This window comes from Ochlerotatus camptorhynchus, unplaced genomic scaffold, assembly GCF_037179485.1.
Source record: "Ochlerotatus camptorhynchus isolate MF236.1 unplaced genomic scaffold, CSIRO-AGI_Acam_v1.1 ptg000007l, whole genome shotgun sequence".
Lineage (NCBI taxonomy): Eukaryota > Metazoa > Arthropoda > Insecta > Diptera > Culicidae > Ochlerotatus > Ochlerotatus camptorhynchus.
This window is the reverse complement of record NW_027040499.1, coordinates 4,033,206-4,096,615: the sequence shown is the minus strand read 5'-3', so window position 1 is coordinate 4,096,615 and position 63,410 is coordinate 4,033,206. Positions and strand designations below refer to the sequence as shown.

At 40.7% G+C, this 63,410-nt stretch overlaps 4 protein-coding genes across 4 annotated transcripts; 2 read left to right on the top strand and 2 right to left on the bottom strand.

Moving 5' to 3' along the window:
- The first annotated feature begins 5,248 nt into the window (after nucleotides 1-5,248).
- LOC135697406 (uncharacterized) lies at nucleotides 5,249-6,009 on the top strand. Its single transcript, XM_065217050.1, has 2 exons — nucleotides 5,249-5,444; nucleotides 5,537-6,009. Exons 1-2 carry the CDS (start codon nucleotides 5,370-5,372, stop codon nucleotides 5,999-6,001), a joined length of 540 nt encoding a protein of 179 aa, XP_065073122.1. The 5' UTR covers nucleotides 5,249-5,369; the 3' UTR covers nucleotides 6,002-6,009.
- Nucleotides 6,010-6,079: 70 nt separating this feature from the next.
- Nucleotides 6,080-6,795, bottom strand: LOC135697410 (mitochondrial import inner membrane translocase subunit Tim13-like). The gene is made up of 3 exons (XM_065217065.1): nucleotides 6,458-6,795; nucleotides 6,320-6,388; nucleotides 6,080-6,258 (listed from the first exon to the last, which is right to left on the bottom strand). Exons 1-3 carry the CDS (start codon nucleotides 6,557-6,559, stop codon nucleotides 6,160-6,162), a joined length of 270 nt encoding a protein of 89 aa, XP_065073137.1. The 5' UTR covers nucleotides 6,560-6,795; the 3' UTR covers nucleotides 6,080-6,159.
- Nucleotides 6,796-23,523: 16,728 nt separating this feature from the next.
- Nucleotides 23,524-25,557, top strand: LOC135697403 (selenocysteine insertion sequence-binding protein 2-like). The gene is made up of 2 exons (XM_065217035.1): nucleotides 23,524-24,472; nucleotides 24,549-25,557. The coding sequence occupies exons 1-2, from the start codon at nucleotides 23,661-23,663 to the stop codon at nucleotides 24,994-24,996; spliced, it is 1,260 nt and encodes a 419-aa protein (XP_065073107.1). The 5' UTR covers nucleotides 23,524-23,660; the 3' UTR covers nucleotides 24,997-25,557.
- Nucleotides 25,558-49,722: 24,165 nt separating this feature from the next.
- On the bottom strand, nucleotides 49,723-51,558 carry Gr66a (Gustatory receptor 66a). Its single transcript, XM_065217440.1, has 3 exons — nucleotides 51,333-51,558; nucleotides 49,969-51,101; nucleotides 49,723-49,902 (listed from the first exon to the last, which is right to left on the bottom strand). The coding sequence occupies exons 1-3, from the start codon at nucleotides 51,556-51,558 to the stop codon at nucleotides 49,723-49,725; spliced, it is 1,539 nt and encodes a 512-aa protein (XP_065073512.1).
- Nucleotides 51,559-63,410: the final 11,852 nt, after the last annotated feature.

The following is a 63,410-nucleotide window of genomic DNA, read 5'->3' as shown; positions in this document are numbered from 1 at the left end:
TGCTGTGTATAAAGAGCCTAAATTTATAAAGAGGCGAGATGTCAAAATTGGAACAATCGATTGTCTGTCAAAGTCATAGGAAAAGGAGGAAAAGTCATTCCAATCGAGCAGAAGAGCAGAATCGATAAGATGTCGTCTCTTTATAAATTCAGGCTCTTTATATTATACTATACTGTAACTGCAAGGTATCCATTAATGGGTACAATTGGGCTCTTTAATTTTGAAAAATGTATTGTTTTTTATACATCATCCGAAAGAGCTTCGTTTTCTGAGCACAGCGATAATTTTTTCGAACCCACATACTTTCATCTCGATTTTTAAATTAAGATTTAAAGCAAAATAACAACTTCACTGTTTGACACTAAACTAACAAACTGACAGCTCGCTCCCATACAAAGTGACACCGAGGGGCGCTAATAAGGTGATTTTTGCAAATGTAATCTTAGTTATTTAAAATAGTTCCAGTGTACCCAAATTGTTAAAATTTTGGGTTTGGGTTCCATTTTTAATGCAGATTACGAATGTGTATTTACCTCAATACCCCTAAAGAACCCAATTTCACCCATTTTGAAGTAAAGTACGTTATCCCATTTAAATGGTAAAGAAGTTACCCATTAATGGGTAACTTATACTCATAAATGAGTAATTGTTACCCATTAGTGGGTGAACGTTACTCATTAATGTGTTATTTGTTTAGGACAAGGTTGCAAAGACTCATTTCAGCTAAAACAATGTTTTTCTAAATTATGAAATAATTAGATGCCATGATCAAATTTTGAATTGGTAGGATACAAGAAGAGGTTGCAAAGAATGTGTTTGACATATTAAACCTGTTTATTTCACTTCATGAGAGTCACAATCAGTGATTTTTCACAAACTCACTCACTCACTCAGCGATCAGCAAATCGCTGATTGTGACTCATAGAAAGCAAAATTTACAGGTCTTATGTTTCCAACGCATACTTTGTAACCTCTTCTTGTAAGTTACAAGTAAAACATGCCATCATACCATTTTTTGGTTTTATTATTCCGAAAAACATTATTTTAGCTGAAATGAGTCTTTGCAACCTTGGTTTGGGACCGAAGAGAGTACCAGAGCTGAGCCAAAAAGTTGAGCACGTTGCTTTGGGACCTTCTGGTCTTAGAGTTACCTCTATGAAGAAACCGTTATGTGTTCAACCCTAATAAACAAATACCATAAACGAACTGTATCCCGGATGGGTAAACTATCCCACTAATGGTTTGGATGATACCCCGAACACGTCGTTAAGCTCTTTTTTATGGTTATTTTTATTAGGGAAGTTATTAACGAAAAAGAAAATCGACGAAGAGAATCCACCAATGTTACTTACAGGCTTGCAATTGCTCATTACAGCTAAAATGCTATTTTTCGTAATTATGAAACAATGAGATACTATAATGATATTTTTTATTTGTAAGATGGAAGAAGAGGTGGTAAAGTTTGTGTATGACATACAAAATTTGTCAATTTTGCTTTCAGATGGTCACAACTAGCGATTAGCTGTATCGATGAGTAACGCGATGGGCGAGCAATCAGTGATCATGGTAATTTTTATACGATAGATGGAGTAGATGAAAGTATAGAAATGATAGTTCCGTTAGAGTACGGCAGTGTTAAAATTGCATATAGATAGTAGAATAGCGAGCTAGGACAACTTTAAAGGAAGGTACAATCGGTTTTTTCATCTCTCTTTACCAAACTCCCCATTTGGAGAGGGATGGTGAGGGGTGTCCCCCCCCCCCACCACCACTGGCAAAAAGAGATGAAACCCGACCGCTCAAGTACACACAAAAAACAAAAATTGTTGCTATAAAAATAATGCAAATTCAAAATAAAAGTTTCCCAAATTTCGTAGTTTTAACAGTGAAAATTTTCAAAATGAATGCTATATCTTTGGGTTGAAAGTTTATCTTTCACTTCTGACTTGTAATTTTAAAAGTGCATTTTTTTAAATAAAAGTTGTTCAACTGTCAAAAATACTTCTTCATAGTAACGTTTTTGGCAGCACTGAACCCTACATTATTTGCCGCCAAAGTAGACTTGACGAGACGAGAAAAAAAATCGTTCCACGGAATTTCATTTTTTTTAATGAGTTAATTTGACGTTCGGAAGCTGCCTCCGGTGATCGATTGTGATTCAGCCACTGCAACAGGGCATGTAGGTGAGTTGGAAAATTCTTTTTCTTAGGATCGATTATATTTATGTTATCATTGTAGGTACGCTTATACTTGACAAACAAGCGCTTACATCGGATGGTTCCGGCCAACAAATCCCGTAACAGAGTGAAGCGTCTCGACCGAAAAAGACTATCCTTACAACAAACCCTGTTACATGGCACCTAACCCATCATTCCGGAAAGTGACCACCAAACGTACACACAAAAAATAATCGTTGATAAAATAAAAAAAAAACCATTAGTAAAATTAAAAGTTTGCGTTGGTTCTTTTTGGTAGAAAGCGGTTAGCTTTCAAACTAAAGTCAACCAATTGTCTAATTAAAAGTTTTCCGTTCACTACTTTTAAAAGCTAAAACTTTTAAGATGAATTGTACTACTGTCAAATGAAAAGCACGGCGTATTGAAATTAAAAGTGGGTTATTTTCAATTCAAAACAAGTTTTTGACATGAAAATGTGGTAAATTTAAAATAATATGTACTGTTTTGATTCACACAAAAAGCATTTTCAATTTAAATGTAAGTATTTTGAAGATTATAAAATCATTTTTAGTATTCAATTCTAATAAATATTAAATCCAAATATTTTCTTTATTTGATAAATAAAAATCTACAAATACAAAAATATATTTATTATGTCAGTCCGGTGCCGGCACGCGTATAAGCGTCTTACGTAGTCTCCACGCCACAGCTGATGAAGGCTGTATGTGTAGTCGAATAGGGTAGGATTCCAGGAAATAGTTACCACATTCAGCTAAGAGCAGCTGCCCCGCCAGCCAAGATGAGATCAGGGATTCTTCAGTTGAAGTTTGATTCCATCGATGTCCAGCACGGCATAAGTATGGGTTGATAAAAGTCTCCAACGTTGGGTTCTACTTCCGTTATCCATCAGCGACGTTACTAGCGCAGAAAGTGACCACACGCGAACAAACCCATGAAGACATGCCTAATAGTACGTTCAGACTACAGAGTTATAACAACAATCAATACGAAACTAACGATTTTAAATTGGCTCACCACTTTAGTAGCCTATTGGTCCCAAGCAAACGATTAACGTACCCTATTCTAGTTGAAATTCTATTACTACACTATGTTTGTTTTGATTCGCTATGAAAGTTTGACAGATAACATCAGGGGTGTGTGGATTCATGCAGAACATGCAGGGGTGAGTGAAATAGCTTGGGACTGCTTGGGACCGTTGTTCTGGTACTGAGTGAGCCAAAAATAATAATGATTTTCTTCGGGACCCAGTGGTCTTAGAGTTACCTCTATGGTTATAACATTTTATAGCGCTATCTTGATGGTGGTTTCTGTGTTGCAATTTTTTGACAAGCGTTATAACATGTTATAACTCTTCAGTCTGTACAGCGTTTAAAACGAAAAACACCAAGATCAATTTTCAGCATCTCAAATCAAGACAAAAAACCTCACTCACTCTTGCACGAGTTCAGGGCGGGCGCTAATGTTCTGAAACTTCCCAACAGAATACCTATCGCGATCGCTTGTTGAATACAATATTAAAGTATCCACACTACTCCCGGCTGATCTCCATCCGTTCTTGAGGCCAGGCAGGATGATGAATAAAATAAAATGTCTGTAGGCGGAAGCAAAACATCAGGTTCTCGATGTCAATGTCGGTGCTGTTTGTTTCAAAAATTGACTGCAGCATAGGCTGTGAAAAAAAGTAATTTTTTAATAAATGTGAACCTGTTGAAGAAGCGTTTTTCGACATTTCTAAAATTAATTACTAACTCAATATCCGAGACGGTTCTGCTGCTGCAAAAATGAACGCAATACAGTTTGGCGTGAAGTAAACGGCTAATGAAACTTCAGTGCTGCTAGTAAACAAATCGATGTGAAAAGGTATATTGACAGTTGAACAACTTTCCTTTTAAAAAATGCACTTTTAAAATTACAAGTCAAAAGTGAAAAAAACACTTACAAACAAAAAATTTAATTTTCATTTTGAATATTTTCGCAGTTAATACTACGAATTTTGGTAACCTTTCAATATGAAAATGCATTATTTTTATTGATACAATTTTTGTTGTTTGTGTGTACTCCATCTATCGTATAAAAATTACCACTACAGTCTGTTATTTGAAAGTTAGCATCTTCAACTATGTAAATCGTTGACTTCACGCAGAAGTAATACTAAAACATATAGTCAAAGTACAATTTATTATGTTTGAAAATCAGGATAATCATAAATTAATAAAACTATAATATAATTAAAAATTATACTTAAATCTTGCAATTATTTTACAAAAATAACGGACATTAGCACATCACCACATACTTTGCACCACTCTGAGTGTAGAACTCTTTTTTTTCAAATGTGGAAATCACATAAGGTTTTCGTGAAACGCACATAGAAACATTGTATGAGAAAATCACGTAAATTCCATTGATTAAGTATGTGTGCTTAATCGGGATTCCCTTTGATATTCAAGGGGTATCACATACATTCTACGTGAGTCATGTAAAACTGAGGGGAGTGGAAAAAGAGAGAGCTTACGGGATTTTTCGCGTAGTTTCAACGTGTCGATTATTTTGAGTGTAGCAATACGAATTGCTGGATCATGTCCAGCAAAATTAAATTTAGCTGGAAAATCAGTAATCTGAAATATTTTACATCCATTCCAGTAAATTGTATCAAATGCTAGATTAAATGTCAAATTCATCCGTGTCAGGCAGTTTTGGTTGGTAAATGACTGGTTCGCGGTTTGAGTACATATTTTGCAGTTCACGAAGCCGTTGTTCCCGGCCTATGTGTGTTGAATGGGTACGATATCCTACGCAGGTGTGGAAGCTGCCTTCCTACACATTCGATTGCCGTCAATGGATGGCAACCGATGGCACTAGATTGCGGAACAGAGACCGACGTTAAATAAAGTAAAGAAGAAGAAGAACACAGCCTTAATAAACTAAAATAAATAATGGTGTAATGTCCAATGCCACTGTACGTTTCTACAACCGGTTCAAACGGCTGACGTCATATATGACATTTATATTACATTATACCGTTTAGTATAAGCGATGGCGGTGGGTCTGAGATGCTTCTGATGTGATCTATTTGTTTTCGTTATTGCACAACAAAATCTGTTGTTTGTTTACCGTTTTTACGTTGTTACAAAAAAGTAATACTCCAGCCGTTGCCCAGTTTAAGTAGCAATGGACGAGGACGTAGAATTTCGGGACATGGTGCTGAAAAAGCTGGAGGAAAATGGATCTCTGCTGGAAATCAAAGTAAGTAAATTAGTAGCTAGATTTCCCAAAAGGTAAAACCATTAATAATTTGCATAATATTATTTGAATTTCGATCCTCATCCCGTTCTTAGGCCAAACTTCGCGCATACCTTTACGATGTGATCGAAAATGATGGTAAAATGACGGAAGCGGTAAACGATAATGATCTCACCTATAACAGTGGTGACAAATCGGACCTGGACGATGATGAACCGGAGGAGCAGGAGATGGACGGCCGAACGTTAGCGTTAGGGCTGGTTTTTGATTTGTTGGATTGCCTCAAACTTCCGTACACGAAGCAAGTGCTTTCAGCGGAGACGGGCGTCAAAAGGCCATGCCCCAGGGTGCGCTTAAAGAAGGAATTTTTGCGCCAAACCTCCACCGATGATGCTGACCTTGGGGGAGAAGCAATCTTGCTGCAGCTAATTGAACAAATTCGGACTGTTCAATCGTCTAGTGGCGGAACTAGTGAGGTATCACAAGTAAGTAGAGAAATTACTGAAAGCAAAACCGTAACGGAGGATGCGGTTGAAGGAGATTCTGCCATAACTACCTGATGGTTTTTGGTTCAGACGTAGAGATAGATCAACAAACATTCCCAGAAGTTTTTTTTTTATATCATTAGCCTAAGTGCCTTTACGTGTATTTTTAAATGTATTATTTTCATTTGCTTTACAAAATGTACGCCCTATTAGCCGGTAGCTTCGAAACTTCCTTATCCTTTGTTCTGTTCTTTCTGGATTCGTTGCGTGTAGGTTCGGGACACCAGATTCCACGAATCCATGAACCGATCCATACACATGGCGATGCATTTCTGGAATTGGAAGGGTGATGATGAAGGTTGATTACTTGGGTTCAAAACTAACGGCATTTACCTGTTCGGAACTGTCCAGCTCTTGTCCTGGCTTGCCGACGCACTTCTTGAAGCATTTTTCCGTCATTTTCTACAAAACAAACGGCATGGTTATTTACCCTACAGTCAAAAGAATTTCATCCCGCAAAGGGAGTCTTACCGTGAGCAGTTCCTGCGCATTGGCCAGAGCAATCTGCTGCTTGACGGAAACCATCAGCTCATCCTTCTGGGCCGATGATAGATTATCGAGCGACATTTCCATTTGGTGGATTGATTCTTTAGGGAATTTTATGAACACAAACACGGATCTACCGGGCTGCAGGTGAACACTATCTAGTGGTGGTTAGGTGACTCGGTTCGATTGGATCCTTTTCTAACAGGATTATATGGGAAAACACCGGAACAATATTCTCATGTAAATGCCTCCGGTAGATTGTGTAATCACGCACTCCGCGGGTCGACCATGCGAGAAGAGCGAACGAGAACAATCCGTGCGCTGGTTGCACACACAAACGATACACGCGATACACCGATAGGGAACAAAATGTCAAACTCATTGCGTCAAATGACATCTAGTGTTGCTTCTGTGTGAGTGCAATGTGTTCTGTGCGCTTCTTTCAAAAGGGCGTAATGGATCAATCAGTTTATCCAACATCAGAGCTCACGGTAAACGCAAAATACTAAATAACGACTTTAGTCCATCCCTAATAAAAATTGTATGGTTAATTTGCTTAACGACGTGTTCTGGGTATCATCCAAACCATTTGTGGAATAGTTCAATGATTTGGGTTATCGTTCGTTTATGGTTATTTTTTATTAGGGATTCTATGCGCACGAGTATTGATGGTCCGAAAGTGAGGATAACTAATAACAAACAAACATTTATGGCTGAAGCGAAAGTGGGGATAACAAACCTCGCACTTGAAAATTATTGTTTATTGTTTATTGAAAAATTCAACTGACCAAGTAGCCGGTAGCCGATGACGAAACACGTCAGCTGATACATTGAAATCGAACATATAAAAAAAAAGTTGTTGAATTGCCGGCTGATGGCTCGAATTGGCTCGTGTTGTGATTAAGTCCGGCTCCGTGGTTCCAAAAACAGAAAGTCGCGTTGAAGAAGAGACCTCTCAGGGGCATACATATTTAGCTGTGACAGCAGTGTTGGACAGTCAATGTCACCCGTAAGCAGCTTTTCAGCGAACATAGCTTGAGCGACCGTCCGTCTCACCTCTAATGGCTCGATTCCCAGGAGACGGCAACGCTCCTCGTACGGTGGCAAGTTCGTTGGGTCACGCCAGTTGAGGACACGAAGAGCATATCTCACAAACTTGCGTTGAACGGATTCAATTCTAGTGATCCAGCTAGCATGGAAAGGGCACCCAACAACTGAACTTGACTCCAATAAGGATCGCACAAGCGAGCAGTAAAGTAACCTGAGGCATAGCGGGTCACGAAACTCGTCGGCAATTTTGAAAATAAAGCCCAATTGTCGATTAGCTCTGGAGATGATGTCATTGTAGTGGATTCTGAAAGTGAGTCTGCAGTCCAAGGTAACGCCGAGATCCTTTATGTGCTCTGCACGAGCAAGACAGCGTCCGTAGAGAACATAGTCAAACATGATTGGTTCGATTTTTCGGTGATAGGAAATAATGTTACATTTTTATATGCTTAGACTCATCAAATTTCTTGAGCACCAGTCAGCAAAAATACTTAACATATTCTGGAGATCCCAGCAGTCCTAGAGGCTTTTAATAATTTTGTAGATTTTCGTATTGTCTGCATAGAAAACGCGGCATCCTGATGGTATCAGCAAGGCGACGTCGTTTAAAAAGATCGAAAATAGTAGCGGTCCTAGGTTACTGCCTTGCGGGACTCCCGAGTTGTTTGAGAAAACATCCGATTCCGACGCGCCAATCTTGACATTTTTTTTTCCTTTGGTTTGTTTTTTCCGTCGATCTTGTTTTCCCTGGGGGGACGTGCTGTCAAATCAGCCTACTGATCATCTTGTATGAAACTGGTTCCAAACGTAAACAAACGCTGTAGGTTTCTTATGGCTTGTTTACGTTTGGAACCAGTTATGCGAGGTAGGCGACGATTGTTCGTATTTGACAGCCACCTCCCCCCCTTGTGTTTTCCGTGCTGAGCACCAATGCTACCGACGTGCAAGGAAGGCAGCTCCCACACCTGGACCCTACCTATCGACCCATCAACTCATGAACCGGGGACCAACGGCTTTACTTCCCATCCGAAGGAAGGCGTGACCAGAGATGTTATGCCTCAGAACATCCCGGCGGCGCCGACTGGGATTGAACCCAGGCCTGCTGGGGTGAAAGGTAATCACGCTTACCACTACACCACCGGCACCGTTTAATCTTGACATGTACATAGCGATTCACCAAGTAAGATCTGAACCAATCCACAGCAGTTGACGAGATGTCAAGTATCTCCAGCTTGGCCAGCAAGATATTATGGTCCACCGTGTCAAATGCAGCTTTTAGATCCATATACGCAGCATCGACTTGCCATCCTGAATCCATGCATCGCAGACAGTTAGAAGTGAACTGCACCAGGTTCGTGGACACGGAGCGCTTCGGGTAGAAACCGTGTTGTTCTGTACCGCTATAATTTTTGCAGCGTGCGAACAGAGCACCATTTATGATAATCTCGAACAGTTTTGAGTAGGCACACAGGGAGGTGATTCCACGATAATTTATGACATTCCGTTTATCTCCTTTTTTGTACACTGGGAACAGATAAGAAAGTTTCCAGCGGCAATGGAACTCACATTGCTGTGCCGAGAGATTGAATAGCCTCGCAAGTAGAAGGCAGAGATTGGCTACACAACGTTTTAGAACTGATGACGGAATGCCGTCAGGTCCGGCGGCGAACGAGAGCTTCAGTTTGCATGTTGCGGCTATCACCAAGTCTTCTGAAATGCGCGGAATAACGAAACTAAACACATCACGTGGCATCCCAGCAGTAGCGTCCATCACTTGTGTTGGCGAAGCGGAGAAATCGTGGAACACTTGCTTGAAATGACGAGCAAACAATCCATGGCCCATACAAATAAAAAAAAATTGAATGGGTAATTGTCTACGCAGGGTGAGGGGGGGGGGGGGTGTGGGGGAGGTCAATAATCCCAAAAAACTGTCTACCTAGTTAATGATCAGCCCCTTAAATGAGTAAAATTTTACCCATTAATGAGTAATTGTTACTCAAGGGGTGGTAACTCTACACACTTATTTTGCGCCAACTTTTTTCTCAGTGTACCTCAGTGTGCCGCAGCTGTACCGGCAGTGCCAAGAATTCATTGAACTGACTTTTGATTGCTTGTGAATAATGTCTTGTTTGGCAACCCGGTATTTTAACAGCTCTTGTTTTTGTTTCGTTTTTCAATGTTTTCAAAAACGGCACGGACTCCAGTTGGGACTACACACTGTATGCATCCGTCTCCAAGGATGCCTGCAACGGACGAGCTCCGTTGCTACACGATCCTTCCATCTTTGGCGGAAGGCCGACCCCGCACAACGAACTTCAATCATTAGTCAACCAACCCTTTTGGAAGCCGGGGGAGAAAACGGGGATTTGCACCGAATTTTTCACCGCCCGAGTATCATCTGGCGGAAAACTGGAAACCAACACCGACCGGAACACACGTCGGACTGATGAAGGACGCACCGCTGACCCGAAGCGGACCAGCCAATTTTCCAAGCAGAACTACTTGTCAGAGTCCACCAACCCGTACACCCTGCCGGACAATTCGATCAGCTTCAAGGTCTACAGCGCCTCCAAGAACAATCGCTTCCCAGACCAGCAAAAATCGCATTCTCCACTTCTTCAATACCCCACCCGTATGCCGTCCGAGGATCTGCTGCTGACTGCATTCATCACCAAGGACTGCCACCCGTCACAAGTGCGAATGTTCCCGCTGAAATCGGAAAGTTCCTCCTCCGGTTTGGTCGAATTCCCGAGCGTAACCCAGGCGGTGAACGCCATCATGAAGTGCAACCACAGCGCGATCGATCACAAATGCACAAATTTCCCGTTCATTATGAAGCTGTGCTTTTCCTCCTCAAAGTCGATGAACGGTGCGTGGAGCAACGAGAACATCAAAAACATGTAAGATTGGAAAGAGCGGAAGGTTCTTTTTCTGAGGAAAGAAAGGATTTTCCTTTTTCTGTGTAGTTAATGTGATTCGTAATTACAATTTCTTATTTTGTTAGTTGGAAGTTCAAAAAGGCAGGAGAGTAAAAATAATTTGTTGAACTATTTGAGATTTTGTCAAAACGGTCATTATACGTTGGACAAGCCAGTGACAAGGCCTATACCAACAGCAGCGTTTGACAGTAGGCAGCATGTCCCGGGCTCAAATCGTTTATTTTGCTGTGCTGGGCCCGCTGTCACGGTATAACCAAGGGGGGAGGTGGCTGTCAAATACGAACAATCGTCGCCTACCTCGCATGCCTCGCATAACTGGTTCCAAACGTAAACAAGCCATAAGAAACTTACAGCGTTTGTTTACGTTTGGAACCAGTTTCATACAAGAATGATCAGTAGGCTGATTTGACAGCACGTCCCCCCCCCCCCCAGGGTATAACATGTTGCCTACGCGCCTGCCACTGGGCTGACGTTGGACGATGAAATGGTTGGTGTAACAGCCACCGCCATGGATGTATACACACAAAAAACCAAAACTGTATCAATGAAAATAAAGCATTTTCAAATTGAAAATTTCTCATAATACGTAGTTTTAACTATGAATATATTCAAACTGAAAGTATTGCTATGAGTTTGAAAGTACTTCTTTCAATTTTGGCTTGTAATTTTAAAAGTTCATTTATTTGAAAGAAAAATTGTTCAACTGTCAAAAATCCGTGTTCATATCAACTTTTACTGCCAGCCGGGAAACGTCATTTGCATTTCCCACCTTTGTCACTCTCGCCGCTAGTGTAAATTTAAAGTGGCAAAATTTAGCAAAATATAACCTATTTTATCTAAAATCTAGCATTGTTGTTGCAATTTCCAAGGTTTACATGCACAATTAGCAAGAATGTTAATGTTACTTCTACCGACCGAGCTGGTCGTCAAGTCACAGCGAGGAGCTCTCCGTGCGAAGGATGGTGATCTACGTAGTCCGCACCAGTTGCTGTTGGGGGATGTATTGGATGAATTCACCGCCATGGATATTGATTTGTCCCTAACGGTGGGACTCTAACGGTCCCTAACTGATGGGTTCGATTACCAGTCCGGTCGAGGGAATCTTTCGGGTCGGAAATTTTCTCGACTTCCCTGGGCTTGCCACACAATATACAAATTCATGCATTGGTATTGGCATCGAAAGCTCTCAATTAATAACTGTGGAAGTGCATTTAGAACACTAATACCAACCGGTAGCAACTAAAGATTTTAAATTGGCTCACTACTTGACTAGCCTATTGGTCCAAAGCAAACGATTAACGTACCCCATTCTAGTCGAAATTCTAGTACTACACTATGTTTGTTTTGATTCGCTATGAAATGTTGACAGATAAAATGAGGGGTTCACGGATTTTCCTATGTTTTGAGGGGTGCATCGATTAGCTTGGTACCGAAGAGAGTACCAGAGCTGAGCCAAAAAGTTGAGCACGTTTCTTCGGGACCTTCTGGTCTTAGAGTTACCTCTATGCTAATACCCCGTTCACATTACAGCCTATATCACGTAATATAGGCTGTCTTGCAATGAGCACTCATATATAAGATTTCCAGTGAATACTAGATGTATGAGTGCTTATTGCAAGACAGTGTATATCACGTGATATACCAGGGTGGCCACAGAACCGGGAAAAAGCCGGGAATTTGAAATGGACCGGAAAAACCGGGAAAAAAAACCGGGAATTCCGAAACAAAACCGGGAAAAATCAAATTATATATTTTATTTTTATTTTATTGCATATGCACAAGTTCACACTCTTTCTCAGTCCAACTTGCTCAATATAATTCGAAAATGCTAATCAGTCCCACCTTGATGTTGACTGGCGATGGCAGCTTTTATTCTCTTACACCGATTCCGTTTTCGAGGTGTACCTAACACTGAGCGCCAACAAGTGCGAGCTATTGACAGCTCAGCATCATTCGTTTATAAACAAACATGCACCAAACAGCTACACCCTGAAAAATTTCTGTGTACGGTAGTACAGATCTGCTGTTACTCCAGAACAAAAACGAACGACATTAAGCGGCTTAAAGCTTTTTTTTCGACGGCGATCAAGCGTCTGAAAAAGATTCAGCAAAGTTGGACGATCGGGTTCGTTCGACATTCTCTTTTAAAAGCTTTTTCGTTCACCTCACGTTCGGCTCTTCGCATGTATTGGTATGTTCTGAAACGTACCGACCCGACGACGAGCTATCAACCTTCGTCAATGAAAAAGCTTCGTGTTTTTTTCATTGATTTCGCGAGCATTGGCCTGTTCAAAACCGCATTTGCATTGAAAAAAGTGAGACGCGTTTTCCATCTGTGTTTATAAGTGTAAAACTATCAAATAAGAGTAGTGAAATTTGAGAAAGTTGGAGCAAATAACCACGACTACAAAATATTCGACGGGAATTTGAGAAGGATTATTCATGGAGCGCGCCGGATCCCAAAGTACCGACTGCTGCTCGATGCACCTGGTGCAATAAATCATTCAAAATTGATACGATGGGAAGGGTGGCCTTTGGGAGTCATGAAAAAAGCAAAGGCCATCAGCATCAGGCTACAGCACGTCGCTCAAATTTGCCGATCAGCAGCTTATTTGGAACGAATGGTAAGCTCCGAAATAACACGCTTGATTATACCACAATGCACTGAAACTTGCAACGAAGCTTCGATTATTGTTTTGGTTGCTATCGAATCAAGTTCATCATGTGCTGAGACTTTAATACAAGAATTCTATGAATTGAATACTGATCTTCTACCTCAAATTTCAGATCGTTCAACAAATGATAAAATCATATCTTCAACTTCAAGTTTGACTGTCGATCCCAAGGGGAGTACTACCTTGGTCGATCAAATTCAGACAAATACTTCAACATCATCTGAAGTGGCAGTAGGCGCCAATCAGGCTGTCGAAAAAGTATTTTTTAAACGATTCGGTGACGTCCGCTGAAATTTTATGGGCACTTGAAACTGTGGCCACCCATGGTTCATACCGTAGTGCAGGTACCAGTGTTGCTCTGTTCCAGAAGATGTTTCCTGACAGCCAAATTGCTTCGAAGATGGAGATGAGCCGCACCAAAGTTGGTTGTTTCATCACACACGGTCTGGCACCTAACTTCAAGAAGATCTTACTGACCAAAGTTGAAAGTTGCTCCGAGGTCGTCCTTGGATACGACGAAACACTGAACAAAATTGCACAACGGCAGCAACTTGATGTAAGCATTCATTTTTGGGATAAAGACAAGCAGGAAGTACAGATGGAAGTCGAGTTTCTAACGCCTTTGGATACGGTTGTGTGTAAAGTTCGTTCTCTGTTTTGTGCGTGCATTCGCTTTCATAGTTTTCGGCTGCATTTGCCGGATTAGCGCTGGCACTCTGCCTCCCGGACGGTTATACGTGTGTGAGTGATGGTTTCTCGCTTTCCGAGAAGTTTTAGAATCGAGAAAGAAAACATGATTCATCATGTTTGCAAAATTGGCGTGGTTTGATTGTTTCTCCCGGACAAGAAATTTGTGGAATCGCGAGTGAAAATTTTAATTTCTGTTTATTTACGCGGTGATGAAAGTGCGCTGATCTATTGTCAGGGTTTTGCGATGTGCATTGCTTTTGTGCACGGAGTGACTTGAAAAAGAAAAGTGAAGAAAAGTGATATTTGGTTGTTGTGTGGTTGGAGTGGAGGGAAAAAAAAATATGCGTGGAAGCATCGGGAATGCGCTCCCGGGTGTGAGTGTGAGTGTGAGTACGTTCCAGTTGAAGATTGTTGAAAAGTGTCTTTGTGGTGATGCAAATTATGGTTTAGATGACGCATGGCTTCAAACATTTTGTGTATCCAAGTAAAACATATTACATACTAAATACGCACAGGGCATCGTCTGCTGACCATTGCCGCGGGTATATCTTGGGAGTCCCAGGTACCCGGTTCAAGCTTTAGTTGGCGGCGGTGGCTCTTCTTGACCTTCTACCCCCTGAGTAGTTAGTGTGAATAAGGGCGTCTATGTGATGTTTTGCTGTACCTGTTGTGGACATTTAGTGCATCCTGTTCCCTTAACTTGTTGAGGATACCCTGTCTTGCCTCAAAAGTTACCCTTTTTGAAGTACTACCCGAAAAAAAATAACAACAAAAATACATTAAAAAACAATGTAACAATAAGACGAAAATTATTGTCTTAACAATGATTTATATTGTTACGTCTACAATAAATTTACCTTGATTTATGTTGTACAAAACAATAAATTTCATGATAAATGGAAAATTTACAATAAAAAAGGGGGGTTGTTAAGTATCTTAACAATGAAATTTTCGTGATTTTCCCATATAATTTTTTTTCAATAACATTATATATTATTGTTATTTTACTGTTGGTTGGCGAATTTATTGATTAATAAAAATAACAGTGTACTTTAGAGTGTATGTGTTGGCTTGACAGATCTACTTTATCGACTTTAAAAATAAATCGAGAAAATAAAACATTGCCCCGGCAAGGGAAGGGGGTGGTATGTCTGTTACGGGTGGTCCTTTTTTTACTGGTTATGGATCGAGATTCGATCCGGAACTTGTGAGAAATGCAGGCCAACTCCCCTGCGCTCGATATCCCTAGGTCACGTCTCCTTGGTGGTTGAGCGTCGTTGATAAGTTAATGCATTCGACTGGAGAGAATCGCCCATGAAATATGCTTCCACCTGAGAGTTCCTTCCTGACATCTTCAAGTGGTGGAATTTTTTATTATTATTGTATGATTATTGACTGCACGGAAAAGATCTCCATTAAGCTTTAGAGAGGGTCTAGCATAAGATATGAGTGGACGCGGACTGCCTGGTTTTGAGCCAAACGAACTGTCAAAGCCAGAGCCATACGAGCAGCGCCTATCTTGATTACATTGGCAGTGTTGCTGACCCTCTCATAGTCTGCATGCTTCAATCAGATTTATTTTTATTGTTCGTGAAGTTACCCACAATGAAAATACACCAATATTTAATGTAACAACAATTTTTACTGTAATAGAGTTGTTCATAATTGTTCATGATCGAATCATGTTAACAATAAAATGAATGAAAAATACGATAAAAATCATTGTAACAACATTTTATTATGTACATTCATTGTACAGCTAGGTAGCAGTTTTGCCGTTTTCGGAAGAGTACAACATTATAACAATCATTTTTATTGTCGACAATAAATATTAATGTTAGAGCATTGTTTCCACTGAAAATTTCACTGTAATTTTTTTTTCGGGTAGTCTTCACAACATAAAGGGCACCATTACGGAGCATGAGATTTGATCAAATTATTCGCAGTTCTACTTGTCCAACGCCCCCGGCTGGGTGAGGGATAGAGGATGACACACACAAAAGACAAGCAGGAAGTACAGACAAGATATGTAGGCTCAGCTTTCCTATCATCGACACGAGCGATTGACTTGATGAGTGGGATCAAGAAGTGTTTCGAAGCATATCCCGGACTGTTGAAAAAAGTTATTCAGGTGTCTATGGATGGACCCAACGTGAACTGGCGACTCCTTAACGATCTGTCCTCCGAATTGCAAGAGATGCGTGAGAGCAGTTCCTTCAGTCTACTCAGCATTGGCAGTTGCGGTCTTCATGTAGTGCATAATTCGTTCAAGAGCGGTATGCAAAAAACGGACTGGAAGATCGATCAGTTTCTGATGTCGTTGTACTCCTGCTAAAAGATGTTCCCCTAAGACGTGCTGTCTTTATAGCAGTAACTGGTAGCACCATATTGCCGCTCAAATTTTACGGAGTCAGGTAGGTGGAAAACCAGCGAGTAGCAGAACGAGCTCTAGATATGCTTTCTCATCTGCGAACATATGTGAAGGCAGTAAAATTTCAACAAGAGTCAAAACGAAAAGAAAGTCCTCCCTATTTCAGGAGAAGCTTTAAGGCGGTTTACAGCTCCAACGCGTTTTCAGTGGTGTCCCAAGCGGTATCGGATCAGCTCTTTGGACCTAAATTGAGCTTTTTTGTAGCTGCAGCGGCAAATGTGGAACCATTTTTGAAAGAATTTCAGGGTGATGCACCACTTGCTCCCTTTTTGTACGATGAACTAACAAGCCTAGTTCAAAATGCGATGCAGAGAGTGGTGAAGCCAGACCGCCTTAAAAAGAAACCTAAAGCGCTAACGGAGATTGACTTAAATCAGGACAACCTTCTTACATCAGCTGAAGTAGACGTGGGATTTGCTGTAAAAGCGTTGATAGCGGAAGGAATCCGTGGAAAAATGTCTGAACAACAACTCTTGGTGTTTCGCAACGACTGCAAAAACTATTATGTTGCATTTTTGACGAAACTCCTCGCTCGTTCGCCACTTCGATATGCTCTAACAAGGTATATTTCTTGTTAAAGTCCATCTTTCATTTCAAACTCCCCAGATGTAGCCAAGAAACGACTTGAGTTTTGTTTGGAACATATGGTGGAGAAAGATCATTTGGCAAATTTGCACGATGGCCTTCTTCAAGTTAATTGCTTCAGGATATCGCAGACAGGAGACACGGGTCGATCATTTATGGTTGAAGGCAATTGCTGATTCTGGAAAACAGCTTCCAAATTTGGCATCGTTTGTCAAGAAGATATTGATAATATCTCACGGAAATGCAGCCCAGGAGTGCGGATTTTCCATCAACAAGGAGTGCCTGGTGGTAAATCAATCCGAGGAAAGCCTGGTAGCACAACGCACTGTACATGATGGGATTTTAGGGGCTGGTGGTGTGACCAACATTCAAGTGGACAAGCAGCTTATTCAGTACTGTCGAAACGCCCGAGGTCGGTACCAGGAATTTTTGGATGCAAAGCGAGCTGAGGGGATTGCAAGCGATAAAGAAGCTAGCCGAAAGAGGGATAAAAGAGCTGGAAATGAAAAAGGCTAAACTTTTGGCAGACGCAGAGAAAGTGGCTGCTGCTTTGGACGTTAAAGTAAAAGAGCTGAGAAAGTAAAGTGTAATATTAAGGTTTCTTTTTAAATATAAACTGATTCGACCATTTTGTATGGAACATAAACATATTTTCCTATTATTTTTGTATCTTCATCTGGATTCAGCTATGAGTTTGGTTTTCTGTTTTTGTGGATGAAAATTGTCAAAACTTGCTTAGTTATTTTCATTTTATTTTGTTTGAGGCAAACCGGGAAAATATTAATGTTTTAACCGGGAAAACCGGGAAAAAAACCGGGAATTTCAAAATAAAAATTCTGTGGCCACCCTACTGTAATGTGAACGAGGTATAAGTTGAGAGCACGCAATATGCGCTAAGCAATAAGCTTGAAATGCGAATAAGAAGAAGAAGAAGATTCTTCCGAAAAACCACCCCGGTAACAACGTGTAAATGTCCACAGTATTCATCAGCTCCAGTGTCCGTCCAGGTCTTGATCTTATCGGTCACTAGCAAAAACTGCAGATCCTGTGAAATGGCCAGCGAAAGAACAACAGTCTTCTACACCTTTGTCACCGCCAACCGTTTCCGCTTGGCCAGGTCCCACCGGACAAATGATTCCATTCTTATTCGCCACGTACACTTGAATGACAAACGGTGAGCATGAGAATTATTTGTATAATAATTATGAGCACTAGACAAAAACTATACAAGTGTGACCAGGGATGTGCTCATAATTTATTATACAAATAATGCTCATGTTCAAGCGTATCCGTGACATAACACAGACGGTTGCACGTGTTTCTGAAATCGTGCTCGGTCACTACACTCAAAGAAAATCAATTATTTAGTTCATAAGTGTTGATTAATACTTCTAATTATCGAATACTATACATCATTCATTATTTCATTCACATTACATTTATGAAGCACAGTAACCAAATGAAATTCTATTGAAATGTATAAGTCATGTGTTATGACCGAAAACTATAAATATAAACTAATACTTTTTACGAACAACTGCTTTAAAAAATCAGAAATGTTTTGACTGAACCGATGAAGGATGTCATATTAGCTACATGAATATTAAAGTTAAAAGTTCATATTTATAATTATCATCAAGATTATCATCAATAGGTATTAACTCATCATTTTGAACCCAGGGAAGAGATCTGAATATTCGAAACGACAGCCGTTGATGCTATTCAGAAGGAGCAGCAGAAGAGATAACGGCAGGAAATTTCCGGTAACATCTCCAATTACCCTGCAATGACGAATAATCAGTTACAGATTCAATACTATATTTTCCAGATACATGCGTGAAAGGTTGGTCTTGAGAATCGAATCATTCGGATTTCGTATAAAGTGTTTATGCCTTATTTTATGCTATTCATATTAGGTATTATGTATTACCGTGCAGTTTTTGCTTTTTCTATTCAATCATGAATGTAAACAAGATTGAAAAGGGACCTCATCAATACTATATTACTTTCAATGATTATTATGCTTCACACTACATAAAAAGTTTAAATCAGCCTTATAGGGGAAATGCAGGTAATGTCAGCCTAAAACGCTGTCCAGACTGGAGAGTTAAAACATGTTATAACGGTTGTCAACTAATTCCAACACAGAAACCAGCATCAAGATAGCGCTATAACATGTTATAACTCTGTAGTCTGAACGTACTATAAGTGTCCCTAATTTGGGCCCATACATAAATTCAGCAATCGACTAAATTTTCAATAGCAACCAAAAATATCCATTAGTAACGTCCCAATAACGCGTTCATCTAGATAACATTGATAAATAGCAGATTTTTAGCGATGGGCCCAATATAAGATTCATAGGCCAACATTAGAGACATTTCCCCTACTTTTCATTTCAGCGCCCTTCATAGGATCGTTAAGAGTTTCCACATATGTTTAATTTCTTATCTCTATGCCTTTCATGATTGTATGGCAATGACAAAAATCTATGTGGTTTGCTTAATACATTCAAAATGAATAATTCAGTGCCAACATTTCAAAGGGGCGTAATAGCTTTTGTAAACAATGGCTTTAGTCGTCGATTTCTCGTAACTAAAAGCGCGCCCCTCCAAATTAATGCTAGCTAGTAGAGGAAACATTCCTCTACCAGTTGGTGTCATTATTTTTCATGAGTGAGCTTTTATTCGCGAGAAATCAACGGGTAAAGCCATTGTTTACAAATGCAATTACGCCGCTTTGAAATGTTGGCCCTGAATTCTTTTCGTGTACAACGTTGGTGAAGGATGTTGTCAAATACGATCATATCTATATTGTTGAAATAAACATGCTTTTGAATTTAATTCAAACATGCATATTTTAGTTTTAAACATGTTTTCAATTTACTTTGAATAATTCATATGGTTAGAGTATAAACATTTAACGAAAATACTATAATGAGACAAACGAAAAAATAAAATTTAAATTAAACAGTGTCAATTGGCAATTAATTTTAAGGAATGTAGGAAATGTCGAAATTGGTATAGACGTGTTCTAAAAAATTTTAATAGAAATAATTTCGGAAGAAATACCATTGAAGAAAAAAAGACGTAACAGAAACACACAAAATCCAGTCTGGTTTAACAGACAAATAAAAAACTTGAAAAATCGGAAGCTAAAAGCACATAAAATTTATAAAAAAAACACAATAGTAGTAATAATTTATTAATTTATTTGGATCTATGCGATCAACTGAATTTAGCTATCAGTACTGCATTTGAAGAATATAATGCAAAAACTGAACGTGAAATAAAGTCCTGTCCGAAGAACTTCTTTAATTACGTAAAAACGAAATTAAAATCTGACAATTTTCCTTCAATAATGCATCTAGACGAAAATGTTGGTGATAGTTCGGAAAAAAACTGCAATCTATTTGCAAATTTTTTTCAAGAAATCTATACGACATTTTCTGAAGAAGATCGTGACCGGGATTATTTTGCATTTTATATAGAATTTTCAAGGGACATAGGCCTCAATCAACTTCAAGTGCAGGACATTTTGCAGGCTTTAAAAAATTTAGATGCCTCAAAAGGTCCTGGACCTGACGGAATTCCTCCAGTATTTATTAAATGTCTAGCAATGGAACTCACTGCTCCATTGTTTTGGCTTTTTAATATGTCCCTGGAATCCGGAACCTTCCCTAAAATTTGGAAAAGCTCATTTCTAGTACCTATCTTTAAATCTGGTCAAAAATCTGACGTACGTAATTATCGTGGTATAGCCATTATCTCTTGCATTCCTAAGCTTTTCGAGTCAATTATCAACGAAAAATTATTTCTCCAAATCAAAAATAGAATTACTGACATGCAACACGGCTTTTTCAAGGGTCGTTCGACCTCGACCAACTTACTTGAATTTATAGACTATTCATTGAATGCAATGGATAATGGAAATCACGTAGAAGCTCTCTATACAAACTTTAGCAAGGCATTTGACCGCATTGACATACCAATGTTACTCTTTAAACTGCAAAAAAATGGAATTAAGTCAGGGCTCCTGAAATGGCTTGAATCATATTTAACTAACCGCCAACAAATAATTAAATTCAACGGAAAGAAATCGAGCCCAATTCAAGTCACTTCAGGCGTCCCCCAAGGCTCTCATTTGGGACCTCTCCTTTTTATTCTATACGTAAACGACATATCTTACATTCTCAAAAAACTTAAATTGCTTATTTATGCCGACGACATGAAGCTCTTTTTGGAATTAAGAAATGAAGAAGACATCAATATATTCCGGAATGAAATACACATATTCTACATATGGTGCAAAAAAAAGTCTACTAGAATTGAATGTAAAAAATGTAACTTAATATCATTTAGTAGAAAAAGAACAACTTCAAACATTTCAATTGCATTAGGAAATCAAACTGTAGACAAATGTGAAAGAGTTAGGGATTTAAAGGGTGATACGGTCAAAATTTGGTCAATATCAACTTGACGTATTTCTTTCAATTTTGCATTTAAAAAACCTGAACACCCCTCATTTTGAAGGTGTGTGTGTGTAGAATGTTGCTCCTATTTTGATTTTGGAATTCACTCTTCAGTTGTCAAAATGCCGTCCAAGCAAGAAGAGCAGCGTATCAAAATTTTGCTCGCGCATCGCGAAAATCCGAGCTACTCGCACGCAAAGTTGGCAAAATCGCTAAAAGTTGCCAAATCAACCGTTACAAATGTAATTAAAGTGTTTGGGGAACGTTTGTCGACAGCCAGGAAGTCTGGATCGGGGGGAAATCGAAAACCGGAAGCCGCTGAGACGACAAAGAGAGTTGCCGGTAGTTTCAAGCGAAACCCTAACCTCTCTCTCCGAGATGCCGCAAATAAGCTGGGTGTATCGTCTACAACCGTGCATCGAGCCAAAAAACGAGCCGGACTATCGACTTACAAGAAGGTAGTGACTCCAAATCGCGATGATAAACAAAATACGACGGCCAAAGCGCGATCCCGGAGGCTGTACACGACGATGCTGACGAAGTTTGACTGCGTGGTAATGGACGACGAAACCTACGTCAAAGCCGACTACAAGTAGCTTCCGGGACAGGAGTTTTATACGGCAAAAGGAAGGGAAAAGGTAGCAGATGTTTTCAAGCACATGAAACTGTCAAAGTTCGCAAAGAAATATCTGGTTTGGCAAGCCATCTGTACCTGTGGCTTGAAAAGCAGCATTTTCATAGCTTCCGGGACTGTCAACCAAGAAATTTACGTGAAAGAGTGTTTGAATAAACGTCTGCTGCCTTTCCTAAAGAAACACGGTTGTTCCGTACTGTTTTGGCCGGATTTGGCATCTTGCCATTACGGTAAAAAGGCCATGGAGTGGTACGCCGCCAACAACGTGCAGGTGGTTCCCAAGGACAAGAACCCTCCCAACACGCCAGAGCTCCGCCCAATTGAGAAATACTGGGCTATTGTCAAGCGGAACCTAAAGAAGACCAAAAAAACTGCTAAGGGCGAGCAGCAGTTCAAGGCAAACTGGCTTTCTGCGGCGAAGAAGGTGGACAAGGTGGCTGTACAAAATCTGATGGCAGGGGTCAAGCGTAAGGCCCGGCAATTCGGATTTGGAAAAGCGGAAGCCTAACTGAATATTTTTCCTGAATTTTATACTAATTGAACTTGAAAAAGAAATTTAATTTGATTTTTTAAATAAACGATTTCACGGATTTACACGCGTTTTCCCTTGACCAAATTTTGACCGTATCACCCTTTAGGAATTATCTTAGACTCTAAGCTAACTTTCATAGACCATTACAATACAATTATTCACAGGGCAAATAACATGCTAGGCTTTATCAAGCGCTTTTGCTATAACTTTCAGGACCCATACACAATTAAAACACTATATATTGCCTATGTGAGGTCAATACTAGAATATTGCAGCATTGTATGGTCTCCATTTTCAATCACGCACGAAGAAAGATTAGAATCAGTACAAAAACAATTTCTATTATACGCTCTTCGTAAATTAGGTTGGACTTCATTTCCTCTTCCATCATATGAAGCACGCTGCATGCTTATAAACATACAAACATTAAAAGAGCGTCGTGAATATGCAATGGTTTCATTTGTAAATGATATCGTTTCGCAGCGATTGACTCAACAGAACTTTTATCAAAATTAAATTTCCATGCACCCACTCGGCAACTCCGAAATCGAAATGTATTTGCCATAAAACATCGCACAAATTATGCAAAATATGGGCCATTAAACCGCATGATGGCCTCTTACAATAAACACTGCGAAACCATTGACTTTACAATGTCTCGGCATAAACTAAAGCAATATTTTTATTCCATAAGAAATAACAACTCATAAAAGAAAAGACAAGAAAGCTGACACTACTTTTTTTTATATAAATATATATTTAAGAAAACAAAACTGTATTAGTTGTACTAGTCTACGTTGGTTGACGAAATAAATAAATAAATAAATAAATTTATATTTTTGATTTAAATGAACAAAATTCGTATCCGTGAATGAGTTGAGCCAGTTTTCTTCAAAATGGGTATTTTCAAACTAGCGTGTAATATTAAATAAAAAAAAAATGCCTTTTTGTGTCGGTGCTGGCAATCTGTCATTTGACGGACGGGTAGTCAAATCAAAATCGCAAAAATGGAAAAAATCAATCGATTTGTTTACTATCCATAGTGCAGATGCAGCAGCCAGAAGAACAAAGTAACATCTAGTCTGAAGTGGAATATAGTAAAATATACCTCATATTCGCGACCAAAATGTCCTAGTTGAAATTACCGGTCCATTCCGGGAAAGGTACGCGTTGAACTGGTCACAATGAACCATCACATGGACAGTGAGTTTCCGGCCTTGGCGGTGGGCGCTGGTTCCACCCACCTGCCATTGTCAGATCTGGAAAAATCCTCAGCCCGAAAGGCCCGCAAGGAAGCGGAAAAGCAAAAGAAGCAAGCCAAGCGGTATGAAGAGCAACTGAAGAAGATCCGTGGCCCGAAGAGCCAGAAGATTCAGATGATCGACGAGAGCTTCCTGGAGAAGTACAACAATGCTCAAGCGCTTCCACCGGGCCCGACCCTGAAGACGAAGAAACGGTCCAAGAAGACCCCAAGCGATACAGTGCAGATTAATTTGTCCGATTGTATACGGGATCGATTGTCGTTGGTGGAGAAGGGCGAGAATTATGGCGGGGGAGAGATCAAGACGCTGGTCAAACCGGTCGTTCCGATTGTTATAACCCAACCGATACTACTGTTCAAGGGTAAGCAGCGAGAGGTTCCCAAGGAGAAGAAACTTTCAAAGCTGAAGAAGGAAGTTATCAACAATCGTAGAGTCAAGCAGGAGGACGGAGTCGGTGAGCAGTTGGATCAGCAGCATGTGGAAGTGGAACCGGATGAGACGGGCGAAGCAAATGGTCATAAGGTTGAAGGGCCACCATGCAGTGAACAATTGCAAGCTTATGAGCCTAAGTTGAGCGTCTCGCCGTTTTTAAAAGCTATCGAACGCTGCTGCACGAATGAGAATGCCCTTCCACCGGCAGTCGGTTCGGAGGAGTATCAGAACGGATTTCCGGCATTGAACGATACCGTAAAGGCTAGCTCTGATAAAAATCAACATGGCAGGGTGTTCAGATCGTAAGTTGGGAAAACAAATAGAAGAACCTATTTTTTTTTTAGAAAACAATTTCAATTATATTGCTTTATGTTGCAGATACTGTGATCATCTCATCACGGACGAATTGCGTGATTTAGCAGAGAATATAGTCACGAAGTTGTTCCAATTCCAGGCGAGTGCGTACGGCAAAAATCCGATCAAAGCGGTCAGCCACAAGCGCTACTGCGTCGGTTTCAATGAAGTACTCAAACATCTGGAAACGCGCAAAATAAAGCTGGTCCTGATCGCACCGGACCTGGAGTCCAACGACAGTATCGACCAGCTGGTGGAGCGCGTCAAGTCCATCTGCCGCCAGAACCGGGTGCCGTATGTGTTCACAATCAAACGTCGCAAGTTGGGTTTCCACCTGATGAAAAAGGTTCCGGTAAGTTGTTTAGGCATCATCAACTACAGCGGTGTAGACGACACCGTCAAGCGCATGCTGGCCATTGCCAAACAGGAGCACATTAACTACCGGAATCTTGCTGCTGCCGAAGCGCAGTAGGACAATTTCTCGATTGCCAAAAATTGATATTCTTAATCAAACTATATTAAAGTAATATTAAATTCCTCTGTCTACCGTATGTCCGTAGAATTAAATTTTGTGTGTGTGCAATGTGTGACGTTCAATCGTCGGATCTCAAGCGCAATATCAACATCAGCATGGATCGAATTGGTCCATGGGCCACTCCGCTCGGGCTGTTTTCTTGGAAATTAGTAATCAATACTATAGAATCTATAATCTGATGATTGCTAGTTACCATACTGCAGGCCACGACGGAAGCGGCGGGGTTTATGGGACCATGCAATTATTACGTAAGATTTGGAAGGGACATCTTCCTACGTTTTCTTACATGGGAAGGAGGAATTCTCAGACAAATTTAAAGTGTACGTGAAGAATAAAATTAATAATACAGAACATGTTAATGTTCGACGTAAGATCTTACTATGGCGGCGAAACAGAAAAATCTGACGTAATAAGTGTACGGTCCCTATGTGTTAGATGTTGTATCATCGGTACAATACAAAAAAGTTGGTTGAAAACGTAAAAGACTAAGGTCATAATTAATAAACAATATCAAATAATGTCAAATTTGTTTTCAGTTTTGTTTTATTATGTTGTTGATGACAGCCGTGATTGGCGCAGCAAGTCGGGAAACTAGGGCTAAGATAGTCACCCGGGCAACCTCTTAAATTATTTATGAATCATTTTAAGATTATTTAGGCTCTGAACCATTTGGTGGATTATTTTAACTTTTGGTTAAAATTTTACAGATAGAAAGTTATCGATTAACCCTGCTATCCAAGCGTGGTTACTTTTGACAGACAAGAAGTTAAATTTTGACCACCTTGGCTAAGTTGTTCTTCTCGAAAACCGGTCGATCGACAAGCACAGTCATGAAGTCAAGAAATGTCACTTTTAACCACGAGTTAAATTTAACTCGGCAAATGGTTCACAGCCTTAGGCTGGCCGGCGCCGGTGGTGTAGTGGTAAGCGTGACTGCTTTCTCACACCCCAATGGGTCTGGGTTCAATCCCAGCCGAGGTCGGTGTGATTTTTCTGAGGCATAAAAATCTCTGGTCACGTCTTCCTTCGGAAGGGAAGTAAAGCCGTTGGTCCCGGCCCATGTGTGTTTGAATGGGTGCGATATTCTACGCAGGTGTGGAAGCTGCCTTCCTGCACATTCGATTGCCGTCAATGGATGGCAATCGATGTCCATCGGTGATTGGCACTAGATTGCGGAACAGAGACCGACGTTAAATAAAGGAATGAAGAAGAAGAAGAAGCCTTAGGCTGTGTTCTTTTGTTTTCACTTAAATTTGACGCTTCGAAGATAAATTATGCCTAATGTTCGAAAATCCCTCTTTTGTTGATCTTCCGATTGTTGAGAAGGTGGCGGCCATGTTTTTGATGCTATCATCTGCTCTTGTCTCTCTGCTTACAACACGATTTGTTGTCCTTTTTCACCATGTATACGTCAGGCGGGCCGTATTTAAATAAAGCCCGTAATCTTCCCTAATAAAAATGTTATGGTTAATTTGCTTAACGACGTGTTCGGGGTATCATCCAAACCATTTGTGGAATAGTTCCATCATTTGGGTTATCGTTCATTTATGGTATTTTTTATTAGGGTTGCCTACTGTCAAACGTATAGGATTGATATCCCGAGCAAAGTCCAGCATCAAAATGACAGCAAATTGAAATCAAGTTTTGATATTGAGAAATCCAACTTAAACTCATGCGCGCCTGGTGGCAGGAATAAGCACTAACCGACGGTGATAAGTCTGTGACAGCCCTTGAAAATTTAATTGATTGTTTGCAAAATTATTTAATTTCAATGTAATTTCATGAAAATTTCTTGTCAGCATGGATGAATCTTGTACAAAATGCATAAAACTATTTTGTAATGCATTGTTCTTAAATAAAAAGCTACTTCAAGACTTATAAATTACTGAAAACATGTTAAGGTTTGAAATCATCTGCCGATTAAACAACAGACAAAGTTGGCCGACTAAATCAATCGACGAAAAACTATTAAATAGGCCGATTGCTCGGTGTAGCACCAGACGAAAAACGATTTAATCTGCTGATTAATTATTAATACACCGACTGAAATTAATTTTTAAGTGACAATAGATTTAGGCCACGGCCAGGGTAGACGCGACACGCGACGCGACGCGATGCGACTCATGCAAGGAATAATAATAAATAATAAGATTCTTTTGAATTGGTCGCGTCGCGTCGCGAAACGCGTCTACCCTGGCCGCGGCCTTAGTCGGTGGACGATTCGGGTGATTTGGATGAGGTTTGTTTATTTGGAAGATATTTTCGAAACAAAGCACGATAAAATTCAGCATTATATACCATTATTACGAGTACTACTTTTTTGCTCGGATCATGTTTTGACTTCCACAGAAACTCGCTGGAATAAATAGAAAATAATAGTTTTTTGGTTGAAATTTCAAAAATGTATTCAGTTTGACACATTATTTCGAACTTATCACGAACTTATCGATTGTGGTCGATTGAAACATGGATTTGTCAATCAACATCAAACTGAAATCATAATTTGATTTAAGTTCAAGCAATTGACAAATTTGATACCTAATTTTGTTTTCATTTTGCTGTACATTTACTGTACGTAATCTCTTCAGAAATATGTTGTTGTGGGTTTGTTTTCATTGCCTTAGCATAACATCAAATTGAATACTTGTTTTGTTATCAACAGGATAAAAAGGATATCAAATCGAGTTTTCAGTTTGCTCTCACTGAGTTTTCAATGTGATGTCACAGGAAGATTTGTTTGCTCTCAATTGTGATATTTTAACCGTTAAAACGACCAAAACGACAGCAACCAGCGAAATCGCAACATCATTAATTTAGATTTCAATTTGATCTCAGACTTTGCTCGGAATGGGGTTGCCAGCCTCCTGGTCTGGTACAATAGCAGGTTTATTTGAAAATTATCCATCTGTCCCTTCAGTCTGAGAGAGTGTTCCCGACAGTCACCTGGAAGGTACGATCAAGGAGGAAATTCCGTACAAAATGCGTGATGTGACTTTCCAGGCCCCAGCCGATGAGCTGCCTGATGACACCAGGTGTCCATGTCCTGTTGAACGCCTTTGAAATATCAAGGGAGACTAACTCCGCATGGCGACCGTTGTCCTGGGCTTCCTTAAGTACTTTCCCGAGGGCTGCAAAGTAAGTGGAGGAGCCGAGTCCTTGCCGGAACGCATGCTGCCGTTTGTCAAGGAGGCCGTTTGACTCCAGGAGCTGCCTAAGACGACGATTTACCATTCTCTCCATCACTTTTGCCGCGCAGCAAGTGAGCGCAATCGGCCTAAAGGAGGAGGCTTCTTCACTCGCCGTGTTGTTCTTCGGAATGGACACTACCAAGCTTTGTTTCCAGAGGTCCGGATACGAGTCAGTGAGCCATAGATCGTTGAAGAGGGCGAGTAGCCTCGTTTTCCGTCGAGGGAGAGGTTTTTTAACACCGGTTATCCAATCTCGTCCGGCCCGGCAGATTTACCACTACTGCTGCCGAGGGCAAACTGAAGCTCCCGGAAGGTAACAGCTTCGTTGATCTGGAGAGCAGGAACATCGGGTGGAATTCGCAAGTCGCGAATGCTGCTTGTGGAAGGTTTGATGCGCTGGACGAAATCGCTGTCGTAGCCACTGACAGCAGACAGGCCGGCAAAATATTGTCCTAATTCGTCGGCGATGTCCTTCGGTTCTGAGATCGAGGTGCCATGAGCTTGGATAGTAGGTGGAGTAGACCGCCGCTTGCCACTCTGAGCGTTGACGCGATTCCACAATTCACTCACCATTTGGATTCGTCGACTCAATCCAGGAAATCCATCCAGCAAAGCGATCTGCGTCACGGATCACCTGTCTGCACGAGAGATGGCGTTCTCGGTAAAACTTCAGCGCTTCCTCCCTACCAGGGTCGTCTAAGGCGAGACGTTTAACCCGGCGTAAAGCTTTGCGTCGCGCTTTCACTGCACATTTGGTATCCTCGTTCCGCCAACGTAGGGCTTTTCGCCCAGGCGTTTACCCCTAAGAGGAATTTATGTTTGGTTGTCAAATCTAATTTGACATGAGATGTTGACATCCAGATGCTTTTCAATTGAGTCATGGCCCAACTAGCGAACACCCAGCTAACGAGCACCCCAACTAACGAGCCCCCAACGAGCGAGTCTCCGTCGTACAAGTTTTGCTCTCAAAAGCTAATAGGCCCTTTTCAATTGTTGGTCGAGAATTCTTAGGTGAATTTCGTGGGAATTCTGCGGAGAATTTCGAGAATTAAAGCGAATCTATGGATGAATTTCAAGAATTTTTTGGAGCGTCGTTCAGAAATTTTCAAGGGATTCCCAGAGAGAATTAAAAAAAGTTGAGAAAAATTCTGAACAGAACTCTGTGAACGGAAATGTTTAAGAACAATCGAATAAAATCCTGTTAAGTTTTGAGTGAATTTTCATAGCCAAATTGTGTATACTTCGAACGTGTCCCAGAGCCAAATTCGAGATCCAGGATAGTAGATTTATATCGAAATGGTTGCAGTTTCCTTCACACATCCGTAACATCCCGGTTAATAATACTAATCATAATAATAATAATAATAGTAAAATTACATGTCAAATAATCACAGAAAGAAAAACAAAGCAACATGGTCAGAATGTAAAAATCATAAATGGAAATACACTAATTTTCTCTGTCAGTCACTGCGGCCGGCGAAAACAGATGAGAATCTCCGACGAAGCGCATCACGTGTGAGGTGAAAGTCGAATACAGATGCGACTCTGTTGAACACACGCTGTAGTCCGCAAATCGCACCATATGCCCCGTAGTTCGTGCGACGCAGTGGCTGTCTCAGCATGAGGTTGTTACGGAGTGGTCGGGGTTGCACGTTTAGGTCAATTTGCCTCAGGATAGCCTCACAATCTATTCGTCCCTGTAGAGTGTCGGAGATAATCAAAGCTCTGCTGGTGTCCCTTCTAATCCGGAGAGGTTCAAGGTTTATCAGTTGGCAGCGACTCTCGTAGCTGGGCAGCCGAAGCGCATCTCTCCAGGGCAGTCTACGAAGCGCAAAACGAAAGCGACGTTGAACAGATTCGATTCGCTCGGCACCATTGTTGTAATTCGGATTCCAAACCGCAGAACAATACTCAAGCGTCGATCGTACGAGGGAGCAGTAAAGAGATTTTAAGCAGTAGACATCGGTGAAATTCTTAGCTATCCTGAAGATGAATCCTAAAGTCCTAGACGACTTATCGATGACATAAGAAATGTGTTGCCTGAATGTTAGCTGTGAATCCAACACCACACCCAGGTCTTTCACCTGATTCACGCGTTCGAGTATCGTTCCAAGCAGGTCATAGCTGAATACAATCGGTTGCTTTTTTCGTGAGAACGTTATGGCAGAGCACTTTGCTGGGTTCACTACCATTCGATTTAAAGTACACCAACTGGCGAAGACATTAAGCTGATGTTGAAGATTGTGGCAGTCAGCGATCGAGCAAATTCGTAAAAATATTTTGAGGTCGTCTGCATATGATAATCGAGGTCCTTCGATAACCAGATTCACGTCGTTGAAGTAGAGTAGAAAAATCAACGGTTCCAGATGGCTTCCCTGCGGTATACCTGATGTGGCAAAGAAGCTAGCTGATTTGCAATCTCCTATAGCAACCATAAGTTGGCGACCAGTAAGATACGAACGGAACCAACTCAAGAGATTACCGCTCATCCCAAGCCTGTCGAGTTTAGCAATCGCAATGTCATGATTCAACTTATCGAATGCCGCGGATAGATCGGTATATATAATAGGCTGGGACTCGGATATATGAAAAAAAAATAATTCTCGTTCCAGTACACTCTAAAAAATCTTCACGTTAATGCTACGTGAAAAATCACGTAACCTCTTTAACCCTCCACTTCGATCATTTTCACGTGGCTCACGTCAATGTTAAATTAAATTTTGATAAAATTTACGTGATATTCATGTTCGTTGATACTAAGAGAATTTCACGTAAAAAGTAAGTGATAATCATATACACTCTACAACATATACACGTTCAATCTACGTGAAAAATCACGTAGTTCATTCGAATGGTTCAACTTTCATGTTTACATGATGGTAGTAAAATTGATAAATATATCATGTCATGTTCACTGGAGCTGATGATGAATGTGACAACATTTTCCCATCAAACTTCTATGTGTGGTTGAGTGATTGTGGTGTGCTTGCGTAAAATGAGTTTACGTGATTTACATGTATGAAAAAGGGATTCAATATAGCGGCATCGATTTTATTAATGGAAGAGGTGATTCCTTAACTGCATACTGCAACTGTTTAAAGGTATTTTTATATTATTTCGCTTTATTTGAAATCCGTCATACACTGCTAATTAAATTTATTTCGATTTCAGAGGTTGGATTACAAGATACAATTTATGGGCATTTTCCAAATGTCTGACTCGGCAGTAAACAGTGCAAACGAATATTGCATCTGAATCGAGATCTGAATTGTCATGATCAATTAAAAGTTGGAAAGCGAAATGGTTAGTATTAACGTTTCAATTACATACTTTTTTTTTTCAATCTGTTTATTTGTAAGGCTCATATGTCTAAAAAGACTCAACGGAGCCAAGTATCATAAAAAAAAAACAATTCAAATATTTTTGTCTCGTTCATTTTGCTGCGCTAGGTACAAAGCATCCACTTTCTGCATGTAATCCTCGATCAAAGCACGTTTCTGCTGTTCATCTTCAATCCACTCAAACGAGGGAATCTTGTATGGTCGCTGCGTGTAGGGACAAATGTAACTCACGGTGGTCAGGCTGCAATCACTATCACTGGAAGTCGGTTCGTTCGTGTTAACTTTTTTCGTATGGTTGCTTGTTGTTTCCGATTCAACGGACCTTTGTCGCTTGTTCATCACTGCTCTATTGTTTATGTGTAGATCTGCATCAGTTGCCGGTTTAGGAAGAGAAGGCCACTGCTTATCTTTAGCTGCGTCCGCAAGCTTGCTATTGCCGTTGGTCTTCATGTTGTTGTTGATGTTACTGTTGCTGTGATTTTTATCGCTGCTGGTGTTATTTTTCCCCATCTCCGATTGTGAATTCTGTTTTTTTGCTGCTGCTACCGCTGTTGCCTTCGGAGCAACGTTGTTTCGGGTGAGATTTTCGGTCACAGTTACGGCAAGTTTTGACTTGGTTTTTATATGACAATAAAGTCACTTCGTCGTCCGCAGTAATGTAAGAGGGAATCGGATGATTAAGCTTCATCCTTACGACGCGAACTCCATTAATGAAGCCTGGAAAGTAGCTTTTCCAAACTTCACTTCTGATTGCAATTATCTCTCCATACTGGCGCATATGGTTAACGATAACCACATTATCCATATCCGACGGGAGATCGTGAATCCGTACGTCAACAGCACTGCTCTCGACATAGATGGGTAATGGAAACTTTTTCCCCTCACTTTCAATACAATGCTTCAAATGATGGGCTGAAGCAATGTTGTCGGCCACGTCCTTGTCTCGCATACCCAGGTACACAACGTTCTTTACGTTGTGAGGCTGGATACTTGTCACAAGCGACATATCGAGCTGCAGCTCATTGTCCAAGAATGTTTTTATGACCGAAATACACGGTCGCTTGGGAAGGATCGATGTGTCTAATACGACACAGTTTTCTCGTAACACTTTCATAGCAAAGTAAAAAGCACACGCTCGCACGCCGCACAAAAGAATCTCGAATATAGTGTCTGGTGATAAAGCGACTGATCGGTTCGAGAGATGGATAGCAACTGGATTACATACTCAACGTATTAATAAAAAATGCTAACAATGTTTAAATATTCTTTTCTTGGACAAAATGGAAAACAGTATTTGTTAGATCCGGTAAAGATCGCTTCAAAATCCCGTCAACATTACGTGCAAATCCATTCCAATTATAGTGGAAACCACGGAACGTAAACGTAAGATGAACAGTATTTTCCAGTAAATATCATTTCAAAATCACGTAAACATTACGTGATAACCGCTTCCAACTTAAGTGGAAATCACGTTATATTTACCTTACTGTTCACGTTGACCGCTAAATGGGAATATTTTTGGCTACATGGTATTAACGTAAATGTTACGTGAAAAGTAGTATGGACGAAAGCTACCTATGTTTTCACGTAGATCGGACGTGCATATTTTTTGGAGTGTATGATTTCCGGGCGCCTTTTGGGTCCTAAAATAACTGTGTAAAATTTCAGGTCGGTCGGTGGAACTATATTTTAGCGCCAGCGGTTTTAATTTTACATAGGATTTTCTATGGGAAAACTTACTTTTCAAATAAAAAATCTGGTGAGGTCACCCATTGTCCATGTACTTCCTAGGAAATTTTACAAGGAAACTTTTCTTTGAATACCGCAAAACGATCCGACGCTTGTGGAAAAAGTAATTAAGCTATTACTGATTGCTAACCAAACGAAATGCTCATTATTCTTTTTTTTTCTAGCAGCACTGCCAGCTGCCGCCTGCTGCTGTCTGCGCGAGGCAGTCACGTTGTGTGGGGGTTCACTCAGCATGGAGGAAAGCCAGTAACATGCGCAAAGAATCTTCGATTTTGATGAAACTTTACACAGGTCTCCGGTATAGTAGAACAATTATGTTTCACGGGGGTCATTTAGAAACAAGCGTGATTTTTCACAAGGGTGTATTTGCTTTGGCGCACAATTTATTCAAACACTATCAGTCGATGTGCTGGTGCTCAGACTTCAATATTTCATCGGCTTCATTTTTCGGTGATACTCCACAACTTGCTGTAGGTATTCATGTTGTTCGGGATTCTTGGTTACCAAGTTGTTGAGGTCGGAAACAAGCTTTACGGCCCTTTCCGCGACATCATTCACAACCCCAAGAGCTTGAACTCGCTGCTGCGCTCTTAAGTAGAAAAGAACCGCCGTCACTTTCAATAATTTTAAATCACTTTTTTTGTTCAAAATCGAAACAATGTTTATGAAAATATACCACTCTCTTTCGGTTGGTAACAGTGAATACATTTTCATGAACATGACACATCAACAAAAAATAACTTTGATCTTGATGATTTGTTATATTTACTTACCTCTCAGATAATTTTGATTTAAATCCCAATGTTCAGGGTTTTCACCGAGAAGTTCTTTTTTTCAAGAGAAATACCATGGAAGACATTCTAATGTGGGGTTCCCATGCTGGAGGCGGCTGCGTTCGAATCCCGGTCCGGTCTAGGAATTGTTCGGGTTGGAAAAATCCTCGACTTCCCTGGGCATATAGCGATTTATTGAACTTGCCACACAATATAAGAATGCATAAATATGCCGCATTTAGCTCGGAATGTTTGCTCTATAAAAGACATTTTGATCAGAAGAAAAGCAGCTTGCGTTTCAATAAATAGCAGCCAAGTTCCAGGAATGTGAATAAATTCGATTTTTTATACTTGAATATTGCGGGGTTGTCAACAAACTACGTAGCATTACGTCAGATTGTTGAGGAAAAACGTCCTCTTTTAGTTTTATTATCTGAAACTCATATTGTAGAAACTGATGCTTTTGATCAGTATAGTATTCTGGGATATATTGTTGCTGCTTGTTTATCACATTCTAGACACACTGGCGGTGTTGCTATATTTATGTCAAAGAATCAGTTCAGTTCAACCTTCGTACCAACGTTTTTTTTTTTCCTTTATTAGAGAGATTTTTAGCCATAGGCTAGTTCATCTCTATTCGTACCAACGAAGTTATTGATGGCAACTGGTTATTGCATTCCACTGCGTCCTAGCAAGAAGTACGGTCGACTTAGTTCGCGCTCCGCTATTTTGGAAGTTTTCTCGCTATTCGCTTGATTTAAATTGTCAGTTTTTTCTCGCTTAGAGTTCCCAGCTAAATAATTAACTAAAAGTGAGTTTTTTTTCTGAGAAGAAAGTGTGTTTTCGGCATCATCGGAAGGAAAATTGTTTTTACGATTGCCAATTCGCCAACCATTTTGCGCACCATCGGTGCGTGGTAACGCATACCTGCACACGGATCATCGTCATCGAGTGTCAGCATCTGCCTCCGCATTTACACCGCTCATCTATCATCGTGTGTTCAGCTGAGTGCCGACCCTCACATAAGCACACACCAACGAAGACCGCCCGCACACGCTGATCGAAGATCATCCACGCTGCGCGTCGCTCCGCTGCTGCCGTTTAAACGCTCGGTGGTAGTAGTATAGGATTATCAGATAAGTTTTTGTTCTTGTTTCTCTCTTTCGCCCACAGTTAAATTTTAAGTTTGTGTTCTGTGTTTGTAGTTTTTTTTTGTGTATTGTGTCCGAGTGATTATCGTTTCAGTGGTAGAGCGTTTTTCGCTCCCACTAGTACGGCAAAATGGACATTTTGTCGCAAGACGAAATGGACGTTTTGTCGGAAGATGACACCACTTTGCCACGCGATGGCAAGAAGGGTCGAAAACGTACGTCATCTCTCCCTGGTTCATCGTCTCAGTCTGGCAAAGGACAGGCTCAGATAAACCCCCGATCGCGAGCCTATCCAGATGACTCGACTGGCCCATGGGTTGTCTACTTTCAGCCCAGAAACAAACCTTTGAATGTAATGCAAATTACTAATGATCTGACGAAGCGATACTCGGCCGTGACTGAAATCACGAAGGTTAGGCACAATAAACTTCGTGTCTCCGTCTCTAACCTGAAGCAGGCTAACGAGATTGCTGCCTCCCAGCTCTTCACGCTCGAGTACAGAGTTTACATCCCAGCTCGTGATGTGGAGATCGAAGGTGTGGTCACCGAAGCGAGTCTGACCCCCGAGATCTTGGAGAAGCAGGCGGTTGGCCGTTTCAAGAACCGTTTGCTTCCTCCGGTGAAGATACTGGATGTCCAAAAACTGGGCTCAGTATCTGTCAGCGAGGGTAAAAAGAGTTTTACCCCCACAGACTCGTTCCGTGTGACCTTTTCTGGTTCAGCCCTTCCTCACTACATCGAGCTGGGAAAACTTCGACTACCTGTGCGTTTGTTCGTTCCCCGGGTCATGAACTGCCAAAACTGTAAGCAGTTGGGACATACGGCCTCCCACTGTGGCAGCAAGGCACGCTGTTCCAAATGCGGAGAGAAGCATGGGGATGACACCTGTGCAGCTACCGCACCAAAATGCGTGTACTGTAAGGGAACTCCTCATGGTATCTCGTCATGCCCGGTGTACAAACAACGCGGGGAGAAATTACAACGCTCACTTAAGGAACGTTCCCGGCAGTCTTTTGCAGAAATGCTTAAGACGGCCACGCCATCGACCAACGACAAAAATCCCTTTTCTCTTTTGTCAGATGACGAGACTGACTCTGACTTGGCTGAGGAGGGAACTTCTTTCTGTTTTTCAGCACGGAAACGAAAACGCATCCGTTCGCGGAAAGTTGAGAATGAAGAACCCCAAATCAGCTTGCCCAAATCAAGGAGTGGTGGAAAAAAGGAAGTTTCTACTCCTCCTGGATTCAGAAGAACTGACTATACCCAGGATTTTCCACCTCTCCCGGGGACATCCAAAACCCCTGATGTCCCATTTTTAAGAACAGAAGCCCCTTCTTCATCTGGGTTGTTCTCATTTGATAAAATTGTGGACGATATCCTCAAGTACCTTAATATTTCTGATCCTCTCAAAAGCATTGTTCTGGCAATGCTTCCTTCTGTGAAGACCATCTTGAAGCAATTGACATTGAAGTGGCCCCTCATTGCAGCAATCATTTCCTTCGATGGATAATTTTCCAAACGAGGTCGGGGATTTGATCACTATTCTACAATGGAATTGTCGAAGTCTTATTCCTAAATTAGACTCTTTTAAGTTTTTAGTTCACAATAATGATTGTGATGCATTTGCTCTTTGTGAAACTTGGCTCTCTTCAGATATAGATCTTCCTTTTTATGATTTTAACATTATTCGACTGGATCGTGAGGATTCGCGTGGAGGAGGGGTACTTTTGGGGATCAAAAAGTGCCATTCTTTCTATAGAGTGAATCTTCCACAATTTCCAGGTATTGAAGTTGTCGCATGTCAGGCTATTATTAAAGGTAAGAGCCTTTGTATTGCTTCTGTTTATATTCCTCCTAGAGCCGTTGTTAATCGCAAACAACTTTTAGATATATGTTCAGTACTTCCTGCTCCACGGTTGATTATGGGAGATTTTAATTCCCACGGTACAGGCTGGGGGGAACTGTATGATGACAACCGTTCTACTTTTATATATGACCTCTGTGATAACTTCAATATGACAATTCTTAACAATGGAGAAGTAACACGTTTGGCTGGACCATCCTCGAATGGAAGTAGATTAGACCTCACACTTTGCTCTAACTCATTATCGTTGGATTGCACGTGGAATGTGATCCAGGATCCCCACGGTAGTGATCACTTACCGATCAAAATTTCGATTGCCAGTGGGTTCAATCCGTCGGAATCCGTTAACGTCGCGTACGACCTCACCCGTAATATCGATTGGACAACGTTCAAGACCGCGATAGAGGAAGCCGTGTCGTCGGTAGAAGGGCTCCCACCGTTGGAGGAATATAACTTCCTCTCCAATCTGATCTTGGACAGCGCGCTTCGAGCTCAAACTCGGCCGGTTCCAGGAACGTCTTTGCGTAGGAAACCTCCTTCCCCTTGGTGGGACCACCAATGCACTGAGGTTTATCGTAAAAAGTCCGACGCGTTTAAGCTTTTCCGGAAACGTGGAACACCCGTACATTTCGAAGCGTACTCGGCTCTTGAACGCGAACTCAAGAACCTCATCAAAGCCAAGAAACGCGGATACTGGCGGCAATTCGTGGACGGATTATCGCGCGAAACGTCGATGAATACGCTTTGGAACGCGGCGCGAAGGATGCGTAACCGGTCTTCGAACAACGAGAGCGAGGAGTACTCAGATCGTTGGATTCTCAAGTTCGCGCGAAAAGTATGTCCTGATTCCGTGCCGGCACAGATGATTCCTCGCGAAACGACGAATTCTGCAGACGAGATCAGCCAGCCTTTTTCAATGCTGGAGCTCTCACTCGCGCTCCTTTCGTGTGGCAATTCGGCTCCGGGGGCTGATAGAATCAAGTTCAACTTGTTGAAGAACCTCCCAGACGTCGCTAAGAGGCGCATGTTGAACTTGTTTTGTCAGTTCCTGGAGCTCAATATTGTTCCGGATGATTGGAGGCAAGTGAGAGTTATAGCCATTAAAAAGCCTGGAAAACTCGCTTCAGATCATAACTCGTATCGTCCCATCGCGATGTTATCGTGCATTCGAAAATTGTTGGAGAAAATGATCCTTTTCCGCTTGGACAAATGGGTTGAGACGAACCACCTACTCTCAGATACTCAATTTGGATTCCGTAGGGGCAAGGGAACGAACGACTGTCTCGCGTTGCTTTCCACAGAAATTCAGTTGGCTTTTGCTAAAAAAGAGCAAATGGCTTCTGTATTCTTGGATATCAAGGGGGCTTTTGATTCAGTATCCGTTGAAGTCCTTTCAGACAAACTCCACGCTTGTGGCCTTTCTCCATTAATTAATAACTTTTTGTACAATTTGCTGTCAGAGAAACATATGAGCTTTTCTCATGGAAACTCTACAGCTTCTCGATTTAGTTACATGGGTCTCCCCCAGGGCTCATGTTTAAGCCCCCTTTTGTATAATTTCTACGTCAGAGAAATTGACAACTGTCTAAGTGACAACTGCACGTTGAGACAACTTGCAGATGACGGCGTAGTGTTTATGACAGGGCCCAAAGGGGTCGACCTGCAAGGACCCTTACAGGATACCTTAGACAATTTGTCTACTTGGGCTATTCAGCTAGGTATCGAATTCTCCACGGAGAAAACTGAGTTGGTCGTTTTTTCTAGGAAGCATAGCCCAGCACAACCAAAGCTTCAACTTTTGGGTAAGCCGATCACTCATTCCATGTCTTTCAAATATCTTGGGGTCTGGTTCGATTCAAAATGCACCTGGAGATCCCACATTGAGTATCTGAGACGAAAATGCCAACAAAGGATCAATTTTCTCCGAACAATTACCGGAACGTGGTGGGGAGCCCATCCGCAAGATCTTCTAACGTTGTACCGGACAACGATTTTATCGGTTTTAGAATACGGTAGTTTTTGTTTCCAGTCGGCGGCTAAAACTCACATCATCAAACTGGAACGTATCCAGTATCGTTGTCTTCGTATCGCGTTAGGATGCATGCACTCGACTCATACGATGAGTCTAGAAGTGTTGGCGGGCATGTTGCCACTATCGGATCGGTTCTCGGAATTGTCCCTCAGGCTCCTCACCCGTTGCGAAGTTATGAACCCACTGGTACTCGAAAACTTTGAAAAGCTTCTTGAGCTGAACCCTCAAACTCGTTTTATGTCATTGTACTATGTGTACATAACACAGGATGTCAGCCCTTCACAGCATAATCCTCATCGTGTATGCTTCTCCGTCTTCGGCAATTCAGTTAGTTTTGACTTATCTATGACGCGGGAGATTCGTGGGATCCCAGAACATCATCGTTCCATGATTGTTCCGTCAATTTACGCTGCAAAGTTTGGCCAAGTTGATTCCGCAAGATCGTTCTTCACAGATGGATCACTAATAGAGTCGTCCGCTGGTTTTGGTATTTTTAACGAATTTCATAGCGCCTCTCGAATGCTTCAAGCTCCTTGTTCCGTATATGTTGCTGAGCTGGCGGCAATACATTATACGCTAGAAACGATCGCCTCACTTGCACCAGATCATTATTTTATTTTTACGGATAGTCTCAGTTCTGTCGAGGCTATTCGCTCTATGAGGCCGGTAAAGCACTCCTCGTATTTTCTCATGAAAATACGAGAGCTTTTAAGTGCTTTATCTTTAAGATCTTTTGTCATCACCTTTGCATGGGTCCCATCTCATTGCTCGATTCCGGGCAATGAGATGGCTGACTCACTTGCTAAGGTGGGCGCTATGGAAGGCGATATTTACGATCGACAAATCGCCTACGATGAATTTTTCTTCATTTACCGTCAACAGTCACTCGTCAGCTGGCAGAATAAGTGGAGTGAAGGGAGTTTGGGACGATGGCTATATTCGATCATCCCTAAGGTGTCGAAGAGTTCTTGGTTCAAGGGGTTGGATGTGGGTCGAGACTTCATTCGTATGATGTCTCGCCTCATGTCCAATCACTATTCGTTAAACGCTCACTTGTTCCGTGTTGGGCTGAAGGACAGCAGTCTCTGTGAATGTGGACAAGGTTACCAGGACGCAGATCACATTGTTTGGTCTTGTGCTGAGCATCGCGGAGTCAGATCTGAGCTGTACGATTCCCTTCGGGCTCGAGGTAGACAACCTAATGTTCCAGTTCGGGATATTTTGGCTAGACGCGATCTGGAGTTTATGAAACTCATATATGTTTACTTTAAGAATATTAACATTAGATTGTAAGTTTTATTAACCATGTGTTTAGTTTGTATTTTGTACGTGTGGGTTTTTTTTTATGTTTGTTTTCAAGATGAATAGAAATTCGTTCATGTTTTAGGATTAATTAAATATTTGTATCGTAAACCACATTTCAAACCTCCCTCTCCCTTTTCCCATCCAAAAAAAAAATTGTAAATCCCCACTAACCTCGAGACAACCGCGAGTATCCGGTCCAGCTCCTTTAACTTTAAATATAAGAAATCAATAATGTATAACAAAAATGATAACTCGGCTCTGTAAAGTTTATTCGATTGAGCCTGTACAAATAAAGTTATTAATAAAAAAAAAAAAAAACTGGTTATTGGGCATTACAGTTGTACGTGGCATGAAGATGGGTAATTATGGTGTTTTGTATCATTCTCCCAGTTCTAGTGACCAGCGTTTTGTTGAAGTTTTAGAGAACTGGCTTGAGACATTCCTTGATTCTAGTAAATTAAATATATTGGCTGGTGATTTTAATATTAATTGGCGTGATAACCATAATTCGAATCATTTGAAGCGTTTAGCTGAGTTTTTTAATTTAAAGCAAACGGTAAATGAATATACGCGTATTTCCAGGCACAGTAGAACCTTAATTGACCACGTTTATTCCAATTTTGATTCCATTTGTTCAGCTACGGATACTGATTTGAAAATAACCGATCATGAGACTTTAGTGATTAATGTCTTAGACCATGTTAACGATAACGATAATTTTGTAAAATTGAAGTGCTGGAGGAATTATTCGATGCAAGCTGTTTAGAATCTTGTTGAGAGAAGCCTGGATTTTTCATTCGCGGCCGGTAAGTTAGATGAATCTACAGCTGTTCTTAATAACGCTTTGAAAACGTGTACCAAGTTGAGCAAAAGTTTGTTTCTTTGAAAAACTCGAACAGCTGGTACAATTTGGATCTTTTGCGTCTTAAACGGAAAAGGGACAAATGGTACAAAAAGTTTTGTAGATCAAATAATGACAATCATTGGAATAGCGCGTAATAAGTATTCACAATCGATAAAGAAAACTCGTTGTGAATATGTTCAAAGGAAGATTGATCAGCATCGAAACAACAGCAAAGAGTTATGGAAAATTTTGAAATCTTTATTAAAACCTAGTAATTGCAAACCGCCGTCCATAACTTTTAATGGCACATTAGAACAGTCAGAACAAGTAATTGCAGATAAGTTTAATGATTATTTTGTAGACAGTGTTTCATTGATTAATCAATCTATTGAATTGGTCGATGAACCTGACGAAATAAAACAGCCAGTTAATAATAGTTGTAGATTTGAAGTTTTTTCACCCAATTACATTAGATGAACTTAGAGTTATTTGTTTTTCATTAGGAAAATCGGCTGGAGTAGATAATGTTAATGCTAGAGTTATTCAAGATTGCTTTCATGTCATTGGCCACATCTTGCTGGACCTTATTAATGAATCATTACAAACTGGACATGTGCCACAAATTTGGAAGGAATCCTTAGTGGTCCCTATTCAAAAAGTTGCTGGAACGATTAAAGCCGAAGAGTTTTGTCCCATCAACATGTTGCAAACATTAGAGAAAATTTTAGAACTTATTGTTAAAGGCCAGCTGTTGGAATATTTAAATAGTAATAGTTTGTTGATACCAGAACAATCGGGATATCGGGAAGGTCATTCTTGTGAAACCGCGTTGAATTTGGTATTAGCGAAGTGGAAAAATAACTTGGAGTGTAATGATACGATTGTTGCTGTTTTTTTGGATCTTAAACGCGCTTTTGAAACAATTTCTAGGCCCTTATTGTTAAGATCAATCAAGCGCTTTGGAATTACGAGTACTGCATATAAATGGTTTGAAAGCTATTTGTCTGACAGAACTCAACGGACTGTTTTTAATGATTCTGTTTCCAGTCCCGTGGGGAATACCCTTGAAGTGCCCCAGGGAAGTGTATTAGGGCCCCTGTTATTTATTATGTATATTAATGACTTGCGACGTGTTTTACGATTTTGCGACATTAATCTTTTTGCAGATGATACTGTGTTATTCATTGCAGCTAAGGATTTTGATGATGCCGTTTTACACTTGAATGAAGATTTGCGTTCTCTAAGTAGATGGTTGAAGTATAAGCAGTTAAAATTGAATACAAGTAAAACTAAATTTATGGTAATTTCGCGGAATCGAGTAAATGAGAACGTCTCTGTTGTAATTGATGATGAGACTATTGATCGCGTTCGGGAGATTAAATATCTTGGCGTGATTATTGATGACACACTTAAGTTCAACTCTCACATTGACAATGTCATCAAGAAAATTGCCAAGAAGTATGGAATTCTATGTCGACTGAAAAACGATTTAACTATTGCCAGTAAAATACAGCTATACAAATCAATCATCTCTCCTCATCTTGACTTTTGCCCTTCCATTTTATTCCTGGCCAATGCAACACAAATATCGAGATTACAGCGCTTGCAGAATAAAATAATGCGTTTGATTTTGAGATGTAATAGATTCACTTCCTCAACTTTGATGTTAGACGCCTTACAATGGTTGTCGGTGAAGCAAAGAATTGTATATTTGACTATGGTGTTCATTTTTAAAGTAGTTAACGGTTTGCTGCCTCGATATTTGTGTGATCGAATTGAAAGAGGAAGTGACTTTCATAGATATAATACTAGAAACGCGGTTGAAATAAGAACACCACATTTCTTGACTTGTGCTACACAAAATTCATTATATTATAAAGGAATAAATGTTTTCAATTCGATGCCTAGACATATCAAACGTTCAGCAACACTTACTGAATTTAAAAGACACTGCATTTCACACGTTAAAGCTGTCTTTTGAACAGTTATCCAGTGATTTTTTATGAATTGACAAATTAAGTATCTTGACGAAGTTATCTCTAACGGATTATTTTATATGGATAGCTGTCATAACGACTTTTTAATAATTATTGTAGCACTGCAAAAACTATTTCTGTTCGCCACGAGGGTGATGATGGATTTTTAATATTTGATTTAATAGCAGATTAATTAAAAAAAAAGTAGTCTACAAAGGTTTGAGCCTCGCGCGCGTATTACGGATATAGAGGACTGAATTTAACATTTGATAAAAAAAAAATGTAATTTTGAAGCTTATTTGAAAGATACCTTGAGTTAGTAGTAAGTTTTCTGGCAAATGTTAGAGGTTCGTGAGCATTCCTGACATTGCTGAAAATTACGATAGCATCAGATTGCGGGTTGATACAACTAGTGTTAATTCTGGCATAAAAAAAATAGTATTATAACCCGTCTTCCAGTTCTACTAAAAAGAAACTTGCTACCATTTGCATGCCGCTATCACATCGCCGAAATTGTATTCAAACACGTTTTTGAAATATATGGCGTTATGTCGAAGTCGAACAATCTCGATTCTTTCAATGAATTCAAAAAAGAATTCAACCAAAATCGGAGCAACCGAAAATTCCGGACCGTTATGGATGATCCGGAGCTGAGGACCTTAACTGAACCATGGAGAGACGGAATCATCGCGTTTTGTAACGACCATTGATTAAACAACAACGATCGGATTACGAAGATCTCCTCGACTTGGTCGTAATGTTTTTGGGTGGAGTTCCTCCAAAAGGATTAAGATTTCACAAGACAGGTAGCCTCAGCCGTGCGAGGTGGATGGGTCGCGAAATATACATTTTGAAATCGTGGATGTGCAGCAAAAACTTCAATGATCAGTCTCTTTGGAAGCATTACACAACATTGGCTCTATTTCACTCGCAATGCTTCATTAGATATTAGTATCGTCTAAGTAGTTCTGTTTTGGACTCTTGAGTGGATCTGGAATTTTGGGCAGACCTCCACAACTTTCACGATCAACATTACGCTTTAATTGCCATGAAAGCCTTTCACAATCATCTATGGTACTTATCGGAATAGAACGTGGCCCTTGCTTTTTTCTTAGCTTAGCTTAGCTTAGTCTGACTGCACGTATCGATAGTTGCACTCCGTGATTGATCTGAACCAGTGAAATTGTACAAAGAATCAACTGAATGGGGCTTGGTAGTAACCTGCCATTCTCAGTGTACATGTTCCAGTGACTCCTACCTTTAAAGATCAATAACGTCACCGGCCACGTCCTTGCAATCAGGTGGGAGAGGGAAGGAATGTTAGTGTGTGACTTTTGTTGTTTTGGGACCGTGTTTACCTCTGCATCCCACAAAAGTCACAGGAAGGAGGTTTTGTTAGTGGGTTAGGTTCGTTGGATCAGGATTCACCTTGATAAGTGATGCGATCTTTTGTTTTGTGTAGTTATTTATAATTGTTTTCGATTTATGCTCTAAACAGCCGGCTGTCTAGAGATGTAGATCATTATTAGATGTGTGTATACCGATTTAAACCAACAATAAGGATACTGTTGGGGCCCCTCACAAAGTGTGATGATGGTTTATTTTATTTTATCAATGACCAAAATAATTAATTATAAGCGGTTTGAACTGATTTAAACCAACAGCAAGGATGCTGTTGGGGCCACTCACAAAGTGTGATGGTGGTTTACTTGATTGAATATAAAATAATTATTAGAACCGATTTGACCCGATTTAGACCAACGGCAAGGATACTGTTGGGGCCACTCACAAAGTGTGATGGTGGTTTATTTAGTTCGGAAGAAAATGAATATGTATACTTCTTTTTTTTTATATAATAGAACGAATTTGTACTGATTCAAACCAAAAGCAAGGGTTCTATTGGGGCAACTCACAAAGTGCGATGGTGGTTTATACTATAAGGGCATAAAACAAAATCAAGAGCCATTTCGGTTTCCATAGCTTCCTAGACACTCGGCCGCAAAATAATCTTATCCGACGGAAACGTCTCGATCATCGCTGCACAATGGTTTATTATAGCATTTATAAAGTAAATTTGAATACCTTATTGTTTATTTATTATCCATTTTGACTTGACTTGGTACCGTTCAGTTTTATGATGACAAAGTTGCCTGGAGAAAAGTGACAGTTCAAAATGTTTCGGAAGGGAGTCAGCTAGTGTCGTCCAAGTTCAAGTGCGGAAAAAATGCCATTTAAAGTGGTACAAACAATTGAAAGATGCGAAACATGCCTAACCGTAATTCTTTCTGGTTGGAAAGAAGCTGGAATCCTACACTGGCCGGAAAAAAAACGCGGTAGCGAAACTCTCTCAAGACGAGTTCTCCATGCCAAACCCAATGTGGGAACGTATCAATTGAGTGAAAAAAAGAGAGTTCAAGACTCGCTTGGAGGCTGAAGCAGAATTGGAACAGATGTAGCCAGTTTCGGATACGGAGGCGAACGAAGGGAATAATCCACCACCGTCAAAGAAAGTTTGCCCCGAAGTCTACAAGTCCCCCAGTCGGAAGGGAAACACAATAAGAGACTTTAACGAAGTTTTCCTTATTCCTGGGCAGGAGGTTGACACCTGTGAAGCTGACTGTAAAATCCAGAATCAGATGAGATTATAATATATGCGACACAAATTCACTTTTTTATAGGGGAACATGTGATGTGAATAGAACCCACCATCAGTGCAAGGATTACATATCACTGCAGATACTTCACTGGTTGTAAAGTTCTGCCTGATGGTTTGTTGCAGCTGGGTGAATCAACTTCATTGAAGACCTTTGGAAGACAAACGACAAGATGTACGTCTATCAACACGTGACAAGGGACTGGCAAATCCACGAACACTTGTCCAGTCTACAAATCCATTGAAACCCTTAGGCTGCCCCCCCCCCCCCCCCAAACCCAACATATAATAATGTTTGATTGATGAAACGTATTCAAAAAAGGGATATTTAGAGAGAACAATCTTCAACTGGAACGTACTCACCAAATCAATACATCCGGGAGCGCATTCTCGATGCTTAATTTTCTCTAGTCATTTTTAAACAATTCCTCCTCCAGCGAATCCAAACACACAATAACTAAATATCACTTTTCTTCTTCATGTCACTCTGTGCACAAAAGCAATGCACACCGCAAAAACCTAATAATAGATCAGCGCGGTCGAGTCACACTGTCAACAAAGGGAGCGAGAGCACACCAGGCACCAAAGCAACAGGGGAAAAACATCAGCACAAATCATTCTAAATAGAATTATCGCGTCCGGGACATAAAACTATTCAAATGCGAGCACCGAAAAACTACACGGCAGCACAAAGATAGCCCGAGCTCTAAAAAAAAAAAAAAAGCACGCAGCGGAGCAAAAACACACAACCGTTCTCGGACGCTTCTCAAAGCGGACTCTCAGAACGTGGCCCTTGCTTTTTTTCGATTCAAAAGTAGAAATAGACGAAAAAGTAAAGATGGTAGCTGCTTTAAATGAACCAATAAAATCGATAGAAAAATCCGGAAAACGACACAAACTCAGCAAGAATAAAGTTCCCGTCAGAGCAACTAACATCAGGGACCATTCGACCCTTTCGGACTTTATGACTGAGGCTTCAAGAGAGTTTTTTACTGTAATGAACATCTCCACCGATTTTCTCGGTGAAAACCCTGAACATTGGGATTTAAATCAAAATTATCTGAGAGGTAAGTAAATATAACAAATCATCAAGATCAAAGTTATTTTTTGTTGATGTGTCATGTTCATGAAAATGTATTCACTGTTACCAACCGAAAGAGAGTGATATATTTTCATAAACATTGTTTCGATTTTGAACAAAAACAGTGATTTAAAATTATTGAAACGGTTCTTTTCTACTTAAGAGCGCAGCAGCGAGTTCAAGCTCTTGGGGTTGTGAATGATGTCGCGGAAAGGGCCGTATAGCTTGTTTCCGACCTCAACAACTCGGTAACCAAGAATCCCGAACAACATGAATACCTACAGCAAGTTGTGGAGTATCACCGAAAAATGAAGCCGATGAAATATTGAAGTCTGAGCAGCAGCAAATCGACTGATAGTGTTTGAATAAATTGTGCGCCAAAGCAAATACACCCTTGTGAAAAATCACGCTTGTTTCCAAATGACCCCCGTGAAACATAATTGTTCTACTATACCGGAGACCTGTGTAAAGTTTCATCAAAATCGAAGATTCTTTGCGCATGTTACTGGCTTTCCTCCATGCTGAGTGAACCCCCACACAACGTGACTGCCTCGCGCAGACAGCAGCAGGCGGCAGCTGGCAGTGCTGCTAGAAAAAAAGAATAATGAGCATTTCGTTTGGTTAGCAATCAGTAATAGCTTAATTACTTTTTCCACAAGCGTCGGATCGTTTTGCGGTATTCAAAGAAAAGTTTCCTTGTAACATGGGTTGATTTATTTTTAGAGGACAATGGGTGACCTCATCAGATTTTTTATTTGAAAAAGTAAGTTTTCCCATAGAAAATCCTATGTAAAATTAAAACCGCTGGCGCTAAAATATAGTTCTACCGACCGACCTGAAATTTTACACAGTTATTCTAGGACCCAGAAGGCCCCCGGAAATCATACTGGAACTGGAATTTGAATTTTGTCCCACCCTAATATATAACGTCCGTCTGTACCCGTTCAGCCACTCAGATACTGCTTGCTGTGAGAGCAACGGTTCCATAATAACAAGCTCGAATAGTTTCGAAACAGCACTCAGTGATGTAATTCCACGATAGTTATCCACGGCTCGTTTGCTTCCCTTTTTGTGGACAGGAAACATGTGTGCAAATTTCCAGGAGGATGCAAATATACCACTGGAGAGGGACATACGGAATAGACGGCGAAGTGGAGTTAACAAGCAAGCAATATGTTTCTTCAAAAACACGGACGGAACTCCATCGGGTCCAGGGTTGAAGGACGATTTGAGCTGCGTTGCAGCGTTAGAAATCATCTCAACGTTGACATCAATTGCACCCAGCGTTTGACCAATTAGTGGGATGTTCCTGGCTGCGAGGGAAACATGGTCGTCACTTAGTCTCTCATCAGTGAACACACTGGCAAAATTGACAGAAAAAAAGGCGGCAAATATCCTGCGGAGTGGAAGCGACTTCACTGTTCAATTCCATTGACGATGGGAGACCAGATTCTCTGCGTTGCTCGTTCACGTAGAGGTGAAGTGAGGGTGTTTACCACGTTTAAAATGTGTGTATTTAAAAAAATGCACTGTCTTCCTGTTTTTGGCAACACGCGATTTATGTCTTATTTGCATTCTAGAAAATGCATCGAACGCTTTATTCAATTTGAATTGTATAGAATCAATCTTCACGGGTTAGAGGTCCATGTGGTGTTTCATATAAAAAATATCCAGAAGACACTAGTATAGTAGTGAGGAAAGTAAAAACCGATGGGATTGTCAAAACCGGGTGGAATTATTTTGGAATTTATTGGAAACTCAGGGAATATCAGGGAATTTGGGTTTCTTCATTGAGTCGACACCCTGATCTAGTTCTTGAATTCTCATGTGACTTTATGTGTTACATGGTGATTTTCGGATCTGGCTCTGTTGGCCTCCTCCCAATTGATTTTTATAATATAGAAACATTGCTTTTTCAAGACTGTTACCCCCGCACCAAAACAAAGTTGTGATTTTTTGGACCATTTTTGATTTTCAAAAAAAAAGAAGTGATATTTATGAAGATTTATCAAAAATCCGTATACGTAGTTTCATTAAGCATTAGTTAAACTTATAGAATGCTGATATTACCAAAAAACGCTGTATTTATTGACGAGAAAAAATAACAATCCTTAGGGTGTGCGTCTTACCCCCAGTTCCCCTATTTCGAAATCTAATGTTAAAATTGTCCCCAGGTTGAATTGAACAATGAAAAATGCATTCATCTTTTACAGAAGGTTCCTGAATTTGATCCGCTCATTTCTTTCCGGCGATATTCCACCGATTTTTGGTAACATTCCCAAAATTTAAGAACCTTTCACCACCTCAACCGTAAAACTGTTCCGTGATATCTCAACCATTTTTTTACTTGATTTGTGTTCCGTCGATCTTGTTTTCCGTGCTGAGAACCAATGCTACCGACGCCAGGGAGGCAGCTCCCACACCTGGACCCTACTTTATCGATCCATCAAGCTCATGAACCGGGGACCAATGGCTTTACTGGCCTTCCGAAGGAAGGCGTAATCAGAGATGTTATGCCTCAGAAACATCCCGACGACATCCCAGGCCTGCTGAGGTGAGAGGTAATCACGATTACTACTACACCACCGGCGTCGTTATATCTGAACCATAAAAACACTTATCTTGTTAACCAGTTTTTTTTTGTCACTCACACTGAAAAACAACCGTGCAAACACACTTTCAAAATTGTTGCAATTATAGCCCGTTTTAGGGATTAGCCACATAGGTGCTCAGGGCAGTTGTTGCAGTCGTGGTCAAGTTCAGCAATGAGGCCACAGTGCTTGCCGTGGTGTTGTTGGCTTCTTCCGTAGAATTTCCCACCTTTTGTAGAGCAGCCAGGTTGAACTGAATCAAAATGATCAGATAGCTGGTAATGGCACCGGTTATCTGCACGTAAATTGGAAATTTTACCAACAGCTCAAACGTATATAGGAAAGAAATCATTACACCTACCGCATACAAAGTAGTCATATCGAGATCAAAGAAACCGCAAGCACTGAAATTCAACTGATGATTCAGCAGCTTCAACGACAGGTGGTTAACAATCTGGTAGAAATGGGTCTCGTCCACCATGTTGGCCAGGTGGTGCATAAAAACTCCCGTCCGTTGCGATTCGGTTTTGGTCTTCCAGCAGACGTAGATGCAAACGACACACTTGACCGCGAAGTAGAAGATCTGGATGATGGAAATTGCCGGCACCTGCGCCGATCGGAACAGTACCGGGACCTCCTGCCCGGAGAGGGCGCAATACAGAAAGTAGAACTGCGCCGTGATTGCCATGAAGCCATGTGCCATAGAAACCAACATCTGAAAGCTGAACATGTAGTTCACGGATTTACCGATCTCGCACAGCTCATCGTGGGTGCGACAAATGAGAATCATTTTCCTGTCTAGCTTCTCGTCGATTTCCATGTACTTGTCGAACGTGAGGAACTCAAAGATCGATTGTTTCTGTGCCAGGGCCTTCTCTTCGCTCAATCTCTTTTCGAATGGTTTCACACTGATGATCTTGCCGCGTGGATTTTGGCCATACTGCTTGAAAGGCACCAGAGGCTGCACCGCGTTACCTCTCTTCTGGGTACGAATGGTGAAGATTTCCTTTTCCAGATAATTCATAGGGATGTCATTCTTTTCGATCTCCAACTCATCCTCCCAGCGATCATTGTGCTCCTCCAGCAACCCAGCAAGCTGATCCATGTGGTTGTTCATTACGCTGAACCGATGTCGGACGGATTGAACCAAAATTACGAACCAAATCCGACTGACCGAATTGATTGCCGTGGGAAAAGCCGTTATGAACCAGATCAACGACTGCAGTGTGTACTGTTCGACAAATTCTACAAAGTTGTACGCCGTTAGAAAGCTCTCAAAGACAACGACCAACAGCAGCAGGATGACAACGTAGCGCCGGAGGCGTCCGTTGTTGACGACGATGTTTTCACCGGCCAGCTTCAGGTCGACCTTATCCAAACGCTCGACGCATTCGATCATGCGTTTCTGATTGATCATCGAGGCCAGCATATCGATGCACATCATCAGCGGTTCCATGTAGATGATGAAGATTCCGATCGCGTTCGTTAGGGTTCCTGAGAGAAAAGTAAAACGCAAATTGAAACTTAAATAAAATCACTTTAATTTGTTTAAGCGGAAAGGGGACGTCGGTAATTTTTCGGAAAATCAAAAGCAATTTTTTCATTTAAAACCGAAATTCTGACAATGAAAATGTGTGCACTGTGCTCCGGTAGTCCGTTTTCACCTTAACGTTGTTAAACGTTTACGTTTAACTTTTTATTTATGGATTTCACGAAATAACCGACCTTGTCCTCCGCCACCGATCCCGATGGAGGCATCGGTGGCCATGTGGTAGCTAACCGAGTAGCCCACCACGTTGACCAACACCCAAATGTTTCCAACGATGGAAATCCTTAGCGCATGTTTGGTGTAGAACTCCCGAAACGAGTACGGAATGATCCCTAGAATGGACGAAGTGTAGAAAAGCACCTTGACCGACTCGAGCAAACTTGATCCGATTTTTCCAGCCATTCCTTTCCGAGTGCAACTAATTACTACTAAGCAAGATCCCCATATGCAACTTAATCGGTACATTGTCGAGTTTTTGAGCGACATTTCGTGTCACTCAAGAGTCAAGAGATGGTGCTAATTGATTGAGGTGCGGAATGATGGGGGAAAGCGTTATTCATTATTAATTGATTACACCATTAACGGAATGAACTTTTACTCTATCAGGTGAGAGATGTTGTTGCAGGTGTATTATGACATGCAATCAACTAGCAATGTTGGAACCATGTTACATTGATGCTCGTTGTTATGATAAATTGAATGGCATTTTCAAGGTTTTTTATCCGGTTTAAGGAAGATGTGTCCATTTAGCTAATGCTAAATAGTTAGCATCTACTTAAGTTTACTAGTCCAAGCAGGTGATGATTTCTTTGTATGTTACTAGGTGAATGTATCAAATTTTCAAGATTTCCATCCAAGCCCTTTAGGCAATTATCGGCTCTACCCCATTTGCCATTTTTTTAAACTCTTTATTTGTTTAAAATTTAAATTAAATTACAATTCATTTTAATGGAGCTCCAGCTACTACAGTAACCTACTATCTTTAATAGTGTTAACCAGTGTTGGCAAAATCAGAAATCAATTGATATTTTTCCGCTCTCATGCGCTCGCCATATCACTCGTGATATTGGAACAAAATATCATGCTTAATATTGATTTTACAAGCTCCTTGGAGATTGCGAGACTATTCACAACGTGCAAAAATCAAGCTGAGGGTTGACTCGACACAAAAATGATTCCGTTGCAAATCGTTTTCTTAGAAAGAGAAAGTATAATTTGCTATCTCTTTTTACTTTTCACCGATGGCAGACACGAAGTGACTGCTGCCAGCCGTTATGGAAGTTTCGGTTGCATTCGGGTGTAAAGCAAAAATCGTTAAACTCAATCTCACCACAGTTTGATGAGATTTGCAGCTGGTGAGTTTTGTTGGCTTCATATTCCGAGCTGCGATATCACAGCTTGCAAAATCCACCGCAGTTGTTTGCTTGTAGATTTTTGTCTACGAAAATCAAGCGTGATCTTGGGCGTTTGTGAGATTTGATTTTTTGATATTTTCCCAACACTGGTGTTAACTACCCCATTTCCGGCCTATTAAGCACAACCCGCACTTAGTCTTTCTTAATCTAGCGCAGTTTAGCTCCAAACGGAATGTTATTATTACTGATGGCTTCCAAATTTATTTACCTTTCCGTGTGTACCGTAAGAGCTTAAGCTTGAGCTTGAGCTTGAGCTTGAGCTTGATTGACCGCCCACGGTTGCTACTCTGTTATTGCCAGATCAGCTGCAATTACACAGAGAACCAATAGACGATGCTTGGGACTAGCAATCATCCTCAATGTGTAAAAACTGGTGATCTTAAATTAGGCAATACCAGCGCCGGCCGCGTCCGAACACAGGTCAAGAAAGGAATGGGAAGGATTGTGTTGACATGACACTCGCTTTGATGGAAGCCGAGAACACCTCTGCACTTCCACGAGGAATCACTGGGATGTTGGATAAGAGGGTTGGGTTTGCAGCAGGGTTCGTTTTGGTAAACGATAAGCTGAATTAATGTCCTAACGATCATATAACGCGAAGGAGCTTGGGACTAAACCCACGGTCTTCTGCTCAGTAAGCAAAAACGTTTGCCACTAGGCAGACGAGCACCTTTTTAATCACCGAGTTGCTATTATTACCATGTAGTCATATTAACAAATAAAACGATTGACGAATCTTGAATGTGGATGGGCCTGAGATTAGACTCATGATGTTCTGCAACACAATAGTTGGGTAAAGAAGAACTGCATTATAACACACCATCGACTGGAAATGCTCTCGCGACGTGGGGCTTTAGGTAGTGATGAAAACGTCGCTAGAACTATTCCACAGCCGCAGTCAGTTTATGAGCAACAAGAGGGACGCACATTTTTGCCTGTGGACTTGGAGACATACTTCAAGTCCCCGCGTACATCGTACGGGCTAGGCAAAAATGTGCGTCATCTTGAAAACTGTCGCTTTAATGGCCCTTCGCTCATTTTCAACTTCTATTCAATTTTCATACTGCCGTACTCTAACGGAACTATCCACCTACATTCTTCTAAAGATCATTCTCTAGCTAATAAATCATCACACTAAAGCTTCATGTTAGCATTTCCAACCAACTCTAAATAATACTATTTAGTCATATAAATCACCACAGCTCATTATCTTCAGCGTTATCGGTTTTCGTTTCTGGATCTTTAGTTGCCTCTGTGATATACTTACTTGCGGCATACTATTTTGGGAGTGTATATGAGCGTGTACCATGTACGGTAGCTCATCTCTCATCGTGATGGTGGGACATAGTAGACAAATTAGAGAGAAAACAAGGAGGTATTAGTATTAGTTATATGTAAACAAACAAAACAAAAGAAGAGAAGAGGAAAGAAGAGCAAACAAATAAAAAAGGGATGAAGTAGATAACAAATAAAAGAAACGTAGGCAGATTATTAGAAAAGGCATTATCCGAGACTCGGCAATCAAATGTCACTCCCGCCGAGATCTCAGCGAAACCCCCACCCCGCCGAGACCCGCACAGCCGAGCTCGGTAGAAAAAACTAAGTGTGTAGATAGATTAGTAGGAAAATAAATAAAACTACTTTATGACTCAAAGTGCAATGAATGAGCGTTAGTTTCGGGATCATTTCAGTGTTAGAGTTATGTTAGTTTTGATCCGTAATCAGCCCTGCCGGCCCTTCCAACATTAGTTGCAGGCAGTGGTTGTTAGATAACGCGGCACTGTAACTACTACTATTTTAGAGGTATGATTCGTCAAGTTTATACAACTCAATGTTTCAATTGAGCCAAACTATCTATCTTACAATTACAAAAGCAAACCTAAACTTACAATTATATGCAAATGCAAAATGAAACTTGACAAATCATCGTCAATCCCCTTATTACAGGGCAGAGCCTGACGATTTGAATCTAATTTAATTTTGATCAGTGAACGGGCACCCTATGGTACATTTTCTCAACATGAACCTATCATTTCCAGCCTATCTGAACTATTTAATAAATGGAAGCCATAACATGGGTTACGCTCCCCCTAAGCGGGCCCTCCGCATCGTGTCTCTGTCTTATCTCAAATACAAGATGCCAATGGTATGAATGTATCTATATATACTAGTCAGGCTTCAGAATCGTCGTATTTTACCCATTGAGTGTTGATTAGTCACAATGAAACATTGTGACAGAAGTTGAGGTTACTAGTGTATTAAATAATCTAGGTCCTATTTTGGATTATATCTGAAAAATCCAAATCTGGCCAACGCCCACCCTAAATCTAAACCTGTTCTAATCCACCTGAAATGACTAACGAATGGAAGACTTTGACTACCCAATCATGCAATAGTCTCATTCCGTGCCTTATGGCAACTTGATGATTCTATTGCGCTCATCTTCTTGCACCACCCAGGGGAGACTTGGTCCTGTACCCAATGCTTAACTTATCTCCTTTCCACTCAGCTACTCGCAATTTCTTGTGATATAGTGGGCGGAATATTATTATATGAGACAATTCAATGCACACGTCTTTCCAAATTTGGCAGATCGACAGGTAATCGGTGAGTTACCACGATAGTTGCTATTCAACAACTTGACAACGTCCCATCGTCAACGCTTTCTATGAGAATTTCCCATTGCAGACGCCAACGAAATGACGTCATCGAGCTATCGATCAACTACCCTGGTTATCGCCTGGTACCTTATAGCACGATGCTAGGAGGCGAACCGGAAGAATCGATGAGCTACCTCTCCCCCCCTTTCCGTGTGTACCGTAAGATTTGATAAAGAGAAACCAATCGTTGAGACATTGTCAACATTCTAACACTGCTTCTTGACGCCAAACTCGGCCTACGGATTCTAAACTCGGCCTAACGCATTGAAACACCATTGAAAGGCCAATGAATTCACTTCGTCCTATCGGATGAAGATAAAAATTGATTCGGTCGGAGCGCTTCTTTTGGTTTTTGGGAATAATGGGTGCAAACCTTCATATCACGCGTTCTCATTGACTTCGTTCCGTAGCTTATTAACTAAAGTATCGTACCAAACGTATAATTGGCTTGTTAACTCTGAAATCAAGGATTTATTTGAAGTGTTCTGCTCGATAGGCCCAAAATGGGCGATTAGGCCGAAGTAGTTCTCTACCCTAGTTATGATATATATCCAAGTGTGTTTAAAGGGTGATACGGTCAAAATTTGGTCAAGGGAAAACGCGTGTAAATCGGTGAAATCGTTTATTTAAAAAATCAAATTAAATTTCTTTTTCAAGGTCAATTAGTATAAAATTCAGGAAAAATATTCAGTTAGGCTTCCGCTTTTCCAAATCCGAATTGCCGGGGCTTACGCTTGACCCCTGCCATCAGATTTTGTACAGCCACCTTGTCCACCTTCTTCGCCGCAGAAAGCCAGTTTGCCTTGAACTGCTGCTCGCCCTTAGCAGTTTTTTTTGGTCTTCTTTAGGTTCCGCTTGACAATAGCCCAGTATTTCTCAATTGGGCGGAGCTCTGGCGTGTTGGGAGGGTTCTTGTCCTTGGGAACCACCTGCACGTTGTTGGCGGCGTACCACTCCATGGCCTTTTTACCGTAATGGCAAGATACCAAATCCGGCCAAAACAGTACGGAACAACCGTGTTTCTTCAGGAAAGGCAGCAGACGTTTATTCAAACACTCTTTCACGTAAATTTCTTGGTTGACAGTCCCGGAAGCTATGAAAATGCTGCTTTTCAAGCCACAGGTACAGATGGCTTGCCAAACCAGATATTTCTTTGCGAACTTTGACAGTTTCATGTGCTTGAAAACATCTGCTACCTTTCCCCTTCCTTTTGCCGTATAAAACTCCTGTCCCGGAAGCTGCTTGTAGTCGGCTTTGACGTAGGTTTCGTCGTCCATTACCACGCAGTCAAACTTCGTCAGCATCGTCGTGTACAGCCTCCGGGATCGCGCTTTGGCCGTCGTATTTTGTTTATCATCGCGATTTTGAGTCACTACCTTCTTGTAAGTCGATAGTCCGGCTCGTTTTTTGGCTCGATGCACGGTTGTAGACGATACACCCAGCTTATTTGCGGCATCTCGGAGAGAGAGGTTAGGATTTCGCTTGAAACTACCGGCAACTCTCTTTGTCGTCTCAGCGGCTTCCGGTTTTCGATTTCCCCCCGATCCAGACTTCCTGGCTGTCGACAAACGTTCCCCAAACACTTTAATTACATTTGTAACGGTTGATTTGGCAACTTTTAGCGATTTTGCCAACTTTGCGTGCGAGTAGCTCGGATTTTCGCGATGCGCGAGCAAAATTTTGATACGCTGCTCTTCTTGCTTGGACGGCATTTTGACAACTGAAGAGTGAATTCCAAAATCAAAATAGGAGCAACATTCTACACACACACACCTTCAAAATGAGGGGTGTTCAGGTTTTTTAAATGCAAAATTGAAAGAAATACGTCAAGTTGATATTGACCAAATTTTGACCGTATCACCCTTTAAATTGTTCCTGCTCTGGCAAATCAGTGTTTTAAACAGGTTTTCTATACCTGCATGTCAGTATAACAACAGACATCTTAAAACTAAAAACTAAAACTAAATCTTATCTAAATATAAAGGGAATTATTAATTATTTTGTTGGACATTTGTTCTAAAGTCTCAACATTCGAAATTCTATGTACTTGGGTAGTACTGTACCAGAGAGGCAATTTCAAAATCATCTTCAGAACTTTGTTCTGAATCCTTGTGAAGTGTTTTTTTTCCCTGGTAGTGCAACAACTAGGCCATATTGGCACAGTATAAAGTATGGCCAGTCTAAAACTTGTTTGAATATTACACTGATAAAACAGCAAAGATTTAATCTATGTGATTTCACACAGAACATCTATGGAGCGCTCCACACATAAATTCAATAATCAACACATAACGATCATTTACTTTATTTATTTATTTATTTGAGAGGGAAAAGCCCACTTCCGAAGGACCAATCTAGCCCCTTCGCAAGGATCAAAGGCGGAAAACCTTTTCTTTTCGAATAAACAGATAACATAAAATCCTACAGATACATATATACTGTTTCTTCTTCGATCTAAAGTCACTGGGGAAATAGCACCTTGGTTTGAGGGAAACACGACTGATCAGAAGCACATTATATTTGAAACTGATTTTATCGTTATTGATCGCCAGTATCATGGCTATCGGTTGCTCTTTAGATTATTACTTCGATCTGCTGGATGCTGCGAGAGTGAGAGTGAGTTCCCTCTCGCAATCATCAGTGAAGCTGATGATTGTTGTAGAGTGGTTTTGATATCATTAAAAATGATTTAAATTAAAGAAATAATTTACATATACTAGGATTGGTCATCATGATCATTTTTTCAGAACAATGTTTTTTTGGTTCCATTTGGGGTCCCAAACAACTGTGCAACTTGAGACGATTGGTTGTAACCCGGCTTTCCGCATTGTATTTGAAATTTGTATGGAAATTAGTATGGGAAAACCTACTTTTTTGCATCTTTATTTCTAGGGACCACAATTTTGCACAAACCACGCATCACAAAACGTTAAAGTATAGCTCAGAAAGTGCCTAACAATTTTGCTCAAAAGTGTATTGCGCTAGAATGCGCCTAAAAAAAGTTATAGCTGTTCAAAGATCAATGTTTCGAATTAAATGCCAAAAATCCCTTTTTCTGTCAACACTGCCGGTGTACCAATGAAAGTCTGACTCCAAATTCGAAGTTAATTATATTATCGTTTTGGTATGTTCAGATGAAATATTCAAAAACAATAGATCTATCTCATATGCGTAGTCGGAGGGGGGATGCCCCCCCCCCGGTCACTCATATCAATAGAAGTAAAGTTTCAAACTGAAATAGCTTCGGAGTTTCTTATCTGATCGATTTGGTATGTTCAGATGAATTATTCAAAACCATTTTTTTCAATTTCATAGGCATATTAAGAGATGAGGAGTGGGGGCTAATTATACCCCCGCCCCCCTCACCCATATAAATGGAGGTAAGGCTTCAAAGTGCAATAACTTCGGTGTTTCTGATCTTGTCAAGTTGGTATGTTCAGATGTATTCAAAAACATGTGCTCCATTTAATAGGCGTAGTTAGATATGGGGGCTTGCTGTATGCTTTCTGGCACTCACCTATATCAATGAAAGTAAAGATAAAGACTAAAATAACTACGGAGTTTCCCATCTCACATTTGCTTAATCTCATAAGAGCAGTTGTAAAGCGCATACTACCATTCTCTTCCCTCAGTCCGCATCATGCTCTCTTGCCGAGCGGATCTATTTGCTTTTTGCTGAAGGAAGTGTTACTACTACCTAAAGCTACAACAAATTTAAACAGCACTTTTCAGTGCTCAACCTGTAAAAAATTTTCTACCTTGTTCAACTCTTATTCCTCTTCGATCCTTGTTTGGACCCTACCCGAGGTAATCCTTCTTGGATATCGATTTGGAAAATTCCTCTTCGATCCTTCAGATTCTTATAGTAATCTGCTTGGAAGTCGATTTGGATAAAAATTTACTGCCGCCATGGCGCCTAAACGCAAAAGAAAGGGGCAAACTCTTGACCCCCCTTCTGATGAAATTAATTTGAGTAATCAATTTGATTTGCTCACGGATGATGAGAATGATCCATCATCCAAGAAAAATTCTAGTAAACTTTCCCGGCTTAATGCCAAGAAGGAAAAGATTCCCCCTATTGTGATAACCACTTCCGATTTCCATGCTCTTCGCATGAAACTTTTGAACTTCGTGAAAGTTAAGTTTTCACTACAAATTGGACGTCGGGGTGAATGCCGTGTATTGGCTGAAACCTTGGACGGATTTAAATGTCTTCTCAAATATCTTACTGAGAAGCAGTATAATTTTTTTTACTTACGACACCAAAACTGAACGTGTGTTCAAGGTTGTCATGAAAGGACTGCCCAGTGGTAAATCCCTGGATCAGATCAAAGATGAACTGGCAAAATTACTTGGAGTTGTGCCACTCCAAGTAATCAAAATGAAAATGAAATCCCGTCCTGGCGATTCGCGCAACGGGATTTCTAATGATTTTTATAGTTGAAGATGCTAATTTCAAATAACAGACTGTAGTGGTAATTTTTATACGATAGATGGAGTAGATGAAAGCATAGAGTTGATAGTTCCGTTAGAGTACGGCAGTGTGAAGATTGCATATAGATATTAGAATAGCGAGCTAGGACAACTTTTAAGGAAGGTACAAATCGGTTTTTTCATCTCTCTTTACCAAACTCCCCCTTTGGAGAGGGATGGTGAGGGGTGTGCACTGTGTGCAAATTATACATACAAAATGAATTATAAAATAATGTTAGTACTATAAGTTCTGGGCCGCAACATCACCGGGCCCCGTTGAAGCGCAGCATTCAAGAAGAGTTGGTGGTGACGGTTTCACAATCGTGTGCCTTCGTTGGATCCTGATCTTCGATGGGAAGGACGCATAGTTCAGATGCTGCACGGCGTCGAATACCTAGTTGCGTGCGCACATCCACTACGCGCACGATGTTGTCACTTCCGGGATAGATGGCCACAACTCTGCCAAGGGGCCAGGGACGTTATCTTTCTTCATCAAGACCATGGTCCCGACGTGAAACTCGGTTGGGGACTAACTCCACTTAGCTGGCCGTTGGTGGAGAAGCCCGATGTATTCCGTGGACCAACGCTTCCAGAGATTTTGGACGGAGCGTTGTGTGGCCTGGAAATGGTTGAGACGATTGGTTGGCACCTGAGAAAGGTCTGCCTCCGGCAAATGAAAGGGGGACTCTCCTAGCAAGAAATGGCCGGGTGTCAGGACTGAGAGATCCTGCGGGTCGTTGGAAAGAGGCGTCAATGGTCTGGAGTTCAGTATACATTCAGCTTGGGAAACAACTGTGCGCATATCGTCGTAGTGGTGTGGAGCTGCTCCGATGATCTTCCAGAAATGCCGCTTGAAGGCCTTTACTGCAGCCTCCCATAGGCCGCCGCCGAAATGCGGCGCACGTGGTGGAATAAACTGGAACTCGATGCCCTTCTCCAAACATTCGGTGGTCCATACAGTGCCGTTGAGTTGATCAACCAAAGCTTGTCGCATCTCCATAACTTCTCGACGCGCTCCGACGAACGTAGTGCTGTTGTCGCAGTGTATTGTACAAACACGCCCGACACGACTCGCGAAGCGCCTCAACGAATTGACGCACGACTCCGTCGACAACCCGGCGACGATGTCGAGGACTACGGCTTTTAAAATTGCCTATAGGAGAAATAGAAAAATGATGATGGTCTCAAAATTTTGCACGTTGAGGTATAAGAAAGAAATCTCAAAAAGCATTTATTATCCGAAAAAAATATTTGTCATTTTTTTTAAAAGCTGCTACGGGGGACGAAACCTCAATAGCTATCCGAAAAACGTATAATTTTAAAATTTTATTTTTTTCTTAGTTTTTGTTTAGATCTTTAGATTTGAACTTTTCTAACCTCGTATGCACAACCAAATTTATAGAAAATACTTTATTCGTTAAATAAAAGCGTTTTAAAAATATTCTCCCATACCTCGCCGTGCAACATTATGATACCATCATCAGTTTTCTAGTTCTCCTATTTGCCACAAGTGGCATATTATGCTATCGTTAGATTGCCAATACGCCTTTTTAATAGAAACTAAGCGATCGATTCAATCTCTGGTGGTGAATAGGAGAACATCAAAAAGAGTGTTGTGAGCAGAAATACGCCTTTTTAATAGGCGAATCCAGTAGAAACTAAGCGATCGTTTCAGTCTCTGGTGGTGAATAGGGGAACCATGAAAAGAGTGATGAGGGCTGGAATTTTCGCCAGTAAGCATAGGAAGAGGAAAATATTTTTAGCTTTTCTTAATAATTTATCCATCGCAGGTGCTTGAAACCATCATCCACATGGAACATTTTGTTCCCTGTATCAATTTTGTTTTTGTTAAGAAAAGTGAAGATTTATAAAACTGCCCCAGCGGTTATGATCTTCCGGATTTTTAATGTAGTGTTATTTGAGTTGTACATCTGTTCAAATATGTAAAAAAATAATAAAATAAGACCCCTCCCGATGGAAATATGCAAGATATGCATAAAATTATGCATTAATGTGAGATGTAAAAAACGTAATTTTGATGTAAACAAACGGTTTGGTTGACGTTTCCTCTCATAATCGCCTAGCGCCTCTACATTGGTGGTGCATAGAAACAGCCTATAGGCTCTTTTCATGCACCATCAATGTAGAGTGCGCTAGCCAATTTTGAGAGGAAATGTCATCCAATCCATTTGTTTACATTATAATGACGATTTTCAAAACTCAAAATAATGTACATTTTATTGCACAACTTGCAAATTTCCATTGGGAGTGGTCTTATTATTCGATTATCTGAAATAACCACACATTAAAAATCCGGAAGATAGATCATAGCCGCTGGGACAATTTTATAAATCTTAATTTTTCTCATCAATATATGGAAGCACCAATACCAGGAAGCACTGCAAACCCGGTACAGAAAACAAAATATCCCACCTGGATGATGATTTCAAGCACCTGCGGTGTATACATTAATCAGGAAAGGTGAGAATAATTTCCTCTTCCTATGCTTCACGGTGAAAATTTCCATCCTCATCATGCATTTGAGGGTTCTCCTATTCACCGCCAGAGGCTGAGACAATCGCTTTGTTTCTATTGATTCTCCTATACGCCTTTGTAATAGAAACTTAGCGATCGATTCAGCCTCTGGTGATGAATAGGAGAACGTCGTTGTGAGCAGAATTTGTTGCAGTTAAACATTGGAAGTGGCATTTTTTTTAACTTTTCCTCTTAAAAAGATTCATCTGAGATGCTCCAAAACTTGATCTACAGTCGAAAAATTTAATTCTGCATAGTTTTTGCAAGGATCCGGCTGGTGTTCAGGAATATTTTTGTTGAGAAAAATGTAAAATTTGAATAGTGCCTTAGTGGTTATGATCTTCCGGATTTCTAGTGTGTGAATAGTTCAAGTATAAATCAGTTCGGGAAATCGTAAAGTAAGACAATTACCGATAGAAATTGGCAAGATGTTCAATGAAAACTGCTTTAATTTGCGTTGTGAAAAATCCTTTTTCTGATGTAAACAAACGGTTTGATTGACGTTTCCTCTCAAACTCGCCTCTAATTTGTGGTGCATTAAAAAAGCCTATAGAAACTAAGCGATCGATTCAGCCTCTGCTAATGAATAGGAGAACGTAAAAAAAAAATGTGAGCAGAAATTTCTGCCGTGAGATATAGGAAGCCGAGCACTTTTTCACTTTTCCTGATAAATTGATGAATCAGAGATGCTCAAAAACTTGATCTACAGTTGAAAAATTTAATTCTGTATCGGTTTTGTAAGGATTCTGTTGGTGTTCAAGAATATTTTTGTTGAAAAAAATTGGAAAATTAGAATAGTTTCTTAGTGATTATGATCTTCCGGATTTCTTGTGTGTACATAGTTTGAGTGCAAATTAGTTCAGATCAGTGGATAATCATACAATAAGACCATTACCGATGGAAATTGACAAGATGTTGAATGAAAAATGCTTTAATTTGTGTTGTGAAAAAATCTTATTTTGATGGAAACAAACGGTTTGGTTGACGTTTCCTCTCAAACTCGCGTAGTGCCCTCACCGTTGGTGGTGCATTAAAACAGGCCAGTGACAAGGCCTATACCAACAGCAGCGTTTGACAGCACTAGTTTACAAAACAACATAAAAAGTGTGAACTTTAGTGGTTGACCAACGTTTCTAATGCAAAATCGTACGCTGAATTCAATGCCGTGGTT

Coding starts and splice junctions, on each gene's coding strand:
- LOC135697406 (XM_065217050.1), top strand. CDS start 5,370: ATGGACGAGGACGTAGAATTTCGGGACATGGTGCTGAAAAAGCTGGAG. Junction 5,445..5,536: donor GATCTCTGCTGGAAATCAAA/GTAAGTAAATTA, acceptor TCCCGTTCTTAG/GCCAAACTTCGCGCATACCT.
- LOC135697410 (XM_065217065.1), bottom strand. CDS start 6,559: ATGGAAATGTCGCTCGATAATCTATCATCGGCCCAGAAGGATGAGCTG. Junction 6,389..6,457: donor ATGCGCAGGAACTGCTCACG/GTAAGACTCCCT, acceptor TTTGTTTTGTAG/AAAATGACGGAAAAATGCTT. Junction 6,259..6,319: donor AGCTGGACAGTTCCGAACAG/GTAAATGCCGTT, acceptor TTCCAATTCCAG/AAATGCATCGCCATGTGTAT.
- LOC135697403 (XM_065217035.1), top strand. CDS start 23,661: ATGAACCATCACATGGACAGTGAGTTTCCGGCCTTGGCGGTGGGCGCT. Junction 24,473..24,548: donor CATGGCAGGGTGTTCAGATC/GTAAGTTGGGAA, acceptor TTTATGTTGCAG/ATACTGTGATCATCTCATCA.
- Gr66a (XM_065217440.1), bottom strand. CDS start 51,558: ATGGCTGGAAAAATCGGATCAAGTTTGCTCGAGTCGGTCAAGGTGCTT. Junction 51,102..51,332: donor GATCGGTGGCGGAGGACAAG/GTCGGTTATTTC, acceptor CTTTTCTCTCAG/GAACCCTAACGAACGCGATC. Junction 49,903..49,968: donor ATATGACTACTTTGTATGCG/GTAGGTGTAATG, acceptor ATTTACGTGCAG/ATAACCGGTGCCATTACCAG.